Source organism: Molossus molossus, unplaced genomic scaffold (genome assembly GCF_014108415.1).
Source record: "Molossus molossus isolate mMolMol1 unplaced genomic scaffold, mMolMol1.p scaffold_m16_p_23, whole genome shotgun sequence".
Lineage (NCBI taxonomy): Eukaryota > Metazoa > Chordata > Mammalia > Chiroptera > Molossidae > Molossus > Molossus molossus.
Window position 1 is genome coordinate 4,350,446 of NW_023425359.1, and position 72,089 is coordinate 4,422,534.

Consider the following 72,089-nt stretch of genomic DNA (forward strand, 5'->3'; position numbering starts at 1 on the left):
TTTTTTGTTGTTGTTGTTGTAGTTTCTGTAGCTTGTACCTGTATAAGCCAGAGAACAAAGAAAATTGGCGCTGAGCCCTTCTCGGCCCAGCCCGCCTGCACCCAGGCGCATGCAATAAAGCTACTTTGCTCTACTCTGGCCTTGTGTTGCGGCTGTGATCTCCCGCCGCTCAGACCTTTTAGAAGGAGTGGATTAAGGGAGTGGCTGGGGTGACATATCCTACTGCCCATAAGCCACCCCGTTTTTGTGGGTTTAGGCATTAAACAGCAATTTCTCTCCTGGGAGCTGAAATGTTTCACGCACCTAAACCATCATTCCCGCTGGTAGGCAAAGCAGCCCAGTCATGTTCGGGCCCCGGGAGGTGTTTGACAGACCCACCGAAAGCTCGAATGATTACACCATGATAGAGAGAGTCCAGGGCTAGTGCCACCAGCAGAACTCCACCCTGGATAGCGGCTAATTTCTCTAGGATGATTTTCTTGGTATTGCATCAGGTCCCTCTGAGCTTGCACATATGAATTCTCATTGCAGGGGTTAGAAACATCAGGAATAGTTGGTTTACAGACATCCCTCGTAAGGTTATAGTGAGAGATGTTATACGTGGTGTCTGCTTTCATGGTCTGTATTCCTACTGAGAATCAAGATCCAGGGAGCTTCTTCCCTTCTGCAAAAGGTTTCTGTCCTCCTTGAGCTTGCCTTAGGACACCGCATTATTGACTGACAGGTGTCCCGCCCCAGTCAAACTCCCCACCTGGCACTGTCCCCAGAGCAGGTCTCGCCCAGCTGGTGCAGCTGAGCCCTTGGCACCAGAAGCGAGAGCCCCTCGGGGCTTGCTCCCCGCCACCCGCCTCACTGGGTCATTGGAAAAACCGATGAGAGTAGGGGTATTTCAGCGGTGGCCCACAAGGCCAAGGGGCCCTGCCCCGCCCCCTCGAGGGGATGGAGGAGCACTGGGGGTTATGTTAGGAGAGGAAGCAGACTCTTGGAGGAGACAAAGTGAAGAATGAGAGAGGTTGGTGGGGAGGGGAGTAAAGGTTAAAGTAGCATGGAGGTTAGAATGTCCCACCCTAACAAGGGGGTGGGGCAGGCCGGTAACACTAAAAATGAGTGGAGAAAGATATGTGGGCCTAAAGAACAAGTGAGTGTCCTGCCCTGGGTTGTGATATTTGGCCATCAAGTCCCACAACTGAAACCCCAGAGCATTGAAGAGGTCCCCGGAACTTGGGGAGGGCAGAGTAGGTTGCTCCGGTATCAATTGAAAATGAAATTGGCGTACCTGCTGCCATCGGAGTTACCCGAGGTTCGGAGTTCGAGATGACGGTCGGGGTGTCCGTTTCTGGGCACCTTCAGTCCTCAGCTGTCAGGCCAATCAGATCGAGGCCCAGATCGTCGGATCCGCCAGCCCGAGGAAGGATGAGGACGGCTCTGCGCAGTCTGTCGCAGTCTGACTCCCAGTGGGCCCTCCACATGGAGGCCATGGCTTAGGCGGTGGTCGGGGGCTGGGGCATTGTCTCGCCCGATGGCCAGTGTGACTGCACTTAAAGCAGGGCCCTGGGGGTCCGCTCTGCTGATTCTGGTGGGGTCCTTCTGTCCCCGAAGGGTTTGCTGACCCTTTGATTGGCAGCCCTGACGGCAGAGGCAGGCGTCTGGATTCCATGTGCTGCCCAGCCTCTTCATCACGGTTATTGAGCACCTTACAGGCCAGGGTTAGAAGTTCCCGCTGGGGGCTTTGAGGGCCACCTTCCAGTTTTTGTAACTTTTTTTTTAATGTTGGGGACGACTGAGAAATGAATCTCAGGTTTAAAATGCCAGTCCCTTCTGTTAGCATATCTCCTCATAGCCTGTGTAAGGCGGGATAGGAAGGCCGCAGGGTTTTCATTTCCTTCCTGGATTGTTTCAGAGTAAAGGATCCTAGTCGTTTATTTATTTGGGACAAATCTGAGAGAGAAGGGGACATGAACTCTGACAGTCCCTTCAGCTCCCGCTGCTTCCCTTGGGGGGGCATCTAAAACGGGGGCCGCGGTAGGGGACGGATAGGGACCAGAGAAGGTTCCAGATCGATCCTGTGTGCGAGGGAGTCGTTTGCGGTGGCAGAGGAGTCGGAGCCGGAGCAGGAGGTGGGGTGGGGGCCACAGAGGGGCGGGAGGAGGAGGTGGTGGAGCGAGACCGCTGGGGCAGAGGCGGGAACAGGAGCAGCGGCTGTCTTCAGGGGGGGCCCCAGGAGGATCAGAGAGGAGCAGGAAGATCTGGGAGGGGAGCCAGAGTCGCACAAAGAGGGGTGTGATCTGAGTGCAAAGGGGCCTGGATGTAAGGAACCTCAGACCATTTTCCTTGCCTTTGACAGAAATTGTCTAGGTTGGAAGAATGTGGAAAGTGCTGTTCTCAGACTATTGTGACCCACTGTCTCATTGGTACTGAGGCCACGCAGTGTTGCAGTAAGAAATGAGTCACTTGGGATGTAAGTCCTGAGAGAGCCCCGGGTCGGCAGATGTTGTAGGAGACAGCCTAGGGGTGTTGTCGAGCGTGTCCCACGATGTTGTGGCCTAGCGGTCCGACGGATACACTAGAGGAAGAAGAAGGCGTCCCCGCTCCTCCCCTAGAGTAGGGAGGCGTGCACCTCACCTCTACCAGGCGTCCCTAGATGTACGGTGAGCTGAGGGAACCGGGTTCCCGAGGAGCGTGTCCCGACCAGCGCTGGATTTCCAGAGGGACGATCACACAGGCGTGACCGAGGGTCTGGCTCTCATGTCCCGGACGGGGGATAACGAGACAGCCCGGAGTATCCGACCAGTAGGCAGAAAGAAACACTCACCAGTGAATTAGTGTCTGGTGTTGATGTTGGATCGGCAGGAAAGGTCGGAGGTCTGGTATCCGGCTGAGCGTGTGATCCATCCCGGTCCGACAGGAGGCCCGGAGGACTCCGGGGGCCCGGGTTGCCCCCTATGCGGGATCCTCACAGACCTCCGGTTTCGGCACCAAATCAAAGGTCTGGGCCGGCGGGAGGTCACATCCTCAGCCCAGGCCAGCGCACAGCAGAATGGCTTTGCTGCCTGCGCCTGGGTGCAGGCGGGCTGAGCCGAGGAGGGTTCAGCACCAGCTTCTCTTGTTTTCTGGCTCATATACTTACAAACTACATTAAAAAAAAAAAAAAACCCACATTCTCTTGGCATCGCTTTTTGGTGCCGGGGCTGATACAAGCTGTCTCAGAGGTGAGGAGTCTGCTCCAGCAGAGGTCTGGGCCACCACTAATCTCCTTCTTTATGGTCCCTCCGAGTTTCCCAAGGCCACCATTAGCCCCTTAGCTTTATGTTTTCTCTTGGTTTCAGTCCCAGGGGTTTTTAGAAAACTGCTCGGGTGTTTACGTGCAGGAATAACTGGTCAGAATGGAGTTTAACTTTGTTAAAAGGTTATTAACCTTTTCATGAGCGTCCTACAGAGAGGCAGCAGGGCTGATGTGTTCGGATGCCCTGCAGATGTCCCGGATGTTAGAGAAGGTTCCTAGGGAAAGGCCTGGTCCAGCACGAGAGCGGAGCGTGTAGTTGGACAAACCTTGTGTTAAAACCTCAGAAAGAGAAAGTACCAGAGTCTTCAGTCACAGAAGAAGTCATTTAGAGAGATGAACCGTGTGCCTACTGCTCCCATAAACCATCGGGCATCTGGGAAACTTTGGAGCAGCGATTTTCAACCAGGGAGCTGCAAAAAATTTTAAAACATGCAACACCTGGCTATTTAGTCAGGGGCACTGACCTCTTTCCCTTAGATGATCACATTAAAAAATGGCAACCACCAACACAACAATAGCTGTCTTGGTGTGAATGAATCAAAATTATACTTATTTTTTTTGTCAAGTTAGGCAAAAAATATATCTTTTGGCGTGCCGCAGAATTTAGTAATGAGTTTGTGTGCCAGGAGAGGAGAAAGGCTGGAAGCCGCTGCTCTGAGCAAAGTTCCTCTGCAGAAGCCACGGCAGGAAAGGTTTACCTACAAGACATTTATGGGTGGGCTTTTGTCTAAAAGAGTGAATCCCAGTGAAACTCACAGCAGGCCTATACTTGTTTGCCTAGATTATGTCACCAAAACCACTGACAGTTGGAACTAAAAGGGAGAAGGAAGACAAAGTGAAAAGACACGCTGCTGTCCACCGCATTTCCACTGGCCGTGAGCATCACGCGCACTTTCTGAGAAGCAGCAGGAGGAGCGAGTGTGCAGAGGGCGGGGCCAGGAGCTCCAAAGCTGCGATGCTGACAGTGGTCACACCTGGAGGAATGTGCCATCTGCGTCCTGGCCACCTCTAAAAGTCTTTGTAAAAGGCAGTATTTTAACACTAATATTTCTCGGCTATATGCTCAGCGAGTTGAGGATGGATGGGCATCAGGAAGAGAATCAAAGAGGAAGGTGGCCTGTGGGTGACTGTCATTTCTCCTACTGCCATAGATGGAAGTTTTAGAGGCAGAAACGAAGTCTTTGATTACCTTCGTATCCGAAAGAAGTGTGTGCCATGGTGAGGAGATAGAGAGGTGGGCACTGAGGGACAGGGTCGTGGGAAGGGAAGGCTGGGACATGCGGGGAGTTTCAGATGTCTTGGTGCTCAGCATACCTGGAGGTTTATTCAGACTTTACATAAAACTAAAATTAACATGGGAGATTGTGTGTGGGGGGGGGTTCTGTGTTTTTTTAATCCTCACCCGAGGACATTTTTCCATTTTTTGTTCAGATGGAGTGGGAGGGAGAGAGAGAGAGAGAAACATCGACGTGAAAGGGACACATTGAGTGGCCGCCACCCACACAACCCAACCAGGGCCGGGGACAAACCGCAACCAAGGTACATGCCCTTAGCGGGAACCAAACCCCGGTTTCTCTGGACCACAGGCCGACGCTCTAACCGCTGAGCCAAACCGGCCAGGGCGCAAGATTGTGTTTTAAAGCTTGTTTTTCCTGCCTGAGGGTTCAGCCTTGGGGAATCTACAGGGGCCTTGGTCACTTTCCTTTTTTTTTTTTTTTTTAATCATTTCAGCTTCTCCCAGACTATTGGTGAGGACAAGAGGAAATGCCCTTGGTGCAAAACTACGCTTGATTTTGGTTTCCTAAGTCCAAGTTTGGTTTTCTCTAATCCTTTTGAAGGTGGCCTGGGTTTCTGCAATAGCAATACACTCTATAATTTCTCAGAGCTCATTTGGCAATCCTGTTGCCTTACTTGAAACCAGTCTTTCTGGGGTTTTTGTGAAGTAATTGACAAGTGACGGCTCAGCCTTCACTTCCATGGTCCGGTCCCTCACGGCCTCACCCCTTCTATCTCCTCGTCAGGCTGCCTTGACTACTGGGCTATGCCCTAAGAGCTGGCAAATTCATAGCCAGAAAGCCAGTCACTAGTAGTTAATTTTTTTCCTTCTAGATTTGCTAGCTAGCTCACTTGGATTTTTAAATGTCATACAGCAGTTGACACCTTTGACATACTCCCAGGGTGTTGGGAGGGATGCTAAACTGGATGCATGGATCTATTTAAAAAAAAAAAAAAGGTACAGAGAGTTTTTCTAAGGTCTTGAAACCTCATGAAGGAACTTCTAACACGTGCCTAGCCAGAATCCAAAATTGTATGGACTTGTTTTCACCTCTGGTTCCCCCTTAAAAATATATTTCTATATATCTCTATATATCTATATCTACCTATATATATACACACATATAGATATACATATATTGATTTTAGAGACAAAGAGGAAGGGAGAGAGAGAGAGACATCAATTTGTTGTTCCACTTATTTATGTATTCACTAGTTGACTCTTGGATGTGCCCTGACCGGGGATCAAACCTACAACCCTGGTATATCGGGATGACACTCTAACCAACTGAGCTACCCAGCCAGGGCCTGCTTTCCCCGTTTTGACTAGGAATGTCTGCAGTGGTTATGCCATGCCTCGCCCACCGTGTGTGTTGGGCAGGAGATAACTTGTTTTTTAAAAAGTTTCACAGGTCCACAGACCAGGAGGAATTGTGCTCCTGGAATTCTGCTTAACAAACCACACTTGTCTGCACATGAATGTGATTCTGAAGACGAGTGTCTGGACCTGCAGCAAATTCTGTAATAGGCTGGGACTCGAGAACTTTTGGGTCCGGCTGGTGTGGCTCAGTGGACCGTAGACCCATGGACTGAGACGTCCCGGTTCCATTCCAGGTCAGGGCACATGCCCAAGTTGCAGGCTCGATCCCCAGTAGGGGGCGTGCAGGAGGCAGCTGATTGATGTTTCTCTCTCACATGGATATTTGGGGTGGGAGCTTAATGTGTTTGGCATATGAACGCAGTATGAATATTTTGATGGAAGACTTCATTAGGCAGCTTCTAGGGCAGTTTCCAACTCCTCCTGCCTCCCAGTGTTCATGGGCATGTGTAAACCCATCCCCTTAAGTAATCTGCTTCTCCTCAGTGGAATACTTCGAGTTGCGGGGAGATCACTTCCACGACCAGAATTACACAAGATTTAACTTCTGTCCCACTTTCTCTACTCCCTCTCAGAGAGTCGATGTCGCAAGGAGCAGGGGGTGGCAACCGGAACCACCAGCAGGAATGGAGACCCTCGCTCAGGCACAGAGCCCATCAGAACCCACATCCTTCCAACCAGCAGGTGAGATGGGAGCAGACTCTTGTCAGGGTTTCAGGAGACCCCCCGTGACTCCCCGCTGCAGCCTCCTGGAAGCCCTCACGGAACCGGCCCAGCCAGCCTCATCCGGTCCTGACTCCTGGAGACTCCGAAGTACTAAACGTGGGTTGTTAAAGCTGCCGATTTGTTGTGTAACATAGATAACGAAGAAAGTATTGTATGTAAATATGTTTTGATATGTGTAGATAAATGTTACACAAATATAAATGTATGTAACATATATGTAGAAACAAATGTATGTATTTCTGAGATAAATACAATAAACTGGAGAGAATGGGTTCCTCTGAACAGAGAATAGGGTCCTCCGAGGTGAGCTGCCACACCTTTATTTGTATAAATGTTGGTCAGGACAAGGATCTCCAGGTCTGGGCAGTTCTTACCAAATGCTATTTTTGCTAAATGTTAAAATGTAGCACAGTATTGTGCAGACCAGATGTAAACAGGATGAGCTTGACAGGAACTCAATGGATAAATGTAGCCAATGCAAAGAAGAAATCAACCTGTAATTGACCAGTATATATAAACAATGGCTAAGCCTCCCTTCTGGGAGGAGACAGAGCTTGGGTGTGAATCCATGTCCTTAATCTGCTGCAAGTAAATAAAACAATCCTGAGACAACCACCTCTCATTCTTTTTATATTATTTTTAATTGTTTTTTCCAGAGAGAGAGAGATCAATTTGTTTTTCCACTTATTTATGCATTCATTGTTTTTTCTTGTATGTGCCCAGACCAGGGATCGAATTCTCAACCTTGGTATATGGAGATGATGCTCTAACCAACAGTACCTGGCCAGGGTCTTGAGTAGGGCACCCCAAGTGGTGAACTCTTTGAGTTCAGTAACTTTGTACTTAAAATTACTTTTCAAATTTTGAATTTACTAAAAATATTATTTTTAAGAAAATAGGTTATTTTATACTTATATAAAAATTGACTAAGGATTCATTTTATATAAACCCTATCTTAGCCCTGGCCAGTTTGGCTCAGTGGTCAGAGCGTCGGCCTGTGGTCCAGAGAGACCCGGGTTCGGTTCCCACTAGGGGCGCGTACCTCGGTTGCGGTTTGTCCCCGGGCCTGGTTGGTCGTGCGGGTGGCAGCCACTTGATGTGTCCCTTTCACGTCAATCTTTCTCTCTCTCTTTCTCTCTTCCTCTCTCTCCTTCCCACTCTATCTGAACAAAAAATGGAAAAATGTCCTCGGGTGAGGATAAAAATAAATACATAAATAAATAAACCCTACCTTATTCTATTTTAGCAAAATGAGACAACTTGAAATCTAAGATATTTATTTTTTAGCTTAAGAAACTCTCAAATCAGAAAGCAATCAAGGTGAGGGCTCATTTCGGTTCAATCACTTGACAGTAAGAGTTTGGGGCTGAGAGATCAAGTCTCTGATGAAGTCTGGGTATCTCTTATACTGAGAACAGATATCTGAATGCACTAGGTTCTCAGGGAGATTTTTACTTTATTTTATTTTTATTGAATTTGAGAGAGAAAGGGAGAGAGAAAGAGAAACATCATTTGTTCTGCCACCTATTTATGCATTCATTGGTTGATACTTTTTTGTTGTTGTTAATCCTCACCTGAGGATATTTTTCCATTGATTTTTAGATTGAGTGGAAGGGAGGGAGGGAGGAAGAGAGAGAAACATCTATGTGATGTTTCTCCCACAGGACCCTGACCAGGGCGGGGATTAAACCTGCAACCCAGGTAGGTGCCCTTGACCAGGAATTGAACCCAAGACTTTGGTCTGCAGGCTGATGACTACTGAGCCGAACTGGCCGGGGCCATTGGTTGATCTTGTACATGCCCTGACTGGGGATGGAGCCTACAACCTTGGCATATTGGGTGATGCTCTAACCACTGAAAAACTCAGCCAGAGCCTCTCTGGAGATTTAAGTGGCATGTTATAGACCATTATGTTCTGTGATAGCTTTACATATAATGGAACAATTCGTATTTACTCTTTCACCTCAGAGGTTTATTAAAATTTTATTTATATTCAAAGTGGCATGTTTAATCTAAGATAAAGTTAACCTATATATTTTTTAACATCTATTTGACTATAAAAATATTGAACACATATTATATGCCAAGCAACAATGACAAACAAGGGAGTTTCTATTCTCAGGACACGTTCATTCCAATAAAGGAGAGATGAAATAAACCTGCAGGATGTGGCCGTGTGGCGAGCATACAACAGGGATGTAACAGGAGGCTAGGGGGACAGCACAGGCCCCTGCCTACCTGTGTCTTTGGTTGAGGACACCTGGAAAGCTTTCCAGACATGCAGTCACCCAAGCTAAGTTTCTCTCCTTTGTGACTAACACAATTTAGAATTTTACTTTCACTGTGTTTGGAATTTTACTCTTAACTCTGATGTTTTGTTTTCTGTCTGCTAGTCCTATTTTCAACGATGCCATAGCTGGGTGGGACAGCTACCGAATGGTGCCCGCAGCAGGTTCTGAGAACCTGGACATCTCTGCAAGGCTGGGAGGCCGGCGGCGACTCGGGGGCTGGCACAGGGTCCAGGAGTGCCGGGAGTCGGCGCGGAGGGCCGGGCAGCGCAGGGGATGCTCTCCCCGGACCGCACACGTGGCAGAAGGAAAGTTACACACACGCACACGCACACACACACACACACACACACACACTGAAACGCTGTGGGCAGCAGCCTCAGAGGACTGGGCGGCTGACAATTACACTATATTCGCTGTTCTTTTTAGTTTGCAGATTCCTGCTCTGGCAGACTGTCACCCCGACTTGCTGGGAGGCACACGGCTGCGAAAGGCATTTTCTGGAGCCCACGGCCGCTCCACGGCTCCCCCTGCGGCACCCCCCTGAGGAGCGTCACCTGTCCCCTGCCCGTCCCCAAGCTGCCGCTGTGACGTCCGAGGACACGCACCAGATTCTCTGAGCTTTAGCAGGAGCAAATTATTTCGTGAGTCTTACTTTCTAGAGGAAAAAGGCATTCTTAAAAACTAAATTGTGCGCCATAAATGCGGGACACTTACTTCCAACTGGGAGTAGACTGTTTCACGGTCCTCTCGTTAGTCCAGCATCCTCTGCCCGGGAGGCACTGGCCCGCCCGGGAAAGGGAAACAGCTCTGGGAAGACATCGTTCCATCACCACTAGGGACCCGCGGGGACAGAGACGGCAGGTCAGTGAAACCAGAGAGCGAATTGGGGTGTGGGGGGGACCTTTCGGTTTCAGGCTTAGCCTCATACGCGTGGGAGACTGTTTGCATGGTATCCATTTTGTTACAATCTGCTCTGCCATCTCCTGCCCCAAGGCAGGATACCTCTGTATACAATGTTTCTGCATTCCTTTAAGTCAGCCAGTTATGCTCTGTTTATCTTTTGTTCCACCCGGGATATTTACCTGAAATTGCTTCGGGGTGGTTACCACAAACTTATTGCTTGGCAACAAATGTTCTTGTTTTTCTGCTTCTTGCCCTATATATACTGTGGATCTCTCCAGACTAAACCAGACTTGATCAGAGCCCTGTCTTGTCTCCATTTCTCGTGTCTCTTGTCCCTCCTCATCCTCACTCCCCCTCTAGAGTCCTCATTGCTCGACCTGCGGGACGGGTCACATACATGCCTTTGTCATTCCTCTGTGTGAACTAACCTCCTCTCAGCAAGCCCACCTCCCCTAAATATTTCAATTAGTTTATCAAAATTAAAAGCTGTTACTGAAAGAAGCCACTTAAAAGTGTTACAAAGAACTTCCACTTAAAGGTAAGGCAGGAAGAGGACTTGCAGCACACACCGCTTTTGCTTCGGTTTTCGTTTTCTGATTGGCTCAATTTCCTCATTTTCTGTGCCAGGAAGTGTTCTTTTCCTCAAAATCCCACACTGGCCAGAATAAAAGTGCAGTGGTAGGAATAATGAAGCCATTCAGGATAGATTGATTTTTTTCTTTCTGTGAACTCATAAATATAACTAATGGGAACGGGCAAAAGTAGGTTTACAGTTGTAGCACACATAAATAATACAATATTTAAGAAACAATCAAAGAATAAGTTCTGTTTTGTGTACTCACAGTTGTAAGCCTCCTCTGGCCCAGCCCTGCAGACCAAGTGGCACATGGATCGGGAATGCGTCCGCCGGGTCGCCAGGAAGTCAAAGTGAGAGCGGAGCCAAGCTGAGAGGTAAAAGATGTGAACATAATGACAGGTGGAGTAAGTACACTTGACATTTATTTACATTATTGTGTTGTTTTCAGTCCAGCATATTTTGCATCTTATTCCAGGAGAACTGTTGATACATGGCGCCCACACTCCCGGCGCGCTCGGAGACCGGGTCACTGCTGTTCCACCCAGGTGGTGCCCACAAGCTGCAGCACCCCATCGGACGGGGAACAAAAGGACAGCTTGGTCCCCAAAGATCAGCAAGACAATAAACAGGGCAGGCGGGGGACAGACCTCTTCTGTCGGTCACCCCTCCTGAGCTGGTCACCCCTCCTGGGCTTTCTGACCAACTCCTCTTGAGGAATCTATGCAAAGCCATGGAAAGAAAACATCACCTAATGAAATAGTTACAATGTTGTTGAATTATGTTACTATGTTACAGTGATTCATTAAAAAAAATCAAATCTAGCAGTTGGGGCATTCAATGATATTTTACAGAGAAGAAATTTCAGTGAATGTAAATTTACTGTTATGAGAAAAAATTGTTTCATTGATTTTCTATACAAGTACCAAAGGAATATATGCTAATAAAACAGTTATGGAAAAAAAAACTATTTCCTGAAAAGAAATGTGTTTAAAGACCCATCGTCTACTTAAATGATTCTGAAATTAAAATGTTAATTTTTAATTATAGAAACCTAGGCTCACCCTTCTTGCATAATCAGAAGTAATTTAGTTAGGAAGCTGTACCTTTGAAGGATGGGTCCCTTCCAATCAGCAGTCAACACAAATGTAAATCAATTCAATTACTGGAATTGTTAACCTGAGATTTGATCTGAAAAATCGACATTCCGCTGAGGCCTTGGATCATATCTAAATGGTACTTTAGAAGCAGAGGAAGTTGTTTAGTTTAGTTTATATTTTATTGTATTGTCTTGTTTTGTGTTACAGCAAACAGGACAAAGCACAGCTCCGGCTCTGATTGAGAATCCAGAAGTGATCTCATTTAGGGATTCATGAGCAACTGTGTTCTCAAGATCTTTTTTGAGCCATATTCAAAGTTTCATTTTTTCATACTTCCTGAAACAATGCTCAAAGGTTCATACTTTCTGAAACAGCGTTGGAGCACCAATATATTTTCCTGCAGTATAAATTTTAATACAAACTTGTTCTAGATGTGCAAGTCAGTCTTATAAATAATAAACCCAGAGATTCTTTAATGTCTCTCTCAGGAAGGTAATTCCTCCGAAATATATTCATAAGTGAACTCTCAAAACTGACAGAAAATTTGTTCTTTTTATTTATATAAGTTACACACTCTTCAAGATTCATCTTCCTCAAGAATTTCTCATTAAAAAAGGAAGAAATATATTTGGCTGTTAAGAATAGCAGAATTGGAAATAAGATAATTTTATGTGAAAAACTTTCCTTTGAAATAAAATTCTACAGAGGATGAGGATCCTTTTAGGAACTACTCTTTTTATGTTAATTTTGGAGATGGCTCTATTAAAGAGTTGTTGTAAAATTTAGCTCTATTTGAACAATTTGTTTAACGTAAATAAGAAGGTACCAAAACTACTGGAGCTTCTTCCAATATTAGATTGTTCTAAGAAATTTAAATCCACTGCTGATAATAATTAGTAATATTATGTTAAAAGTCACAGAAAAGATATTTGAAGATAAAGAGGTCGAAGGATAATTCGAGATAATAATCCGCATACTCTACTCCACTTGGCGACGTTATTCCGACTTCCCCTCAGCAATGCCTGAGACTCCCGACAGTCTGGTATTTGCTGTTGCCCTTCAGCATCACAAGAAGTTGTTAAAATATTCATTTTCTATCTCTGTCCTCGGTGGAGGGCTAAAATCTGCACTCCAAGAGCAATGAGCACACCTGGCACACAGACATTCATTTCTAAACACGATTCACTCCCATTGGGCTTGGCCTCTTGGAGAAACGGCTGGGCTCCGGAGCTGGGAGCCAAGCTGCACCTGAGCCTGAGGCCCCTTGTGACCACGTGAGGCGTGGCCCAGGATGACTGACAGGGAAGGGTCCTGCTGTAGAGGCAGCTCGGGAAGCTCCCACTACCCAAGGCTGAGCCAACTTCAGTGCAAAAGTCAGTGATTATACTAATGGTTATTACACATTGACTACAACCCCTTGAAGAAAATGGGAATTCACAAGCCCACGCTGAAATGAGTAAATGAATAACAGAAAGACACGCCCTTCCTCTTACCAGAATGCCACCTGATAACCGGTAATGACGCTGCAGTGACAGAAACACGACACATTTCCGGCCACAGCTGCCGATGACTCAGGTAGCTACTCTTCTCCAATATCCTCCTGCAATATTAATTCCAAAGGGGAAGATACTCAGCTTTTCAGTTCAGAAAAGGGCAAGGCAGCATCTTAATGAACTAAGACCGAAGTCCGCGCCATCAGGAACGGGACAAAGGCACCACGTGTGCTTCCTGATCCGAATGCGTTGCAGACAGAATCTCCTCTGCTGTGTAAAAATATGTACCTCAATCAAATCAAGAGAAAATATCAAACCCCAAATGAGGAGCATTCCAGAAAGCAACTGACCAGCACTCTTTCGCAAGGGAGGACAGAGGACTCTTTCAAATTAACCAGAAGGCGTGAAAATGCAAAACAACACAAGACCGGAGGGGTTCTGTTCTGATAAAGGAAAATTTAAGGGCAATTTGCGAAATCTGAATAAAGGCTGTAGATTCCATTACAGTGTGAATCATTTAATTCCCTGATTTGAACTGGAACTTAGGTAAAAGAGTGTCATCCTTATTTCATGTAAAGGGAGCATTATGTCCAAAACCCTGAACTTATTCTCAAATGGTTCAAGTACGCATTATATTATATGAGTATTTCGTGTGTGTGTTTGTGTAGATAACATGCTAAACCAAACACATTAAATATTAAGAGAATCTTAAAAACATATATAGGAATTCTTTTCACTATTCTTTTTATATATTTTTTTCAGTTACAGTTGATATACAATGTTATATGTATATCTTTCAAGTATTGCCAATTTTCTGAAATCTGAAATTTTTTCAAAAGTGGAAACTTACAAAAACATCTCTTAATAGCTTTGAGTGTTCTGCAGTAGGGCACTGTAGTTAGTTACCACTGACTCTAGAAAAACGTTCTTAAAACGCAACCAAGAGAGCAGCTTGCGTGTGTAAAATGCTTTTCTGTGTAGCTGGTGTAACGTAGTTGAGTTTGCTTCTGGTGCAGAGCCCTCGTTAGAGACTTGGGAACTCTGGGCCGCCAGTCCACAGGCCGAAGCAGGAGCGGAGGGGCCATTTCCACGCGGACGGTGCCATGCTTCCGAGCCCACGCGCCCATCCCCCCGCCCCATCCATTCGCTGTACACATGGAAGCTCTACAGGCTCTCGGTGTTGGAGCCCAGTCCCAGACCCCAGGGGCAACTGGAACCTTCCCGTGCTCTGCACCGGCGGGTGACAGCACCACGTGGAGCCAGAGGCTGGAATGGAGGCTGTGTGTCTGCAGTTTCTGCCTGTGCGAGAGCATAAATCCTCTACCTTTCTGGACCTTGGTTTCCCCGTCCGTGACACTGGGATACCTACTCTACATCATGAATTGTGAGGGTCAGTGAGATGCTGGATGGGAAAGACCATTTTAAACTATAAATTCCTGCACATATCTTAACTGTGTTCATAACAAGAAATCCATGAATAACTCTAACCAACTGTAATAAAATATGCATATTTAGAATTTGAAATCTACTTTTCTCTAATTTAACAAGTGTTCACATCGCACAATGTACTTTAAGTTGTAGTGTGCTCAGAGCTTAAAGTGTATATTCTTCTCAGATACCACCTGGGGTGCTTACTGTCTAAGAAACAACCTTATTAAGTGGGGGAGTTGGCAGCCTATAAATTAATAGCCACAAGTTAATAAAGCGATTGCACTGAGAAAGGGCTTTAGATTACCATCCATCAATTCTGATTCCAGAAGAAAAAAAAAAAAGACTGAAAATTGGTTTAAATAAGAACCATTAGTGTTATGAAACAGGTTGAATTGCAGCCCAAGAGTTAATTAAAACTTAGACCTATTTTATGTTTTTATATCAATTTTATCCTCAAGGGGCTTAATATTTTTCATTCCAAAGGGTTCCTTTTGTCTTTCACTTTAAAAGAATTTTGGAGACTTTTCATCCACAAATATCACTAATATGTTCTTGACATTAAGATATTGATGAGACTGTCAAACAACCACCCCCAAAACAACTTTTACTTGACCCAGTGACGTGTCCCTAGTGGGCGTTTCCGGGTGAGCGCTGAGTCAGCAATTCCTGTGCCTGGCCTTCCTGCCGCTGCCATTTGTTTTCTCCCAAATCTCCAAATTAATCTCTATAGCAAAAAATAAAATAAGTTGGCATACTGTATTCTGATTTGTTAGGCAAAAACAGGCATATGTTTTTTAAGTATCATTTATGTTCTAGTGAAGTTACCATTTTTATACCTTGATCAAATAGGCTATGTTCTTTCTCAGTTTTCTAATAAAGCCCTGAGCTCTTTTTATTTTTCACTCATTTCTCTCTGAGTAGAAAAGTGTTCCATAGGATTGTAGAAAACTTAAAAATATCAAAGCAAAATGAACTAGACTTGCACGCACGCTATTAGCATTTAATATGCGTGTACGTGTCTCACTATATGTGGGAATACCTAATAGCATCCATACGTACCTAGGAGACATTCCAAATTTTGTGTCCAAAGAAGCCATTGATGATAACCCCAAGAGGTACGATGTGACTGTCAGCAGAAGGAAAGTAGGTAGATGAGCCAAGGCCGGACCTCTGTTTCTTCATGGCCTGCACATGGGCTGCAAGGACCCTGCAACCAGCCGGCAAGGGGACCCTGGGGTGGCCCGTGCTGGGCAGAAGCTCACCTGGATGTTTGAAGAGGGCAGGGGTGTTGGCTCGGAGGCTAAATCTCCTTTGCAGTATTGGACCCAGTATGACCCGCCCAAAGGGTCAAAGGGATTGTTCCTCCATGTCAAAAGGTCAAGCAGGAGGTCAGTCAGTCTAGCCCCACAGCATCCTGGGAAGACCCAGTGAACCCTCCGTGGATCACAACACCTGGTCCTCTCTCAGCTGCCATAATATCATAGAAGCTGGATCCTGCCCCAGCACATGCTGATGCTCTGTTATGTCAAAACAGAATTACCTACAGTCTCTTTAAATTAACAAATCAAAGTGAGATGAAAATTTGAGATAAATTTAATTCCGTGGTTTTTCCCCACTACCACTGGATGTACTGATCATATAATTAACCAAGAAAACTGTTAAACTAAATATTTAGTAATTAGCCCAGCCGGTGTGACTCAGTGGTTGAGCATGGACCCATGCATCAAGAGGTTGCCGGTTCAATTCCCGGTCAGGGCACATGTCCAGGTTGTGGGCCCGATCCCCAGTGGCAGGGATACAGGAGGTGGCCAATCAATGTTCTCTCTCATCGATATTTCTATCTCACTCCCTCTCCTTCCTTTCTCTCTAAAGTCAATAAAGAAAAAAAAAACTTTTAAAAAATTTACTAATGAATAACCCATGAATCACTGGTACTGTTCTCTCTCATCTGCTAAGCGGGCTGGTCCATGAGAGCATCGTCAGGGTCAGTTACAAACTGTTCAGAAGTTCCCTGCAGATGCGACAGGACGTGTTGAAACTTCTCAATCATAAAGGCTGGTTAACTGGCCCTATAACATGAATGGCCACTTCATATAAATCAAAATCTTTAAAAAGAGTCTGTTTATAAGACCCCCTCTGCCTGTCCTTACTTCCACTGGTGTCCACATCCTTTACTCATAATCCTGGAGCACAAAGGCTGTGGGGAAAACTCTGTAATGTTGGTGCTGAAACTCCTTTCGTGGGGAACTGATGTCTCTAGTCCAGATGGAATAACAGAGACCAATTTACCCTCCTGCCTAAAACAAACAGTGAGAAATTATGTATGTCTACAGTTTCAAGACATGGACCAAAGGACAGTGATCCCTGAGAGGCAGGACTAACACATAGTCCTAGATCCCTCAGCTCACTGCTTGCAGAAGGTTCTAGGCCGAGTCACAGGAGGCCTAGTTTGGTCTTTCGTTCCATGGGCAGAAGGGGGCGTGAGTCTGGGGGCATCTGGTCGTGGTTGCCGTTGCCTCAGCCCACCAGCTGCACAGAAGAGCTTCCCTTGGCTCCCCTCGGACCTCCCACGAGTGTCTGGTGCAGTCACTGGAGGAAAAGCCTGTGAGAGGCTGGGAGCCGGGTATGCCTGCTTCCTAAGCCGTTCATACTGTCATCCACACTCGGTCACAATCAATTCCTTAAACAGTTCTGGGTAAATATCTTTAGCAGCTGCAATGGCGTTTGAGGATGTGTGTCCCAGGTGCGCAATGCTGGACCCCCCCCCTCCCCCCGGCACCCATCTCTCCGACGTTTGTCCTGTGCTCCTGTTCGACGGTTAAGGACAGCCACCGATTGGCCATGTGTCCAGCTTTGTTCTTGTTCTAAGAGTGGGAGCTGGAACATGAAGTCCACCATGCTTAGTGCAACTAACACCAACCAACACACGCTCTCGTGCTTTCTCTGGTCACCTAATTCTAGCTGACTTGGGCAAATTACCCCGACTGGCTTCGCTCTCACTCCCGAGCTGTTCTACGCATTTTACCCAATCAACTCATTGTCGAACGCACACCGAGATCTGAGTCGACTTATCCTTTCCTTCCGCGCCTCTTCATGGTCGGGAGGGTTCTTTTCTTAAGGCCTTCTGACAGCTTGACAACAGTCTTTCATTGGTTTGCTTACGTGCACGTTAAAAATGAAAGAACATTTTTGACACACCTATGCCATCTTAAGAAACACATCCCATAATTATACATGCCTGTTAATTCCTCTCTGACTTCTGCGTTAGTTCATTTAAGGTCCACTCTCTCAGGACCTCTTTCTTCCTGGTTACTATTTGCTGAATGGTTTCCAATGTTCCCAGTGGGGAGGCTGTGGATTTGGAATTCCAAGACATGTGCTCTATCACATGCGTTATGGAGAGCAATTAATTGCCTTTATGGTCCATCTATCCCTCCCAGCATAATTTTGTTGTTGTTGTTGATCCTCACCCAAGGATATTTTTCCATTGATTCATAGATAGAGTGGAAGGGAGAGATAGCAAGAGAAACACTACTGTGAGAGAGACACATCAACTGGTTGCCTCCTGCTTGACCCTGACCATGGCCAGGGCTGAGGATCAAACCTGTGACCCAGGTACGTGTGCCCTTGACTGGGACTCAAACCTGCAGGCCAACGCTCTAACCCCTGTGCCAAATGGGGCAGGGCCCTCCCAGCAGAATTTACTTCTGCCATGAACCAAGCGTTGTCCTCGAATGGAGGGATAAAATGGGGAAAAGAAGACAAGGGGTCTCCTTTTCACAGAATTTACAGACTATCAGAAGAAGAAAAAAAGAACAAGTAATCAATCAATTGCAGTAAATGGGACTGAAAAGTGAGGCGTGTAATTAGCATATAAAAAAGAAGGATGAGATCACAGTGACACTCAAGTTGAATATAAAAAGATAAGTCGTAGCCAAAAAGGGGGGGAGGGGCGGGAAAAGAAAATGCAGATTAATGGAATCAGGCACTAGGAAAAAAATTTTTTTTTTTGGTGGCTGTGTCCCAATAAAACTTTATTTACAAAAACAGATTGTGGGGCCCAACATGGCCCCTGGTCTAGCCTGGTTTCCAGGCTGGCTGAAGGAAGCCATATTCTTCCCCGTGCTCTGTGCACAGCTCTCTCCCTCCCAAGCACTGCCAGCATGACTGGGACCTCAGCACCTCTCTTTCTGCCACTGGTCAGTGGCATGACCATGGAACAGGCTGCCTTTCCCTGCCCGGGTCTCGAGGTTCATCCCTGATAAAGGCAGTGGGACCCTTGGGCTCTTCCCCAAATCACATTGATGGCCCAGTCCTGCCAGAGAACACCTGTGGAAGTGACAGGAGCTTTCTCCCCGCCCCCTTTCCTGGGCTCCCCACTGCCTGGGCAACACCTGTGGAAGAGACAGGGGCTTTCTCCCTGCCCCATTCCTAGGCTCCCCACTGCCTGGGCAACACCTGTGGAAGTGACAGGGGCTTTCTCCCCGCCCCCATTCCTGGGCTCCCCACTGCCTGGGCAACACCTGTGGAAGTGACAGGGGCTTTCTCCCCGCCCCCTTTCCTGGGCTCCCCACTGCCTGGGCAACACCTGTGGAAGTGACAGGGGCTTTCTCCCCGCCCCCTTTCCTGGGCTCCCCACTGCCTGGGCAACACCTGTGGAAGTGACAGGGGCTTTCTCCCCGCCCCCTTTCCTGGGCTCCCCACTGCCTGGGCAACACCTGTGGAAGTGACAGGGGCTTTCTCCCCGCCCCCTCTCCTGGGCTCTCCACTGCCTGGGCAACACCTGTCGGAAGTGACAGGGGCTTTCTCCCCAACCCCTTTCCTGGGTTCCCCACTGCCTGGGCAACACCTGTGGAAGTGACAGGGGCTTTCTCCCCGCCCCTCTCCTGGGCTCCCCACTGCCTGGGCAACACCTGTGGAAGTGACAGGGGCTTTCTCCCCGCCCCCTTTCCTGGGCTCCCCACTGCCTGGGCAACACCTGTGGAAGTGACAGGGGCTTTCTCCCCGCCCCCTTTCCTGGGCTCCCCACTGCCTGGGCAACACCTGTGGAAGTGACAGGGGCTTTCTCCCCGCCCCCTCTCCTGGGCTCTCCACTGCCTGGGCAACACCTGTCGGAAGTGACAGGGGCTTTCTCCCCAACCCCTTTCCTGGGTTCCCCACTGCCTGGGCAACACCTGTGGAAGTGACAGGGGCTTTCTCCCCGCCCCCTCTCCTGGGCTCCCCACTGCCTGGGCAACACCTGTGGAAGTGACAGGGGCTTTCTCCCCGCCCCCTCTCCTGGGCTCTCCACTGACTGGGCAACACCTGTCGGAAGTGACAGGGGCTTTCTCCCCGCCCCCTCTCCTGGGTTCCCCACTGCCTGGGCAACACCTGTGGAAGTGACAGGGGCTTTCTCCCCGCCCCCTCTCCTGGGCTCCCCACTGCCTGGGCAACACCTGTGGAAGTGACAGGGGCTTTCTCCCCGCCCCTTTCCTGGGCTCCCCACTGCCTGGGCAACACCTGTGGAAGTGACGGGCTTTCTCCCCGCCCCCTCTCCTGGGCTCCCCACTGCCTGGGCAACACCTGTGGAAGTGACGGGCTTTCTCCCCGCCCCCTCTCCTGGGCTCCCCACTGCCTGGGCTACACCTGTGGAAGTGACAGGGGCTTTCTCCCCGCCCCTTTCCTGGGCTCCCCACTGCCTGGGCAACACCTGTGGAAGTGACAGGGGCTTTCTCCCCGCCCCCTTTCCTGGGCTCCCCACTGCCTGGGCAACACCTGTGGAAGTGACAGGGGCTTTCTCCCCGCCCCCTCTCCTGGGCTCTCCACTGCCTGGGCAACACCTGTCGGAAGTGACAGGGGCTTTCTCCCCAACCCCTTTCCTGGGTTCCCCACTGCCTGGGCAACACCTGTGGAAGTGACAGGGGCTTTCTCCCCGCCCCCTCTCCTGGGCTCCCCACTGCCTGGGCAACACCTGTGGAAGTGACAGGGGCTTTCTCCCCGCCCCCTCTCCTGGGCTCTCCACTGACTGGGCAACACCTGTCGGAAGTGACAGGGGCTTTCTCCCCGCCCCCTCTCCTGGGTTCCCCACTGCCTGGGCAACACCTGTGGAAGTGACAGGGGCTTTCTCCCCGCCCCCTCTCCTGGGCTCCCCACTGCCTGGGCAACACCTGTGGAAGTGACAGGGGCTTTCTCCCCGCCCCTTTCCTGGGCTCCCCACTGCCTGGGCAACACCTGTGGAAGTGACGGGCTTTCTCCCCGCCCCCTCTCCTGGGCTCCCCACTGCCTGGGCAACACCTGTGGAAGTGACGGGCTTTCTCCCCGCCCCCTCTCCTGGGCTCTCCACTGCCTGAGCAACAAGTTGCAAGGAGGAGACACGCTTTACTTTTTCTGTCCACTTCCACCCTTAAGGACAATGGTGTTTGGTCTTGTTTTCCCCAGAGCTTCCAGACCCCCAGGAACCCTCCACTTCTGCCACCGCCTCAGCCAAGAACGGCAGCACCGCGTCACCCTCCCGCGACCCTCCCGATGCAGACGCACAGGCGCTGACTCACTCCCTCCAAATGGCCAAGGGCCCTTGGAGCAGGGGCTGGCCCACAATCTCTCAAACTCTTATCGGAGGCATTAGGAAATTAAATAAAAATTATGACAAGGTTGTTAGTGCTTTTAATTGAGTTAAAATATTATTCTTAGCTTTATTTTAACTCCCCCATAAGTACTTGCGAAGAGTATTGTCAATCTCAGTAAAACAATGAAAAGACATCAAAGCGTAACCACCACACAGATATGTGTCAAACATCAGTCACAAGAGATCCACGAATAAATTACTGGGATTTTAAAATTTAGAAAATGTTCTTCTATGCCCCTTCAAATTCTAATTAATAATGCATCAGGGAAAAGACACTTTATAGTATCTTGTGAAGGAAGTATAATAAAAAGATGATGTTAATTGCTCATATCATTTTGAATGGTATTCAGAAATGAGTTTTCATGAAGCTCTAGAAAAAACAATAATTAATAAGAAAGTTTAATATCTGAAATAAATATTAGTACAAAATGAATGAGTCTTAAAATATTTCTCCTCTAAATTGAAAATAATTGGCAATATATCAAGGCATGGATTTAAATTTCTAAAAAGAATGCCATAAAATTGTTTGGCATTCCAATAATTGAAGGTCTTTGTATTTTCTACCTAGCCATTGTGCAGATGTATATGTATAAATAGATATACATGTAATGTGCATTTCTGTGTATATTTATTTTGTATATATTTTTATATATTCATATATATATTCCCTTCAAGTTTCCTTGTTTTCTGAGTACTAACGAATTAATTTTTCTTTAAACTCAGAGTAGAACCTTCATCAAAACCAATAAAATGACCTTTTTTAATGCCTCCTGAGCACAGTTATAAAACCTCTTTCTAAACGTAAAAATACAAAACAAAAATCACCTTCTTTCGGGGAAAGGGAATGCCTCAGGCTAGCCCCAGATTCATGTCCTGCTGAACAGTAAAGGTCTCTATGGAAGATAGGAATGGTGCTAAGTAGATTTCAGAGTGATACTGGACACCCAAATTCTACATGTTAGGCCCCACAAGGCAATAGAATTACTAACGACCACGTGGTAAGTGTCCCCCCACAAGATAACAAAGACCAGGAGGAGGACCTGTCAGACAGGAAATGCCGGATACCAGGAACCAAACCAGGTAAGGAACCAAAACTGCCAAGGAAGCACCTGGTCCTGCCCCGCACTCCTGTAGACCCAACCCCTGCCCAGACCCACCAACTGAGACTCTGAAACCCACTGACAACCAAAGTGTCCCGCCAGTGGCTGCATGTAGGACGGACCTCCAGCTCCTGGGGGCTGCATCGTGGACCCCAGACCCCATGGTGGTGACGTGGACCCTTCCCTTTGGATGTCCCAGCCCCAGCCCCTTTCCTGCAGTAAATCCAGTTTCTCTGCCTTCACCGTCTGGGATGGCTACCTAGCCTGCCCATCACCACACCACCGACTTCAACCTTTCACTACACTCTCCTTCAACACATTTCCCCAAATACTAAGGTAGAAACAAGAAAGTACCATGAATGCACACACATCTGAAAAGAACTTCCTACAGAATACTCCACAGCTCAGAAATTGCTGAGACCCACTGATCGCAGTACAGAAGTTTGTTCTGGAAATCGAAACCACAGAGCTCACCGGAACAAATCACACCACACTCGGCACGCTCACGAGAACGATGGAGCAGCAATCCCTGGTTACCTTTCAGAAGGGTACTTGAGTCAACTCACTGCGCAACACCTGCAGAAGTTTAATTCATGGAGCCGTGCACCTGCACAGCAGAAACCCGCAATCACCCCGCCTCAGGACTTCCACTGCACTTAAAGAAAAAACAAAAAACTGCCCTGGCCAGTTTGGCTCAGCAGTTAGAGTGCCGGGCCAGTGAACCAATTGCTGCGGGTTTGATTCCGGTCAAGGGCATGCACCTTGGTTTTGTCCCCGGCCATGGTTGGGGTCATATGGGAGGCAGCCAGTCAATATGTCTCTCTCACATCAATGTGTCCCTCTTCCTCCCTCCCTCCCTCCCACATTATCTGAAGATAAATAGAAAAAAAATATATATATACCTCTCTCTCTCTCTCTCTCTCCCCTTGGGTGACGATTAAAAAAAAAAACAAATAAAAAGCATTCCTGTCCACAAAGAAACAGTCTTAAAACTTGTAAAGTACTGCAATAATGTTTATAACAATGTTTGTAACAGTATTGTTAATACTGTTAACACATACTCCCATAAGACATTTCTGAAATATCTGAAACAGGCACTCTTCAATCCCCAGTCTAAGGAATATTCAGGAACGTAAAGGAAAGCAAATCACTAGGAGGCAGTGCGCAGAGTACAGGCATTCAGTTCCGGAAAGACGCGAGCAACGATTCTTAAAAGGCATCAAAAGTTTATAATGTTGCAGTTCAGAGAAGAGAAATCCACCCCTACCACACACACAATAGACCGTTTTCTAAAAGGAGGTGATTCAGACACAATTCCAAGTGTGAGTTTTTGCCAAAACACTCCAGGTAATTCCACAACGTGGGCTCACAGCCCGGGACAGCGAAGCAGGGATACTCTCATTCGTCACTGGCCAGTCCTTGGTGTTACAAATGCTGTTTATAATGCGACACAACGGTTTCTAGAAATGTTAATGCTTTTCTGTTAAAATGAGAAGAATGTGTTATGAATTCAAGACTGAGCCCCGTGTTTGAAGGAGGGAAGAAATCCGCAACGGATTGTGCCTGGGCAGATGACAGAGTTTGCCTGGGGACAAAAATACGTCAGGGGGACAGAAATAAGTTAGGCTGACAGCTGAGAGATAAACACAGATCCCATTATGCGGAGAATATACCTGTTCCAAGTATAACCTTCTAAACTGCTTTAGTAAAGGCAGCATTAGGACAAAAAATAATTTGTTCTTAAATTCAACTGGTTATTGTCAAATCCAGGCAGAAGTCAGTCCAGGATTCATAAGATCGCTTTTTAGGTAGCACATCACACACACACACACACACACACACACACACAATTCTACAAGATGAATATAATTCTATAAGACAAATAACTACATTTTCAAACCATCTTAAACTATAGTAAAAGTCTTTTTCCGGCTAAGTGTGCAGCTCAGGCAGAGAAAGGCAGGCGACGGGTGCAGGCTGGACAGGGGCTCGGACCCGAGCTGTGCGGCTGTTTCACGTGTCACTGGACTCGCAACAAACCTTGGGCACGACTCGCATTCTCTGGGGTTCAGAGCCCCCTGGACCGTCCTGTGCGCTGGGCGGGTGCTGACTCCCACGGGTCCTGCGGGGAGGAAGAGTCTTGTACAAATTGCTGCTGTTTTAAGTGTGTTGTTTTTGTTGTGGCTCCGTGTGTTGGTAAAATGTTCATAGACGACAACAGCAGACAAAGGATCACTTAATCTGCTTTAGAAAATTCTCCCAGAGGAAATAACTTGAAGATCCAAAAGAAGTTGCTCGCCCTGAGCCCGCGCTGTGTGCGGAGAAGCACCGTTGGAGTTGCCTCGCGGCTCTTGTCTTACCTGTAACCTGTAGCACGGACGACAGTGGCCACACCAGTGTCAGCATGTGTGCGCGGCATTTCCTGTTCATTCTGTTTGTGACTGTGATGGAGAAGACTGGGGCGAAGTTAACCCAAATAAGTATTTCAGTAAAAATTTCCATTCATCGAGTGTGCAGAGCAAATAAGCACTTCTCTTTAAAGAATGTGAAATCAGCCCTGGCCGGTTTGGCTCAGCGGTTAGAGCGTCGGCCTGCGGCCCAGAGAGACCCGGGTTCGGTTCCCGCTAAGGGCACGTACCTCGGTTGCAGTTTGTCCCCGGCCCTGGTTGGGCCCTGTGGGTGGCAGCCACTTGATGTGTCCCTTTCACATCAATGTTTCTCTCTCTCTCTCTCCCTCCCCCCCCCCTCTCCCTCCCCCTTCCCACTCTATCTGAACAAAAAATAGAAAAATGTCCTCAGGTGAGGGGGAAAAAAAAAAAAAAGAATGTGAAATTAGCCTGCTGGTGTGGCTTAGTGGTTGGGCATGGATTCAAGCACCAAGAGGTCACCTGCTCGATTCCATGTCAAGGCACATGTCCAGGTTGTGGGCCAAATCCCCTGTGGGGCATGACGGGGGCGGCCAGTCGGTGTTCTCTCTCATTGATGTTTCTCTCTCTCTCCCTCTCCTTTCCTCTCTCTCTAAAATCAAGAAAGAAAGTGAAATTAGCCAGACCTCTTCCTGGATGGACATTAGCATCTCATACCTCATTAGCTAATTCGTGAAAGAGAGGCCCTCTTACAGGATTTGTATGTTGATACATTAATAATAATAATAATAAGTTTGAAAAGACTTTTAAAAATAGCCCCAAGAAGGTCCCGTGTAAGAAAATAACCACAAAAATGACAAATCCAAATGCCGACCAAGGGTGAAGGCCTGCTTGTAAATAAAGCAATGTGCACACCCAGCGCCACCCAGCGGATAGCCTGCGTTGTGTGCTCGTGCACAGCGCCACCCAGCGGAAAGCACTGCATTGTCTGCCTTCTGCTCGTGCACAGCGCCACCCAGCGGAAAGCCTGCGTTGTCTGCCTTCCGCTCATGCACGGAGTTCACACAGTAACACAGAGCAGCTTCAGGTGTTAGGTTCCTGGGAACATAAGACAGCGGCCTGCCTACAGGAGACTACAGACATTAAAGACCTGTATCTTGTACACCGTGTGATGACATTTGCATGGTAACTCTAAGTTCACAGTTACCGCCTCAGCGATTTTGTCTGTGACATGTGTTACTTAGAGGCAATTATCCCACACAGCACCTGAATCCGTCTGTCCTCTGCACCTACGTGTCACGTCGGGATGCTACCGAGGCAGACAAAGCCACTGATGACTGCATATGAAACCTTTCTTTGCATAATAAAATGATTATTTTTGAAAAGGGTAAAGGTAGCGTATCATATATAATGAAATTCCCAGGAGAATTCTGCAGAGAGAACATTGGTATTTAATTTAGTGAATCCCGGCAATTGCTTATCTTTGAAGTTCGAGCTGTAATTGCAGTACACAAGCTACAAATAAAATCCTCCTTGAACAAGTGCCTCAGGACGCCCTGGCTGTTGTATTTGTGTTCTGGTATCACCTTTGTTTCAAGAAGTATAAATTTAAATAACTCAACCTCTAAATGTTCAAATAAGATGATTAATACATTGTTGTATTTAGCTGGACACGGTGTTTGATGCTGCTTGCCTCCCCGGTTGCCAGGATGTGGCAGTCCAAAGCCGAAGCTGCGGGTCATGTGTCGCTCTCCTTTCCACAGATCAAACGACAGCAACTTAAAGTGAGATTGCAGTTGGGGAAAAGCCACCAAGTACAATTTGCATCGTAAATAGAAATTACGCAGTTATAAAGGCCCAGAGAGATCCTGATAAGTCCTCCCCCTGTGCCCTGGGTTGATGGTCACGGAGAGTGTGAAACGTGCATCGTACCGCTTATTAACGGGATGCTTCACACAATATTTACTCGAACGTAATAAAGAGTGGAATAAACTGAAGGAAGGGTGCACTTCCATGTTGCAGTATGTTCTAAACACAGCAAGCGTGATTTCCAAGCCGATGTTTCCAAACATCAACAGTGACTAGATGTGGCTGTATGAAAGACAACCGTCCATCTCTGGCCCACTGCTGGGCTCCTGTACCCACCCCACAGCACGCACCCTCCCTCTCCTGGGAAACCACACCGTGAGCACCATTCCCCCCAGGGTGCTGTTGACCGGCAGACGACATCTCCAGCCCAGGCCCGCGGGCCCTGCGGTCCAGGAGCGCACAGTGTCCTGCCGAGCGCAAGGTCCCCGAGGACAGGCCGTGGGACACCGAAGCCCCGCCGCCCCCACCGCAGTCCCCCCACCCCCACCCCTCTGCTTCAGCGCCCACCTCCACCATCTACTTCTTTTTTCTTGAATCATGTTCATGCGTCTCCCCCATTTTTCCTGTGCATCTAATCTACTTCCAAGTACTCGGGACCCCCTCCACGTCCCTCCGAGGGTCCCTCCACATCACCACACTACACCATGCCTTGTTCTAGTGTGGCCCGCTTGCCACCGACCTGCCCCACGAGTCAGCCGGTGCCCCCACGCCCCGCGTGTGCGGGAAGCCCTGCTCACTTCCAGCGCGTCTGGAGAGGCCCCAGGACAGAACTCCCCGCTCTCGAAAGTCCGAGGGGTCGGGCATGGTGACGAACCACAGCAGAGGGAAACAGCGGGCCCCCGATGATTCTCTCGTCTGTTTTATGGACATGCTACCTCCCAGCCTGACTGGCCAAGAACAGCTGGGTCCTGCCGGGCCTCGGGTGACCCCTTAGGTGCTGTCCCCCAGGGTAGGGACACCTGCAGCCATGCCCATGTCCTCTCTGCAGTTTTCCCTCTGGCTCCATCTCACCTTTAACAATTTTCAAGGGTCAAAAGCCAAAACCAAGGGGATATCTTGAAAGCATCAAGGGAGAAAAGAAACAATACAAACAGGAACAATGACAAAATTAATGGCTTGCTTCTCATAAGAAGCCACAACTAACGATAATGTGTGAACAGGAAGGACAGCTGCCCAGAATTCCACGTCTTAGTGAACATATTCTCGAAAAAGAAAGAAAGTTCAGCTAAAGGAAAATTGACGAATTCGTTACCAGCTTTAGGGCTTCATCTTGGATAATAAAGGAAGTTTTTCATGCTAAATGGAAATGATCGGACAGAAGCTCAGATCCACAGAACAGAACAAAGAATACTAGAAATGGTAAATGTCCAAGTAAATGGAAAATATAAAGGAGATAAATGGTTTGTTTGTTTATTTATTTATTTATTTTTAATTCATCTTCATTTATGTATAAATCACATAGCTGTTTCAAACAAAAATCCTGACATTTTCTTGTAGGGTTTATAATCTGTGCAGATATGACACACACAATAATTATAAGATGAAGAATTAGGGAGCGCATGGACCTCTGTGGTTTTGATGTTTCATATAAACTGCTTGTATGGTGTGTGAGAACACGGGCCCCTTCCAGCTCCAACTCCCCTCCCAGCCTGTGGGAAGACCACGAAGGCATCAGAAATCACTGGGGGACCTTGGGAGCCTGGCCTGGTCCTCAGTGAGGACACAGCATTGGGGCCTCACGCAGGCCTGCCCTCCCCTGCAGTCCCTGTTTCTCTGTTTTCTGTGCTCTGTAGAACCTTGTACTGGGAGAGTCTGGATGGTGGCAAAACAGTAGCACCAGCCCTCAGGGCACGTGAGACCCGGGGACCCCCTGTCCTCCACAGCCAGTCCTCCAGGTATTTCTTTAGATTCCAAGAACAATACGCTGAGGTTTTCTGGGGCCTCGGCATTTTGCATATCAATAGTTTAACGTTAACAGACTGTGAAAAGTTAAGGGTGCACAGGAGAGCAACCACTTAGAGAACAAACCTAGCTAAAAGGTCAATAGAAAAATTAAAATTCTAAAAATATTCAAATAATCTGACTCAGGTCAGTAAAGAAGAAATCAAGGAACAAAAAAGGAGAGACTTAAACAAATAATAAGGCCCAAATGAAGTCAAACGTGAAAAGGTAGACTGTTACCAGTAAATTGTGGGGACCGCCTTTCTCTCACGAGTGAGAAGGGGGCTCTTGGGCCAAGGCTGGAGGAGCATTTCCGGAGGCCCCGGCAGGAGGAGAAGACGGGGTTAAAAGCTTTATCTGAGTGAAGTCACGTCCCTCGGTTTGCAAAGACCCATTTCCCTTAGCGGTGCTGAAAGGTGTGCGGTGTGGTTCCAGCAGAGCTGAAAGCAAAGCCAGGGCCCAGAGACTCCATTCCACGCTGGGCCTGAGCCTGGGGCAGCATCAGGCTAGTTACGGGCCATCAGTCCTTGTAAGAGGGTCCCCAGGGCTGTAAGCGTGGGGGCAGGCGCCAGCAGCAAGGCAGGGACAGAGGGGAGGGAGCCCCCTTTTTTTTTAAGAGTTTCAACATCAAATCTTCCAGTGCTTGCAGTGGCCACACCCATTCTGGCTGATGACTGTTTCCAGGGAGTCTGTTGTCCAGCCCCTTCCCCCAGCGACCACTGCGGAACAGACCCTCAGCGGGTTCAACTGCAGCTCTCTGGCAAAGCCATGCAAAGGGCATACCTACATTCCCTAGCCTTCCCTTTGCTGCTTTCTTGTTGTTAACTAACAACTGGGTTAGTTACCATGGTATCAAGATGTAATGGGCAACAGAAAGACAGAGATTGTCAGAAAATATTTTAAAACTAGCCCCAAGTAGAAGACATCCGCAAGAGTCATGCTTTAACTACAAAGACAGGTAAGATGACGTGACTGTTTGGAAAACATGCAAACAGTAGCACAGAAAGACCGCAGTGGCTGAATCACTAGCTGTTGTGGTCACCGGCAGAGGCGGGTGGACCCGGACCCAAAATTTCATTCCGATGTGGAGACTGATGAGGCCACGGGCACACCCACCACAGGGCAGGAGGGTGATCTGGGCACAGAAGCGGGGCTGCAGGAGCAGGGCTGCAGGAGCAGGGCAGAGTGCTGAGCAGGGCAGAGTGCTGAGCAGGGCTGCAGGAGCAGGGCAGAGTGCTGAGCAGGGCTGCAGGAGCAGGGCTGCAGGAGCAGGGCTGCAGGAGCGGGGCTGCAGGAGCGGGGCTGCAGGAGCAGGGCAGAGTGCTGAGCAGGGCAGAGTGCTGAGCAGGGCTGCAGGAGCGGGGCTGCAGGAGCAGGGCTGCAGGAGCGGGGCTGCAGGAGCAGGGCTGCAGGAGCAGGGCTGCAGGAGCGGGGCTGCAGGAGCAGGGCTGCAGGAGCAGGGCTGCAGGAGCGGGGCTGCAGGAGCAGGGCAGAGTGCTGAGCAGGGCTGCAGGAGCGGGGCTGCAGGAGCGGGGCTGCAGGAGCGGGGCTGCAGGAGCAGGGCAGAGTGCTGAGCAGGGCTGCAGGAGCGGGGCTGCAGGAGCGGAGCTGCAGGAGCGGGGCTGCAGGAGCGGAGCTGCAGGAGCGGGGCTGCAGGAGCGGGGCTGCAGGAGCAGGGCTGCAGGAGCAGGGCAGAGTGCTGAGCGGGGCTGCAGGAGCGGGGCTGCAGGAGCGGGGCTGCAGGAGCGGGGCTGCAGGAGCGGGGCAGAGTGCTGAGCAGGTCCAGGGCGGGGCCCCCTGAGCTGGGGCTGAGCTGCTGAGGCTTGAAGCTCCCTCCTGCACCGAGGGGGCAGAGTCGGGCTTGCTTTTCTCTAAGAAGAAAGGAAAGTTGAAAGTAATTAATTAGTCTGTTGCTCACCATAATGAACTAGAAAAAGAAGGTAAAGTATACCCATAGTATGTTGCAAAAGGAAAATAAAGATAAAAGCAGAATTCTATCAAATAGAAGATAGAAAAACAGAGAAAATCAATGAACAAAAACTGGCTCTTCGAAAATGTGACTGAAACAGGCCTTTAGCAAGACTAATCTAAACAGAAAAAGAAAAAAATGACAATATTAGAAATAAAACAGGGATGTAACTACCTATCCTACCCATAGTCAAGTGACAATGCAGGTGTATTATCAGCAACACAGTACCAATAAATCTGACAACCTAAATGCAATGGGCACATTCTTTGAAAGGCACAAGTTACCAATTCTCACTTAAAAAGGACATGGAAAATTAAAAACCCAATTCAATTAAATATTCAATTCAAAAATCACATCCCAGTCGAACTAAAGCAGGTGAGTGGCCATGCACACACATTACTGTGCTACACTTAATTTACGTGGATTTTGTACTTGCAAGAAAGAGAGCAAGCACACATGTACATGGGTCTCTGACAGAGAGATCACTGAAGTGCAGGGTGGTTGTTTTAGTTTTTTAAGTACATGTTGTTGTGTCATTTGGATATACATTTGGAAAAAATTGGATCTTGAGTCAAACCTCACACCACACACCAAAATTAAGTCCATGTTTATTGCAGATCTAAATGAAAAAGGTTAAACAACACAGTTTTCAGAAGAAAACTTTCAAAACTATTTTGGAGGAGGCAAAAATTCTTAAATAGGACATGAAAATAAATCACAAAAACCTTGATGAATCGGAACATTATAATTAATAACTCATGTTAATAGAGAGAAAAAACTATGCAGTGGTTTGGGAGAAGATATTTGTGATATCTGAAAAATTCCTGGCATCCACAATGTATATAACACAGGCCAATTAGAAAAAGTCAAAGTAAAATAAAAATATGGGCAAAAATAATTATTCCGGCAATTCAAACAAGTATATTCAAATAGACAAAACACATATGAAATGTTCTCAACCTCATTAGGAATTATAAAAATGCAAACTCACAATGTCATACAATTATATTCCCATCAGAATGGCTAAAATTTTTAATGTCTATTTAAATTTTAAAGAGAAGCAGCAGCAAATACATACCCAGTCTAGAAGAGAATGCAGTACAACTAGCTCGCGTGCATCGCGTATGTGGACTGACATTCACTTTGGAGAAGTGTTGAGCAGGGACTTGCAAAGCTGAGTGAATGCAAAGCCTGCGATCCATCAATACTGCCCCAGGTACAGATCTGAGAGCTGTGTACTCACATTTCCCAGAAGACATGCACAAACGTTCATGTACTATTTGTAAAAACAAAAAATAGAGACAAATGCTTATCAACGGTTCAGTCAAGAAACTAACCTGTAGCATAATCAGACCGTGAAATCCTATGAAACATAAGAATAAACAAACTTCCACTGTGGGAAGTGAAAGGGATATCTTGAATGTAACCAGCGGAGAGAAGCCATGCATAGCATGTGATTCCATGTGAAACTTTCAGAGGCGGACGAACCCACTCTGCTGTTAGAAACTGAGGCAGTCGCTGCTCTTAGCAGGAAGTTTCTGGATGTAAGGGCAGCTTTCTCTTCTGTTTTCCTATATGGAGGTTGGGTATAAGAATGTTGGCAATTTGTGCAAAATCCATTCTGTTGTATACTTTTTGGGATGTTTAATGCATTTTGAGAAAATTGTTCTTTTAAAACAGGCTGGAGTCAGAACAATAAACAGAATTTCCAAGCTCCCCGGAAAAATATCCTCTACAGTGCATGAAAAGCAGTTTTCTAGATACTCATCCCGCTTCCTCAGAGACGCATAGCATTATTTATTTTCCTTTGACTTTTGTTAAGTTGCCCTGGCTGGTTTGGCTCAGCGGTTAGAGCGTCCGCCTGTGGTCCAGAGAGACCCGGGTTCGGTTCCCACTAAGGGCACGTACTTCGGTTGCAGTTCGTCCCCGGCCCTGGTTGGTCGTGCGGGTGGCGGCCACTCGATGTGTCCCTTTCACGTCGATGTTTCTCTCTCTCTCTCCCTCCCATTCTATCTGAACAAAAAATGAAAAAAATGTCCTCAGGTGAGGATAAAAAAAGATTTTTGTTAAGTTGTTCCTAAAAACTAGAAGTCTGGATATTGTCACTGCACAGGTGTTCCAGATGTGCCCACCCTTGGGTCCAGACTGAGACCTGAGGCAGCACAGGGATGTATTCCTCCACGGCCAGCATCCCTTGAAATGCTGACACACCTGCTTATTTGTGTCTTCTCTGCAAGGCATTTACATTCCTTACCACCACCTTTCAAACTGGAGTCTCCTTTCTGTAAGAGGCTGGAAAAAGCCCTGGCTGGGTGGCTCAGTTTGGAGCATCGTCCTACACAGAAAGGTCCCCAGTTCAACTCCCAGTCAGGGCACATTTCTTTTTTTTTTATCCTCACCTGAGGATATTTTTCCATTTTTTGTACAGATAGAGTGGGAGGGAGAGAGAGAGAAACATTGACGTGAGGGACACATCGAGTGGCTGCCACCCGCACGACCAACCAGGGCCGGGGACAAACTGCAACCGAAGTACGTGCCCTTAACGGGAACTGAACCCGGGTCTCTCCAGACCGCAGGCCAACGCTCTAACCGCTGAGCCAAACTGGCCAGGGCAGGGCACATTTCTTTAGAGGTGCATAGGAGAGGTAATCTAGCAATGTTTCTCTCTCTCCCTCTCTCTCTCTCTGCCTCCCTCCCTCCCTCCCTCCGTCCCTCCCTCTCTCTCTCCTTCTCCCTTCTTTTCTCTCTAAAATAAATTTTAAAAATATTTGATAAAAGAGGCTTGAAAAACCCAGAGGAATTAACTGGAAGAGAATTGCTTTCAAGAATTCAGAAAAAAATTAAAACACCCATATGGTAAAGAAAGAGAAAACATGCCCTGGACAGTTTGGCTCAGAGGTTGGAGCATCGGCCTGCAGACCAGAGAGTCCCAGGTTCGGTTCCCACTAGGGGCACATACTTAAAAAAAAAAAAAAGAGGAAGAGAAAACAAAATCTACCTTAGAGTGAGTCATTCTCCTGATGTTATGAAAAGAAAACTCAAAATCATATCATGAAAGGTTAACCAGGATCATTACAAATAAATGAATAGGACATGCAAATAATACGAGCATTAAAAACACAATGAAAATATACTAAGCAAATACAATGGTTCCTGTAAATAGAACAAAGCCAAATGAATTCTCCCTTTGTAAAACTGATAGAGCAGATTTTCAGCACAAATAAAACAATTTTTACCATATCAGTATCTCAATATTTTGAGAGGCTGAAAAAATTGCCAAATCACTAGCAAAAACTGTTACTTCCACGTGGGGAAAAAAGGAGAGCCTCTGGCGGGAACCCCAATAGAAAGCCACCGATGTCCCAGAAATGGTTAGCAGGAAACCAACATTCTCATGCTTCATTCTTTCAAGTTTGAGAAATGCAACAACTTCTGGAACTTGAAAATTCCATCACTTTTCATGTGTTTCTTTAACCTGACTTTGTTGTTGTTGTTTTTATTTTATTTTATTTTTTTAGAGGGAGAGAGATAGAAACATCAAAGTCATGGGTTTGATTTCGGCCAAGGGCACGTACCTCAGTTGCAGTTAGTCCCCAGCCCTGGTCAGGGTCATGTGGGAGGCAACTAGTCGATGTGTCCCTCTCATGTTGATATTTCTCTCTCTCCCTCCCGCTCTATCTGAAGATAAATAGAAAAATATACTCTGGGGAGGATTAAAAAAATAATAATAACAATAAAAAATAAAAGAGTAGATGTACCCTGGCCTATGTGGCTCAGTGGATAGAGTGTTGGTCTGTGCACCAAAGTGTCACGGGTTTGATTCCCAGTCAATGGCACATGCCTGGGTTGCAGGTTCGATCCCCAGTCAGGGCACATGCAGGAGGCAACAAATCAATGTGTCTCTCTTACACTGATGTTTCTCTCTCTTTCTCTTTCTTCCCCTTCCTCCCTCCCTTCCACTCTCTTTAAAAAAAAAAAATCAGTTGAAAAATATTAACAACAACAACAAAAAGAGTGGACACCAGGTGGGTTACATGAAATCCATCAGTGATTGGTTAGGGAGTGGGAGAAAGCTAAGCACGGAAACCTCTGGGATTGGGTGAAAAGTAAAATGATAGGTACATCCTTCTTTTACATGGCTGGGTACACGAGAGTTAACAGTCAACAGTTAACTGAATAACAATGAGAGGATCTGTGGTCTTTGCAGAGCCCAGCCTGTGCTTTGAGGGGTCTGGAAAAAGGAAAATTACTTTGACATTTCAAAGAAATCTTATTGTGGATGTAAAAAGACAATAGAGAGGCTCAGTTAAGGTAAAGATTGACCTTTGTCAGGGAAGATGCTGGCCTAGGACATGAATACTTTTCACAAATTACTTTTAGTAAAAAAAAAAAAAGCTTTAATTTTAGACCGTCTTTTGTGGTTTAGGTCTTTGAGTTTGCAAGGCCACCAAATAGGCCTCCCCTGAGCTTGTGACCCCTTTTCATTCCCATATCCCCCTTTGGTCATACATGAGTCCAAAGGATATATTGATGACCAACGTTTTGAATGGATGATGAGGTCCCATGGTGCTAGGAGGCTCATTTTTAGGAAGTCAATGTTAGTGTTTGTCTTCCTGAATAATGAACCATTAGGGATGGGGCAAGACCTTAACCTTGGATGGAAGTCAAGGCCGATTTTTTTTTTAAGTGAAAGCCATGTAAATGGGAGGTAGTCAGGTCTTAAGGGCCTTTATTAAGAAAAATAATATGGCCCTGGAAGGTTTAGCTTAGTGGTTAGAGCATCTGCCCATGGGCCAGAGAGACCCAGGTTTGGTTCCCACTAAGGGCACGTACCTTGGTTGCAGTTTGTTCCTAGCCCCGGTTGGGGTTATATGGGTGGCAGCCAGTCGATGTGTCTCTCTCATATTGATGTTTCTCTCTCTTTTCCTCCCTCTCTCCCTCCTGATCTATCTAAAGATAAATGCAAATATGTCCTCAGGTAAAGATAAAAAATAAAAATTAAAAATAGAGAAGAAGGGAACCAGCTCTTTGTTTCATTGATCTTTTTTTTTTTTTTTTTTTTTTTTATCCTCACCCGAGGATATTTTTCCATTTTTTGTACAGATAGAGTGGGAGGAAGAGAGAGGAAGGGGAGAGAGAGAGAAACATCGACGTGAAGGGACACATCGAGTGGCTGCCACCCGCACGACCAACCAGGGCCGGGGACAAACTGCAACCGAAGTACGTGCCCTTAGCGGGAACCGAACCCAGGTCTCTGTACCGCAGGCCGACGCTCTAACCGCTGAGCCAAACTGGCCAGGGCTGTTTCATTGATCTTTTGAATTGTTTTTTTAGTCTCTGTCATTTATTTCTGCTCTGATCTTTACTATTTCTTTCCTTCTACCTGTTCTGGGTTTTTCTTTTTGTTTGCTTTCTAGTTCTTTAAGTTGTGAAATTACATAGTCAATTAGGAATGTTTCTTGTTTTCTGAGGTAGGCCTGTAGTGCTATGAACGACCCTCTCAGAACTGCTTTCACTGCGTCCCATAGATTCTGTGTTGTTGTGTGTTCATTTTCATTGGTTTCTAGGAAGTTTTTAACTTCTTCCTTGATCTCCTTGGTAAACCTGTTCATTGTTTAAGATGATGTTATTTAGCCTCCATGTGTTTGAATGTTTTTGAGTATTTTTGTTGTAATTGATTTCTAGTTTCATGCCCTTGTGATCGGAGAAGATACTTGATATGATTGCAATCTTCTTGAACTTGTAGAGTCTTAGTTTGTGTCCTAACATGTGGTCTATCTGAGAATGTCCTGTGTGCACTTGAGAAGAATGTGAATTCTGCAGCTTTGGGGTGTAATTCTCTGTAGATAGCTATTCAATCCATTTGATCTAGTGCAGCATTTAGAGTCTCTGTTTTCTTGTTAATTTTTTGTCTAGAGGATCTATCCAGTGATATCACCGGGGTGTTGAAGTCCCCTGCTATGATTGTATTCTTGTCAATGTCTCCTTTGAAGCTCTCCAGAAGTTTTAAAATATATTTTGGTGCTTCTATATTGGGTGCATATATATTTACCAAGGTTATATCTTCCTGCTGGATAATCCTTTCAATATTATGTAGTGGCCTTCTTTGTCTCTAGTCATGGCCTTCATTTTGAAGTTTGTTTTATTGGATATGAGTATTGCTACACCAGCTCTTTTTTCCTTTCCATTTGCTTGGAAGATATTTTTCCATCCCTTCACTTTCAACCTATGTGAGTCTTTTGTTGTGAGATGGGTCTCTTGTAAACAACATATATATGAGTGATGCTTTCTTATCCAATCAGCTACTCTGTGTCTTTTGATTGGAGCATTCAGTCTATTTACATTTAAGGTTATTATTGATATGTACTTATTTATTGACATTTTGGTTTATTGTGGTTATGTTTTTCTTTCTGTTTCTACTAATTACAGCAGTCCTTTTAACATTTCTTGTAGTGCTGGTTTGGTACTAAATTAGCTGCAGCCACTCACCTTTGGCTCTGGCAGAGGGAGCATGACTGGACTGGAACTGTGTGGAGTCTTGGGAGCTTGGAGATCTGGAGGGTAATGGGAGTTTTGTGCTGAATCACTCCCTCACAGGACAGTACTATCTCACTAAAATATATTCCCGTAGCCTTTTTTTTCTCTGGGAAGCTCTTTATTTGACCTTCTATTTTGAATGATAGCCTTGCTGGATAGAGTAGTATTGGATTCAGATCCTTGTTTTTCATGACCTTGATTACTTCATGCCATTCCCTTCTGGCCTGTAGTGTTTCTGTTGAGAAGTCAATTGACAGCCTTATGAGGGTTCCTTTGTAGGTAACCTGTTGCTTATCTCTTGCTGCTTTTAGGATTCTCTCTTTGTCTTTAATTTTTGCATTTTTATTATTATGTGTCTTGGTGTGGACCTGTTTGGGTTCTTCTTTTTGGGGGGCTCTCTGTGCTTCTCGTCTTGTATGCCTCGGCTTACTCTACTCTGCTGGTTATTCTTTCCAATGTATTCTTTATTTCTGCTATGTCATTCTTCATTTACAATTGGTTGGTTTTCAGTGTTTTTATATCTTTACTCATGCTGTGTAGCTCTTTACTCATGATGTTGAGCTCCCTCATGACCATCACTCTGAACTCTACCTATGATAACTTGCTTACCTGCATTTCATTTATCTCATCTTCAGGAGAGTTCTTGTTCTTTCACTTGGGATTTTTTTCTTTATTTCACCACTTTGGCTGTCTCAGTGGGTTTTGGAGTCTGCCAAATTTTCCCTGTGGGTGTTGGTATGCACTGGTTGTGGCTCCCTCTAATGGGTTTGGATGAGTGTGGGAGGACCCACATTAAACACCACTGTCAACTCTCACTTTCCTGGGTAGATTTGCAAGCCAAGGAAAGGTTCAGTTATTCTCTAGCTTTTTGTTTGGAGGCTATTAGTGCCAGTTACTTGATGAGCCTTGGGTTGTAGCCCTCAACTGAATGAAAAAAATCCCTCAGGTGTTCAGGGTAAGAGAATTTCCAGCAGGTGGGGCAGATGATTGTTGGCTGTTAATAAGCCTCAACTTGCATTTCTCTGGCCTGGCTGGGTGATGTTAAATTCTTGAGGGAGTGGCTGTTGCTTCTGCCAGGGGCTCTTTTAGTGAGATGGTACTGTCCTGTGAGGGAGTGATTCAGCACAAAACTCCCATTACCCTCCAGATCTCCAAGCTCCCAAGACTCCACACAGTTCCAGTCCAGTCATGCTCCCTCTGCCAGAGCCAAAGGTGAGTGGCTGCAGCTAATTTAGTGCTGTGTCTTGCCCTCTGTACTATGGAGCTGGCTTGGGATTTTAACCCTGAGTGAGCTGCTCACAGATAAAATAGCTGCTGTCCGTGGGCTCCCACTCACCCTCTCCCACCTCCACAGTTCCTACCAGGCTCAATTTAGTGTCCTTTTTCTGTCCCTGGTTGTATAGGTCCTCTCCAGCTGCTTTTCTGTAGTTTTTTCACAATGATTTGTCTTCATTTTAGTTTTTATTCCAGTTTGGTTGTGGGAGATGGTCTATGTAGCTTTCATTCACTCTGTGTCATTTTGGAATCTCAAATTTTTGAATTGCACTGTAGATGGGAGAAAGTGTCAGAGACTGGCAGATGTCCATTGTGGTTAGGCACCTGATAAGGTAAATTCCCTTCTGACAGTGGTGGAGAGAGTCTTTAATTAATGTCTTTCCCAATGGACAAAAATCTCCTGGATGTAAGTTTTCATCTTTGAAGTCTTCGTCTTCTGGGAATACACTATGAAATTAATGTTACTAATTTATCAGTCCCTATAACCTTGTTAATGAGCCACTGATAATGCTGAATGTTTCTTTTTCTTTATGTTTGGAAAACAAAAAGATTTAAAGATTAGTAATATTTAAATTAGAGTCATAAGAGCCCTGGCCAATTTGGCTCAGTGGTTAGAGTGTTGGCCTGTGGACCGAAGATTCTCGGGTTTGATTATGGTCAAGGGCATATACCTCAGTTGTGGTTCATTCCCTGGTGCTGGTTGGGGTCATGTGGGAGGCAACCAATCCATGTGTCTCTCTCTCATTGATATGTCACTCTCTCTCTCCCCCTCCCTCTCTACCACTCTATCTGAAGATATATGGAAAAATATCCTCAGGTGAGGATTTAAAAAATAAATAAACAGATAAATAAGTTAATTAATTGATAAAATAAAATAAATTTGAGTGATAAGAATAATAATTATTTTTATTTATTTATTTATTTAAAACTTTTTTCTTTATGGATTTTAGAGAGAGAGGAAGAGGGAGAGAGAGAGAGCGATAGAAACATAGATGAGAGAGAACATTGAGTGGCCGCCTCCTGCATGCCCCCTACTGGGGATTTGGCCCACAACCTTGGCATGTGTCCGGAATGGGAAGCGAACTGGCAACCGCTTGGTGCATGGGTTGTTGCTCAACCACTGAGCCACACCAGCCGGGTGAATAATAATTATTTTTAGTTTAGTTACTTTATAAACATCTTTTTGTTTATCATGATTATTTGCCAGTATTTTTATGAATTTGGTTATTTTCTAGAATTTTATAAATTTTTTATTTAAAGAAAAGACCTGTTTAGAAACCTATAATTTAGGGTAAGTGTGAGTCATTTTTATGGATTTTTTTAAAAAAACCTGTAACATATTTATAAATATATTAGAGTAAAACAATGTCTGTAGATAACAACATTTAAAGTGTATGATTGCGGTCAAGATGGTGGTGTAGGTAAACGCGGTATTGCGTTCTCCCACAACCACGTCAAAGTTGCAACTAAACTACAGAACCACCATCATTCAAAACCGCCTGAAATCAAGCTGAATGGAAGTCCTACGATTACGGAATTAAAGCAGCAGCCACATCCAGACTGGTAGGAGGGTGGAGGGGACAGGCTGATACCACACCCACGTGTGGCAGATAAAAATCAGGAGGACACCTGGGCTGGGAAGGTCCTCCCTGAGGACTGAGGGGTCCCAGTCCCACACCAGGCACCTCGCTCAGGGTTCCAGTGCCAGGAAGAGAATCCCCATAACTTCTGGTGGGAAAAACCAGCGGGAACTGAGGCTCAGGGAGGCTGAGGCGGCTGGAGCCCCAGGAAGCTCCTCTTAAAGGGCCCACACACGGACTTATTGGACTCACTCCCTCTAAGCTTGGAGGGAAGGCAGTTCGAGGGGCTCCAGAGATGTACAGGGAAGAACTGAACTGTTTGGCACTGGAGCAAGGGCTGGAGAGGGGGCTTTCTCCAGGACAGTCATGCTGTCAGAGGCCTTTGATCCTTTGGTGAGCCCTTTCCTGGGGTGGCAGACAGCCACCATATCAGGGACTCCAGCAACCTGGCTCACACTGGTAGCCCCACCCACCCAACTTTCAGGCCCACCCAAGCTGTTGCCAGTTGATTAACCATAGCATTGGCCTGTCTTGGATCCTGCTTCAGGTTTTCCTAAATTCCTTCAAACAAGCAGCATCTGGTCTCAGCTAGCCCCATACCTCGTGTTAATACATAGAAACAAATACAGGGAGGCAGCCAAAATGAGGAGACAAAGAAAGAGGTCCCAAATGAAAGAACAAAACAAAACCCCAAGAAAAGAACTAAGTGAAATGGAGATAAGCAACCTAACAGATGCTGAGTTCAAAATACTGCTTATAAGGATGCTCAATGAACTTTGGGAGAACCTCAGTGAACTTAGTGAGGGCCTCAAGAGCATAAAAAAGGACCAGTCAGAAATGAAGAAGGCATTAACTGAAATAAAGAATAATTTACACAGATTCAATAGTAGAGTATGTAAATCCAAGGAGCAAACCATAGATTTGGAATATAAGGAAGCAAAAAACGCCCAATCAGAACAGCAAAAAGTAAAAAGAATCCGAAAAAAATGAGGATAGTGTAAGGAGCCTCTGGGACAACTTCAAGCATGCCAACATTCGCATCTTGGGGGTGCCAGAAGGAGAAGAGAGAGAACAAGAAATCGAAAACTTATTTGAAACAATAATGGCAGAAAACTTCCCTAGCTTGGTGAAGGAAACAGACATACAAGTCCAGGAAGCACAGAGTCTCAAACAAGATGAACCCCAAGAGGCCCACACCAAGACACATCATCAGCAAAATGCAAAAGGTTCAAGACAAAGAATCTTAAAAGCAGCAAGAGAAAGGCAGCTAGTTACCTACAAGGGAGTTCCCATAAGGCTGTCAGCTGATTTCTCAAAAGAAACTTTGCAGGCCAGAAGGGAGTGGCAAGAAATATTCAGAGTGATGAAAAGCAAGAACCTACAACCAAGATTACTCTATCCTGCAAAGCTGTCATTTAGAATCGATTGCCATATAAAGAGTTTCCCAGACAAGAAAAAGTTAAAGGAGTTCATCACCACCAACCTGTTATTATATGAAATGCTGAAGGGTCTTTTTGAAGAAAAAGATGAAATATATGAACAAACAAAATGGCAATGAATACATATCTATCGACAATTGAATCTACAAACAAAATGAACAGGCAGAACAGAAACATTCTCATAGATACAGAGAACATTTTATTGGTTGCCAGATGGGAGGGGGTTTAGGGGAATGGGTGAAAAAGGTGAAGGGATTAAGAAGTACAAATTCATTGACAGACTGACAAACCTCAAAGAGAAAGGGGTTTCGGGGTGGGAAGAAATAAACCAAAGAATTTATATGCATAACCAATGGACACAGACAATAGTGTGGGAAAAGGCGGAAGGGGGGGTGGGTGTAGGGAGGAGGGGGTCAATGGGGAGAAAATGAGGTACATCTGTAATACATTCAACAATAAAACTTTAAAAATACAAAAAAATAAAAATAAAAAAATAAAGTGGTATGATTATAGATTTGATTATAAGGCAATTGATTTTTTAAACACTTGGCTTTTTAAAATAAGATATAACATTCTATGACAATAACTTTTGGGTCATAATAATTATTGTAAAATGACATAGAAAATAATATAAAGTCCATATATACACAAATTTTAAATTTAATATACAATTTTAATATGTAAAAATTAAATAATATGCAAGATTTTAAAATATTGTTTATGGCTTAATGGAAGTGTGTATTGAGTATTGGAAATAATTTATAAACTTCCAATGTGTGGACCACAAACATCTGGAGTCTTACTGCTGGCCACTCCCACAGGGAACCATGACTTTTGGCTTGCCTGGTGTCATGGACTGAACACTTACTGCCCCTGGGATCTCCCTGTTTGAACATGGCTTTGAACTTTTGTATCTTCCTTCCTAAGGAAAATTGAAATTTTTAGAATATCCATTTTAATAATAAAATGAAAAAATTTTTTAAAATTTAATAAAACAGATGTATATAAATGAAAGTTACTATTATTTTTTTAATTGGCCAAGCTTTCCACATAATTTCAAGTATATTAAATAGGTCTAACTAGTTTAAAATGTCTTTTTTTTAATAAAAAGAGAGAATAAATTCTTGATACATTCCAAGGTCCGTTGAAATAATTTTAAGTTATTTCTCAGTTAAAGTCTTTTAAAATTCAAACTTTGGGAAGGTTGTGAAATATATTTAATTAAAAGATTATAAAATAGCACTGGCCAGTTTGGCTCAGTAGTTAGACCATAGGCCTGTGGATCAATGAGTCTCCTGTTCAATTTCCAGTCAAGGGCATGTACCTCGGTTGCAGGTTTGATCCCCAGTCCTGGTCAACTTGTGTGGGAGGCAACCAGTCGATGTGTTTCTCTCACATTAATGTCTGCCCCCCCCCCACCTCATATCTAGAAATTGGTGGGAAAATATTCTCAGGTGAGGATTTAAAAAAAAGATAATAACATAAATTATTTGTAAATGTATAATTCTAAGTGACATAATCACACTTAAATTGGTTTTAATATTAAATATTCTGCTTCGATCACAGGATTCTGTTTAATCTTTTTAGGCTAATAAAATATCACCCCTAAATAATGCCATCTGGAGGCAGAAAACATACCACATATAATATATAGACAAACAAAGACTATATAAATGAAGATTAAATACATAAAGACTATATACATAATTCAAATTATTACTTTTTGTAGGGAAGATGCAAGACTTTTTTTTTTTTTTTTACTTGCTTTTGATGACTTTTAAGAAGCCTAGAAAAGGGAGGGAGGTTCCTAAATATTACGCAGGAAGACCTGTTGGGTTTTTCTGTGCAAACCTCAAGGGCTGTGAATGAGCGGTGGAAATAAAGAAAGTGTTATAGAATAGTAAGAAGCTAGGAAAATTCCAGAACAAGTGGAATAGGGAAAGTGAGGCAGATAGTTAAACAGAGGTTTGTAGTCATCTAGTAAATTTTATCTTCCCTAAACTAAGGACACTTAAGAGTAAATGATTTATATTTTTGCTCCCCAAGCAGAGGGTAAATAGCTTAAATCACCCTATTCAGGGAGACAGATAACAGAAATAAAATAAGTGTCATTTGTCAACCACATTCAAGGACAGACAAATGAAGAGAATAAATTTCGTTTTGGTATATCAACATAAAGTTGAATATTCTATTGATTCTCCCCTTAGACCCACCCCCCTCTACATGCCCAGCCTTGAAAACCCCTGGAAACAAAGGTCCAGGGAACACACCCCCGGTCCCTTCCCCGGCTCCTTGCCCCAGTCACCTATCCCCAAAACCCCAGGGGACCCCACAAGACCTGTAACCAGGGGAGCAGTGGGCAGCAAGAGCTCATCCCGGGCTAACCCTCTGAACCTGTCTCCAGGGACCTCTTCTCTCTGACCCCCAGTGAGCCACAGCCCCCCCCCCCGCCCCCGCCACCCCCCCAACCCCACCCCCCGTGCCACCCCACCCCCCGGCCCTCCTCATGCCCCTCCTGTGCCCTTCCTCATGTCACTGTGCTGAGTGTGTCTGTGCTGCGTTGCTTTTTTAGACTCTGTCTTTTGATGGAATTCTTTCCTTCAAGACAAGAACTGAGGTCTTATTGTTGTCTTGCGGGTAATAAAGGTCTTGGCTCCAATCTAAAGAATTAAGCAACAGGAGAGAGCCAGGCTGGGCTTTTTCTTTTTTTCTTTTTAAATGAACTTAAAATTTTTACAAACTTTTATAGTCTTTACAACCTTTTATATACCTTTTTATAATGTTTACAAGCCTTCTTACCTATTCAGAAATAACTATTCTTAGAACAGCTCACTTTTCTCTCAAAAACGAATCTTTACATTTAATGCCTTCTATTATCAAAGCCATATAATTTTTTTCTAACTTAATTAGAATTTCTAATTTTTAGAAATCTCAGTTTCCAATAACCAAAAAAGTAAACGACGTGTATTTTTTAGATTGATTTTTATGAATATATTATATAACATTTGGAAACAAAGATTCTTCTGTTGGCAAACACACCGTTAAGAAACACACCTCGAACAAAGCACTAGAGTCATTAACAGCTCCGGTGGCTTCCCAGTCTCTGCAAGAGAAGTAAGTGAGCCCAACACTTGTTCAGCAATCAGCGTTTTAGTATTTCATGTTATTTAAAAATATTTAGATACTTAATCATTTGTATTAAGTTTACTAATTTAGAAAGGAATCGTTAAAATAAGTTAAATTGACTTGCTTAAATGGCTAAGGATTTTTTTTTCCTTTTGATAAGAATTACTTTTCAAGAACTTGTATTTTAAAAAGATGGTCTAGCCCTGGCCAGTTTGGCTCAGCGGTTAAAGCGTCGGCCTGCGGTCCAGAGAGACCCCGGTTCGGTTCCTGCTAAGGGCACGTACCTCGGTTGCAGTTTGTCCCCAGCCCTGGTCGGCCATGCGGGTGGCAGCCACTCGATGTGTCTCTTTCGCATCAATGTTTCTCTCTCTCTCTGTTCCTCTCTCTCCCTCCCATTCTACCTGAACAAAAAAATGGAAAAATGTCCTCGGGTGAAGATAAAAAAAAAAAAATTAAAAAAAATAAAAAGATGGTCTAAATGAAAGTTCTTGAAAAAGGCCAGATATTTGCATTTTAAAGGTCCTAAGACTTTGGTTTCCCGAAGTCAATGATTTATAAGCCTGTTGCGATGAATAGGGGAGGTTTGGGGAAGGTAAAAGGAGTGGTTGGCTTTGTATTGTCTCTGAGAAGACTGCATTATAAAACAAGGACGGTTCTTTTCATTTGTTTGTTTTAAAACCTCAACAATGGACAGACAGATCCACTCACTGTACTTTTGGGATGTTTCTTCTCCCGTGGGTAGTTTTTCTAGTTTTCACACAGGCAACACCTAGCTGAGGGTCAGCTCTGAGAACCACGAGGGCCTGGATGTGTGGAGTCTGTCCATTGCGCGTGGGAATGGCCCAATAGGTCTGGCTGTCACCTCAGCTAAATAAGTCCCTTTTGCTCCCATGGTGGCAGCTGTAGAATGTCCTGGAATTTTGATAATTGCCAATTGTTTACCTTTTTGTATGACATCTAATAATTCTGTAGCCTATTTTCCATTCTTTATGGGCTGCCTCAGAAAATCAAGAAGCCTTCTCCTTTCCCAGCATTCTAAGCTGGGAGCTACACCAAAGGCATAGGTACTACTGGTGTAAATATTGGTATTTGGTTTTTGGCCAAATTAGAATAATTAGTCTTGTTGGGAAGATTTTATTCAGGTAAATAAGAACCTTTAATTATGTCCACCATGGAAGTTATTGCATATGCAGTTCAGTAACATACCTGATTATTGTTTTTAAGATCCATTTGTAAATCAAATTAAGTCAGTATTATTAAGGATTATTATAGGTGATCCTATAAACCATTCCTAGGAATAAGGTTGTCAGGAAGCAACACACAGTCCTGGAAATCTTTATCCTGAAAGAAAGTAGCAAAGTTGCTGGGTTAAGACTGTCAGCCAATTTAAGTGCAATTAGCGCAGAAAGCAAGAACCAATCGGCTGACAGAAGTGTTGAATGTGATGAGAACTCAGTGGAGAGTTAATAGAATGAGGAACATGAACAATGGAGAGCCCATAACTCTCTTTTGTTTCTTTGCAAACTGTGTCTACAGCAGAAATGGCTGCCGTGCAGGGAGGCTACTGACTTGGGTTGCCGATTCTAATAACCTATGGGTCTACGATCACCTGTATTTTTGAGTTAAAATTTCTGTAATTAAGGTGTCCCAGAGTGGAGGCTTTAGACGATTCTTTGGAGATATTACAGCTTGCTTCCCTTCCAGGTTTCACTGAATTGGATCCAGTCAATTTAATTTTAATAAGACAGATAGAGGCTGTAGCAGGAGTATCAATGAAGGCTGGGATCCGGGAGTTCCTGGACTTGGAGTGTTATAACTCAGTGCCATTGACCCAAACTCCCAGAGGCCTTCAAGACAACCAAAGGGGTTGTCAGTTTACTAATTTACTGAAGAACATTCTTCACTAGCTAATCCCTAAGTAAACACTAACCCTTGAGGAATCCTGGGGTCGGCGCCAGGGATAATTTATTGAAAACATCTTGACCTTTGAGATGTCTGGGAAACTGAGTAACAGGTAATTAGCTAACTGCTAAATTCCGCTTCTGTAACATGCTTGCTTATACGTAGCAACCCCCCTCACAAAATCCTATAAAAAGGAGCCATTTTAGCTCTCGGCTGCCGCAGTTACTCCTGTGTGGGACACACTGCAGGCCTGCGGACTTAGCTCAATAAACTCCTTTTGTTAAACCCCATCTCGGCGTCTGAGTTTGGTTGATCTCCTGGGTTACAACAGGAGGTTTTACTTCCCGTGTTTTTAGGATTTTTTTGGTTTTGGTTTGTTTTTTCTTTGGCAGGGTGGGGAGGGGTATCTGCAGAATCTGAGCAAATTTTCTGGGGGTGCAATGTAGTGGGTCCAAGTGTGCTACTTACGGGTTGAGCTCCACGAGGCTGTCACCCCTTCAGTTACGTGCCTCCATTTCTTTCACAATTAAAACAACCAGAAGGGCTGGGGCACTGGGCGATCAACCCCGTGGCACTGCCCTGGGGGAGCGAGTCAATTAAATTCCCTGAGGCTCCTGCTCACCACGGGCAATGGGCTCTGACACCTCCACAAAGACTCTTAGTTGCCTGAGAACAGCCAGTGTTCGGGCTGGAGGGAGGATGTGCCCTTCATCTCCATAGCTGAATCAGTTCTGCTCCCATTTATGTAACAGGTTTTTGTTCAGACTCTCAGAAAACAATTGTAATAGAAAAGCCAGAGTTAGAAACCAGCCACCCACTTTTCCTCCTGTCTCGCCTTAGCCTGGGTTCTGTCAACCTTTAACCTTAGTTTTCATCTTGAGGATTTAAAAATACAGCTCAAATAAAGTCAAACTCATAACCACAAGCAAGGGAAGGTTTTGGATCCAAGAGACAGCTCAACCAACTTCACCTGATGGGCGGGGAGCTAGTGGATTCAAGGGGCCCTGTGCTGGATCCTAGCACCGGGCCGGGTCCACAGGGCGGTCCTGGGGGAGCTGGATCCTAGCACCGGGCCGGGTCCGCAGGGCGTTCCTGGGGGAGCTGGATCCTAGCACCGGGCCGGGTCCGCAGGGCGGTCCTGGGGGAGCTGGATCCTAGCACCGGGCCGGGTCCGCAGGGCGGTCCTGGGGGAGCTGGATCCTAGCACCGGGCCGGGTCCGCAGGGCGGTCCTGGGGGAGCTGGATCCTAGCACCGGGCTGGATCTGCAGGGTGGTCCTGGGGGAGCTGGATCCTAGCACCGGGCCGGGTCCGCAGGGAGGTCTTGGGGGAGCTGGATCCTGGCACCGGGCCGGGTCCGCAGGGCGGTCCTGGGGGAGCTGGATCCTAGCACCGGGCCGGATCCGTAGGGCGGTCCTGGGGGAGCTGGATCCTAGCACCGGGCCGGGTCCGCAGGGCGTTCCTGGGGGAGCTGGATCCTGGCACCGGGCCGGGTCCGCAGGGCGGTCCTGGGGGAGCTGGATCCTAGCACCGGGCCGGATCCGTAGGGCGGTCCTGGGGGAGCTGGATCCTAGCACCGGGCCGGGTCCGCAGGGTGGTCCTCGGTGAGCTTTTTTGGAATCCTGCCGCACTATGCCAAGTAAATGTCCATGTAAGAAACATTCAAAAATATAGAAAAATTTTGTGAGTATATTTGAACCAAACTGTTGACAATTGACAGGAAGCAAAATCTCAACAGATGAGATAATGCTCCAGAGAATGGCAGTTTTGTACCTTATTTTAATTTTTTTTTTTAATCCTCACCCGAGGATATTTTTCCATATTATGTTCAGATAGAGTGGATGGGGGAGAGAGAGAGAGAAACATCGATGTGAAAGGGTCACATCGAGTGGCTGCCAGCCGCACTACCCAACCAGGGTTGGGGACAAACTGCAACCAAGGTACGTGCCCTTAGTGGGAACCAAACCCGTGTATCTCTGGACTGCAGGCCGACGCTCTAACCACTGAGAAAACCAGCCAGGACTGTACCTTGTTTTATACATTATAACCAAAAGAGTAGACACAAGTGGGTTACATGAAATCCATTGGTGATAGATTAGGGAGGTGGGGAAACCTCTGGGATTGGATCAAAAGTAAAATGATAGACACATCCCCCTTTTACATACGTGGGTGCAGGATAGTTAACAGTCAACAATTAACTCAATAACAATGAGAGGATCTGTGGTCTTTGCAGAGCCCTGCCTGTGATTTGAGGGGTCTGCAAAAAGGAATATTACTTTGATATTCCAAAGATATGTTATCACAGATGTAAAAGGACAATAGGCAGGCTCAGTTAAGGTAAAGATTGACCATTGTCAGAGAAGATGCTGGCCTAGGACATGATTCCCTGACATAAACTGCTTTTAGTTAAAAAGTTTTAATTTCATTAAAACAACAATGAGGTATCACCTCACACCTGTCAGAATGGCCGCCATCAACAAATCATCAAACAACAAGCGTTGGCGAGGGTGTGGAGAAAAGGGGACTCTAGTACACTGCTGGTGGGAATGCAGACTGGTGCAGCTGCTATGGAAAACAATATGGTGCTACCTCAAAAAATTAAAAATTGAACTTCCATTTGACCCAGTGATCCCACTGCTGGGAGTATACCCTAAGAAGCCTGAAACACCGATCTGGAAGAATATATGTACCTCCATGTTCATAGCAGCACTATTTACAATAGCTAAGATCTGGAAACAGCCCAAGTGTCCACCAGTAGACGAATGGATCAAAAAGCTGTGGTACATATACACAATGGAGTACTACACAGCTGTAAGAAAGAAAGATCTCTTATCCTTTGAGATGACATGGAGGGACTTGGAAAGTATTATCCTAAGTGAAAGAAGCCAAGCAGAAAAAGACAAATACCACATGATCTCACTTATATACGGAATATAATGAACATAACAGTCTGAGGAATACAGTAGACCCAGACACATGGAAGTAGGGCACAGACTGACATCCCTCAGAAGAGGGGATGGGGGGGTGGGGGGGTGGCAAGAGATAAACCACAGAACTTATATGCATGTATGCATGACCAATGGACATGGACAACTAAGCCGGGGATGGGGTGGAGGTGGGGTGGGGTGGGGGGTGCCAATGGGGTAAAAAGGTAAAATATCTGTAACAAAAAAAAAAGTTTTAATTTCAGCCCATCTTTTGTGTTTATTTCAGGTCTCTGAGTCTGCAAGGCCCCCACGTAGTCTTCCCTGAGCTTGTCAGTTAGCGTGTGACCCCCTTTCATCTACAGAATCAACATAAATGAGGGGTGTTATTCTGACCATGCTATGTCATGCATACATTGGAATAATAAGTCGTCATTAAAACATGCTTTTGAGACTTTGTGATATACTACTGATTGTATGAAAACAGGAAAAAACCTTGGAAGAAATGCTACAAAATAAAAATGGTGGCTATCTACAAATAGTGAGTATATGTAAGATTTTCCTATTTGCCAGGAAAATATTAAGTTCATCATAAACAAAATATTACACAGCAATTTGGGCAATTTTATATTCAGTAGAGTTAGAGATAAAAAGTGCTCTCTCAGAGGTAACATTTTATGTAATAAAAGTATATTTGGACTATGTCTATCTTTGCAAATCAAAATGGAGACTATTGGAATATTTTTTTAATAATATCTCAATTATCCGTATGATACAAATCATGTTACTTTCAGCAATCTGTTATTTCACATGAAGGCTGATATTCTGCCTCACAGTAACTGGCGAGTTTAGATTTAGTTTCCCAACATTTAGGTTTAATGGGGATCATGCTTTGGCCAAATTATTGTCAAAGAAGCAAAGCTGGACGCTAATAAAGTGGTCATGGATTTTGATGGGCAGTAACTGCTGCGACAGGGAACAGTCCACCGTAAACCGCACTTCGCCTGTGCAGCGGTGACGGGGGTCTGAAAGGGCAGGGCCCCCAGAGCCGGGGACTGAGCTTCCTGCGGCGGTCGGTGACGAAGTAGCTGTGAAGGCTCTTCTTTCATTAACTGGGCTCCTGTGGGAGCCCTGAGTTAGAAGCATCTCCTGCGTATAACCCACAGCAGATCCGCAGGTGGGCGTCTCCCGCGTGTAACCCACAGCAGATCCGCAGGTGGGCGTCTCCCGCGTGTAATCCACAGCAGATCCGCAGGTGGGCGTCTCCCGCGTGTAACCCACAGCAGATCCGCAGGTGGGCGTCTCCCGCGTGTAACCCACAGCAGATCCGCAGGTGGGCGTCTCCCGCGTGTAACCCACAGCAGATCCGCAGGTGGGCGTCTCCCGCGTGTAACCCACAGCAGATCCGCAGGTGAGCGTCTCCCGCGTGTAACCCACAGCAGATCCGCAGGTGAGCGTCTCCCGCGTGTAACCCACAGCAGATCCGCAGGTGAGCATCTCTGCGCGTGTAACCCACAGCAGACCCTCAGGAGAGCGTCTCCCGCGTGTAACCCACAGCAGACCCGCAGGTGGGCGTCTCCCGCGTGTAACCCACAGCAGATCCGCAGGTGGGCGTCTCCCGCGTGTAACCCACAGCAGATCCGCAGGTGAGCATCTCCCGCGTGTAACCCACAGCAGATCTGCAGGTGAGCATCACTGCGCGTCTCTTGTTGCGCTTGTCGAGAATCCACACACACAGAGGCAGGGTCAATGCTAAGGAACTGATTCCCTAACAGAAAGACAAGAGCTTGCCCTGGGTGCCTGGGGCCTGTCCTGGCGAGGAGCCTTGCTGTCTCTGAGCCCTGTGCTGCTCCAATGGACGTTTACGATGACATCTGGGAGCAGGTGGGATTTGTCCTTCTACTACTGCACCAGTATTAGTTGTCAAGTACCTGGCAAGACTGTGCTGTGTTTCTATGTTACCAAGAGTTTTAACTGTTAGGATTAATAAAGCTACTGTACAATACAGGGCACGTTGATGATTATTGTAACAGCTATTAGGAAATTCAGTTTAAAACTATAAACTGTGAGAAGATCGTCATGCCATACATACTTCAGGCCTAGTAGTCACTTCACAAATGCAGGTCAATCAAACGGCTGACTTGATTGCGCTGTTACTGATGTGTTTACCAGTGAGAACTAGTAGCAAGATGAAAACCTCCCCGTGCCCAGAATCAAACTCTATTCTGCGGATCACACCAAAGCCAACTGCACTTTTGCTGCTTTTAATTTTGTTAATGGGACCATTATCCTCCCAGAAGTCCACACTTTAAACCTCAGCATTGTGTTTAAAATCCTCTCTCCCTTATCCCTTCAGAATCTCATCAGTCACAAAGCCCCTGGTTAGAACATTCGACTGCACTTCTAAAACAGCTGGCATGCCTGGATCCCCTCCATCCCTCCCCACCCCACGAGCCTCCACCCTCATCACCTCATCTGGACTGTTCCAGTAGCTTCCAGATTGTCCTCTTGCTGCCAGGCTCTCTCGGTTCAGACCAACCCCACACCGTTACCATGGCAACCGCCCTCAAGAACAACTTTCATCCGTCATTCCCTGATGGAACACTTTCATCGGACTCCCCTTAGCTATGAGATAACTCATTGGCAGAACATACCAGACTGCCCCAAAACTGTTTGTAAACTGCCTTTGGAGAACTCTTTTCATTTCTTTTCTCTTCCTCCCAAACTGGACCTGGGCACTTGAGATTCCTTTGTTTACATGATGCACATCAATAGGCAGCCATAATGTTTCCCTCTTGAACTGCCGTATAACTGGCTTCGAACATTGTTGCATTTATGTGTTCTAGCTTGAATTAAACACACACACACACACACACACACACACACGGACATGACACATACACAGACTAAGTTGATGTCATGTTCTCCATAATAGTATTTTACATCCTTGTTCCTAGGACCCAGTCAGAGGTCCCAGGGGCCACCCTAAGGACAGGGGAATGTAATAGGCCTGGGGGAATGGATAGCAGCATAACTGTCGAACCCCCCCCCCCCCAATAGCTAGGACCTTGTTTTATTTTATTTGGGCATTTATTTTTATTTTTTTAAGTTTTTTTGTTTGTTTGTTTATCCTCACCCAAGGATATGTTTTCCATTGTTTTTAGGGAAGAGTGGAAAGTGGGGGAGAAAGGGAGAGAGAGGGAGGGAGAGAGAGGGAGAAACATCAGTGTGGGAGACACATCAATTGGTTGCCTCCTGAGTGACCCCCCCTGGGGGCCAGGGATCAAGCCTGCAGCCCTGGTCCAGGGCCGATGCCCTAACCGCGGAGCCGCACCAGCCGGGGCTCTGCTGTCAATTTTCCAGCCACTCTCTTTCTTCCCTGAAACAGTCACACCGGCTATATTTTCACTGTGGAATGATAGTGCATGTAATTCATTGTAACGATCGCATTTAATTTATTTTGTGTTAAATCACCAAAATTTGCAAACTTTGGAACCAGCCCTTCTGTTAATGGATGAATATTTCTCTGGGACGCACAGCAAGAAACCCAGTCGTTCTGCGAAAGATATAATATGTTTAACTGGAGCATGTCTTCTGTAATTGTTCTTAAGGACACTGTTATAATTTATACACTTATTAATAATTAATAGTAATCACTATGATATTTTCAAACTGTGTTAATTGGTTATATCTTTTTTTAAACTTTTGTTTCTTAATTGGTTTTAGAGACAGAAGAAGGTAGAGGGAGAGAGAGATAGAAACATTGATGAGAGAGAACATCGATTGGCTGCCTCCTGCATGCCACCCACTGGGGATTGGGCACACAACCTGGGCATGTGCCCAGGAATTGAACCGGGGACCTTTTGGTGCATGGGTGGACGCTCAACCACTGAGCCACACCGGCCAGGCATTATCTCAATGCTTTGAATTCTATATTAAATGAATTTAAATTAAATGTGTGTTTTTCTCTGCTAAAGAAGATGAAACTCCTGAGGGATGAGACAGAGAATAAAAATAAAATAGGAACTATTTAACACACTTGAAAAACAAAACACCCAGTGCAAGGCGCCCCATTCCACCAGGTCCATGGGGAGATGGAGACAATGGGAACCGCCCACATAGGTTGGGAACACTCGGGCGTTATCCGCTCACCTGATGACACTCAGACAGTCAGTCCCAACTTACCTATTGTTCCAGTGCCTGTGCCATTTAGTACTTGCCCCAGATTTTCCGTTGTTTGTTTCTGTCAATGCTTCCTGTTGATAATCACGCTGACACCACTCAGGGTGAATTAGGGAAAACTCCACTGTGCACACCCAGTTTCTCCAATGCTCTTTCCTACCAGTGTGGGGTGTATTAGCAGGACTCTCCTGTAACGCTCGGTGACATCTGCAAAATATAATCAGCAACACCCTGTCTCTCTTTTCTCACTCTCTCCAGTGTGCTGGGATTTGTGGTGCACACAGAGTTCACACGGCAGCCAGCGTGGTGTCCCCCACGGGGCAGGCAGAGGCTGAGCTGCCAAGTGTACAATATGCAAAACTGAGTAACTACACTACGAAGTTTGTATGACAAAGTTGCTACTGAAAACAGAGGACAATCCCTCAGCACAGCAGACGGCATCACACCATTGGATTTTAGAAGAGTCTGTGCCTTTGAAGATTTATTTTGTAAATCAACCTAAGTATAATTGTATTGAAATTTTTGTAGACAGGTGGAGTTTAAACAAATGTTTCCCTTTGAGTTTTCACAGACTAGATTGCTACAGGAATGAAGACGAAAGCTTGCAACACCTGCGAGGAATCCTACATTTGAGTTTAATTTGTTTTCTGTATATGTGTCAAATTTTCTATAAACAGTTTTAGGATAAGACTATCAAATTAGCCAACCAATGTATTATAACTTTTTGCCAGTCGATAAATGCGAAAGAAACTCAGAATTCTGCAATGGTGTTGGTTTTCAAGTGCTCCGGTGATATAACAGCTGACATGATAACGCTGCCTATCCCCGGGAATACCATTCTTTATGCACCTAGAAGAAGCAATGCGCAGAAACACGGACAGAGATTTAAAAATGTTCACGGCTACATCATAACAAGTTAAAATGAAAACCAATCCAATGGCTCCAATCATACAATATAGGAAAGTTGTTAGAGTAAATCCTAACGGTTCTCATTACAAGGAAAACTCGTTTTTCTCTTTTCTATGCTTCATTCTTCTTTTTTCTTTCTTTTTTTTTTTTTTTATCCTCACCCGAGGACATTTTTCCAGTTTTTGTTCAGGTAGAGTGGGAGGGAGAGAGAGGAACAGAGAGAGAGAGAGAAACATCGACGTGAAAGGAACACATCGAGTGGCTGCCACCCGCACAACCGACCAGGGCCGGGGACAAACTGCAACCGAGGTACGCGCCCTTAGCGGGAACCGAACCCGGGTCTCTCAGGACCGCAGGCCGACGCTCTAACCGCTGAACCAAACCGGCCAGGGCTCATTCTTCTTTTTTCATTGTACCTGTAAGAGAGGATGGATCTTAGCAAAACCTACTGAGGTGACCGTTCTACACTGTATGTAAATCACATCCTGCTGTACACCTTAAGCTGCCACAGTGATGTATGTCAATTATTTTCAGTGAAACTGGAAAAAATCCAATTGCACAAAACCAGGATGCATAAATAAGTTATAGTTTGTTATAGAATAGATTACAACAGGAATGAAAATGAAACCAGGCAACACCAAGGAGGAGTCACACAAACATAAAACTAAGACAGGAGAAGGCATAAGGGGTACATACTCCATGAGTACCTTCACAAAGTGTCAAAAACAGAGTAAACTATCATCATGACTCAGGCATTCATAGGTAGCAAAACCAGAAATTTCTAGATGGTTATTCCTTGTAAGTGGAGGAAAGCATCAAGATTTCTGGGGCTCTGGAAATACTCTATTTCTTGAACTTGATGGAGTTTAGACAAATGTTTCCCTTTGAGTTTTCACAGACTAGATTGCTACAGGAATGAGGACGAAACCATGCAACACCTGCGAGGAATCCTACATTTGAGTTTAATTTGTTTTCTGTATATGTGTCAAATTTTCATTGATAAAAAATATACAGATTAACAGTCTGAAAAATATTTTGATAATTTGTATCAAAGGCTTGTTCCTCATTTGCTAGGATAGTTGATACTTTTGAAATGAAGGCTGTTGAACATTTGCTTCCAGCGGGGTGATGTATCTGACTGATGTCTCTCTCCATCGCATCAGGCCTGGGGAGCCTTCAGGAACCCAGTCCTCTGTGGCCTTGGTCCAGCTCTTCCAAAGAACACCCAGGATGACCCCTCTGCCGGTAAAAAATCATTCAGAAGGTTTCCAGAAATCAGGAGGGGAACATGCTCCTCTGTTCTGGCCGTAGATGTGCCCCGATAGTCAAAATACTTACGCAAACCCCTGACAGATCTCAATCATTGTGGAGGAGACAACTAAGGAAAGATAAGTAATGCACAATTCACTTCTCCGCATCCTTGTCTTCACTTTATTTGCTTGTATTTCTAATATCCAACCTGCCTTAAACCATCTCCTTTATACGCAGACAATGTAATTAGCTCCCTTTAAATTTATTCAACCAATTCAAAAGGGAGGCTCCCCAGTATGCTGTCTACCTGGCTATCAAGAAGATGTTTTTTGGCCAGTGTTTGACAGGGCCTTATCTCCCTGGTGGTGAGTGGGAGCCCGTGGACACATGATTATAAATATTTGAATAACTTCAGAAATAATAGCTGATGAGACTGCTCAAGCCCTAGCATCTCAAAAAGAGGCCAAAGTGTGTTAGATCATTGAGTTGCTGTGGGTTATGAACTACCTGAGCAGGAAGGTACTGGCCATCAGCTGCTCAAGAGCTCTATACCAAGGCAAGAAAATTCTAGCGATGCTGAAGAACAGCACCCAACCAGCCACATGTAAATATTTGCAGTTAGGTACAAAGACGTTACTAGTTGGGACAATCGGTAACTTATCAAGCTAATATCATTATGACACCTATGAAACATTTTATTAATTTTTTAATATGCTTGTATTGATTTGAGAGAGAGGAAAGAAGAGGGAGAGAGAAACATTGATATGAGAGGGAAATATTGATCGGTTGCCTTCCGTATGCACCCCAACCAGGGATCCTGTGCCCAATGAGCATTTTATCTCTCTCTTGTCAATTTAGATTTTATTTAATATCTTTTAATAAAGTTTTATAATTTTCTCCATAACAGTTTTGCATACCTCTCTCACAAATATTCATAGGTACTTATTATTTTTGTTGTTGCTATGCAAAATAGTTTCTTCCTTTTAATAACATTCACTTTTTTTTTTCTTTAGTCCTAACCTGAGGATATTTTTCCATTGATTTCCAGATAGAATGGAAGGGAGAGAGAGAGAGAAAAAAAAACATCTTTGTGGGAGAGACACATCAATTGGTTGCCTCCTGCATGACCCTGACCAGGGCTGGGGATCGAACCTGCAATCCAGGTACATGCCCTTGACTGAGAATCAAACCCATGACACCACGGTCCACAGGCTGATGTTCTAACCACTAAGCCAAACCAGCCAGGGCAACATTCACATTTTTAATAGCATTCAGAGATATTCTTTGGTGCTTTAGTGTTTTATTATTACTGCTATGCTAACTAAAATGTTTATTTTACAATGCAAGTAGAAATGAAGTTCATTATTTTATATTGATCTTACTATTTATTAAATTTACTTAGTAAATCTGCTATTTCATTAATTTTTGTAAATCCTGCAGAATTTCTCTTTGAAATGTTCTCACATCTGCCCACCCGCGTGCCTAGTAGCTCACACCTTCCTGCTCTCTCTCATACCAGGTCCCGCTCACAGTAGGTGTGCATTCCCAGAAGTTTCCAAATCTATCCATTTGAGAAAAAACAAACACACACACAAAACAAAATTAGCTGTCTAATGCATCACCAAACTCGGAGGTAGTCTGTAGAGACTTTCATTTATCTATCTATCTATCTATCTATCTATCATCTATCTATCTATCTATCTATCTATCTATCTATCTATCTATTAATTTTATCCTCACCCAAGGACACCTTTCCATCTCTGTTCAGATAGAGTGGGAGGGAGAGAGAGAGACATCGATGTGAAAGGGACACATTGAGTGGTTGCCTCCTGCACAACCCCAACCACTGCCGGGGTGGAATCGCAACCGAGGTAGGTGCCCTTGACTGGAATCGAACCCGCGGCTCATTGGGCCACAGGCGGACGCTCTAACTGCTGAGCCCAACGGGGCTGAAGAGAGTTTCTTAATGAATGGAAATGGGCCTCACTCCCTGATTAAAAACATCCAATGGGCCCAGACCCGGTTGGCGCAGGGGTTAGAGCACTGGCCTGTGGACCGCAGGGTCTAGGGTTCGAGTCCCACTCAAGGGTGGGGGTCATGCGGGAGGCAACCAGCCAATGTGTCTCTCACATCGATGTTTCTCTCCTCTCCCTCCCTCCGCCCCCTGCTCTATCTAAACACTAATGGAAAAATATCTTTGGGTGAGGATTAACAGCAACAACAAAATGTTCAATGGCCGAAACCCACACCCCACCAGATCCCGTCGCCTCTGACTTAACTTCCTCTGAAACAGCTCGGGTGTCTGCTCACAGCCCCGCCTGCAGCCCGCCCCCACCCTTCCATCAAGCCCGTCTCCTGGCAGGCTCCCCTCCCGCACATGCGCACACTTCTCTCTGGTTGCTTCTATTTTCAGCACAGTTCCTGCTTTAATGTTTTTCTTACTTCCCATGGGAAAAGAAGATTCTCACCTTTGAACACCAAGTTAAGCCCCATTTCTGCATGAGGTTTTCTCCTGTGTTCCACCCACATTGATCACCCACACCCTGGAATCCTCAGTAACTGCTCTTCACATTCTTATCCTGTTAGGATACAACGGAACATGTTCTCTCTGCATTTTTAATGTTCCATCTATCAAAAATAATTTGTTGAGTTCCTAATATGTAACCTTTTTGATATATATATATATTTTTTTCATCTTCACCCGAGGACATTTTTCCATTTTTTGTACAGATAGAGTGGGAGGGGGAGAGAGAGAGAGAGAGATAGAGAGAGAGAGAGAGAGAAACATCGACGTGAAAGGGACACATCGAGTGGCTGCCACCCGCAAGACCAACCAGGGCCGGGGACAAACTGCAACCGAAGTACGTGCCCTTAGCAGGAACCGAACCTGGGTCTCTCCAGACCGCAGGCCGATGCTCTAACTGCTGAGCCAAACCAGCCAGGGCGTTGATATGTTTTAAGTGAGGCATTTGACATCCCAAAGGTAACCTAATATATTAACCTAAAAAGTAATCACTGCTCAAATAGTATCTGTTTATTAATTCCCTTGTTTAGTCTAAATTCCTACACTAGAGCAATTGTGCACAGAATAAACATTTAATGTACTTACAAGGTATGGGCAAAACTAGGTTTACAGTTGTTCATATGGAAAAGAATGCAGTGATCAATCAATAATAATACAATAAACTGTTTTGCATACTCACAACTGTAAACCTACTTTTGCCACCCCCTGTATTTTCTTGAATGAAAATCAATAAACACATTTTATTAAGAAAATAAGGTGTTCTCCTGAAGGTGAAGCAGGTTGCACCTTTTCCTTTCTCACTTGGGTAGATTTTGTAGAAATGAGGAGTTTTCTTTGGGGAAATCTGTACGTGGTGCAATGAGATGAAAGGCCAGGATTTTGACATATGTTTTGTCTGGCTTGTCTAATCTCCACTAATATAAGCTGTTTTATTGCTAATCCACTTAACAAAATTTAGAATAAATCATCATGACTTTGTTTGGTGTTAACACTAGGTGGCCTATGTTAACACTTCATTATAAGTGTATCTTGCTTACTTCTCTCTCCAAAGCTTTCCCAATAATGGGAATACATGCCTGTGACTGTCAAACATCTGATCTATAAAAGAGAATGTGTTAGTTTAACATCTTACGGAAAACCAACCATTCATACGGTGCATTTCTGCAGCCCACCTATTTAATTAAGAATCAATTAGTATGCTTCCAACCACCTCTTCCAAGACTACAGTATTTCTAACTTTATTCTAGTTTAATCTGTTTGAACTTTATGACAGGAAGAAACCACACACCATACACTTACAATAAACTCCCTAAATGGAAAAAGATTTCATAATTCCAAATATCAGAGTTTATAATATTTGGACAAAAAATATTTGGACAGCTAATGAACAAATAATGCATTTTTTCTGTCCGTCTTATTGCAAGAAAGCTAGACTAAAAATGTGTATTTCCATTCCTGGGCCCTATCATTTCAGGAGACAACTAATGCAGCACTATATAAATACCCTTACAAGTGTGAAAAAACAACCTTTAGTTTAAATTCTCCTGGTAGCTTCCTATAAGCTAAAAGTATTTTCTTCCAGAATGTAATGACTGGTGTGGCAGTTATACTGTGCACCAAAAGTTTGCTGGTTCAATTCCCGATCAGGGTACATGCCTGGGTTGCAGGCTTGATCACCAGTAGGGGGCGTGCAAGAGGTAGTTGATCAATGTTTGTCATGTTGGTATTTCTAAGGCTCCCTTTCTCTCTCTCTCAAATTAATAAACACATATTTTAAAAAAGAGAATGTAATGACTATAATATTTCTTCATGTTTTTAGGCAGTGATATAATTTCTTTTACTATGATGGATAGTAAACATTCCCTGCCATTTTCTACCCCCCTTCAAAAATAACCAATGTAAAAATAAAAGATGTGAAAACTACAATAAGCCACATTTGAGAAACGCTGACAAAGTTAGAGCAATTGCCTGACTACAATTTTTGATAGAGATTTTCGTATTTTAATATGCATTATGAAATTTAAGGAGGGCAAGACCACATACAGGACATGGGGAAGGTTTAACCACAGTACCCTTTGTCTTCACTTTTCTCATAGGCCTGAAGTCGTAGTTTGAAAAATCTTGGTACAGTGAAAATACTGTGGATTTTGGATACCTGAAGACTACATTGAAATCCCAATCCCCCCAGTTCCCCCTAGTAATTAATTTTGTGAGCCTTGATATCATCAGACGTAAATGGAAATATTACTGACCTTTTAGGGTGTATTATGGAGACACAATAAGCTACTTCAGTTGACTCAGTTCCAGAAACAAGTACTTGGACCTAAGCCAGGACGAGCACTCGGTGAGGAGCTGGGGACAAAGAGATGAACCGACCTGGAGGGCTCACTGTCTGTAAACTCACTGCCATTTGCTGCCATGGGAACGTTCCCTCTGGCCACTGTCTCCTTGGTTCCCACTACTCCAGTCTCTGCGCCAGCTCCAAACAGGTACAGTGCTGAGCAGTCTGGTCCCCCACTTCCCCAAACCCACGGTCCGCCAGCAGCCGCAAACCCTGGACAGCCAACAGGGGGCCCTATCTTCCGGGCACTCATCCGTGCAAATACAAAACACAAAAACAAAATGTTTAAAATTAGAACTTTTTCTTGAACAAACTCCAGATTGAATTCTTAACAATTTTCTCACAGGTACAGAGGGTGACTGAAACGTGTCTTCTTGAAGGCCCTGAGTTCAGCTGGAGGTGGTTCTATTATTATTGTGTCTATTTCTACTTGGTTATTTCTATATAAAAAAATTTTTTTTCAGCCAAATATATACATATAGGGAGTGGATTTCTTTAAAATGCAGCAGTTGTTTTCATTAATATAGCAATACATTCAAATCAAAGAAAGGGAAGAAAAACACACATGGAACTGAAAATTAACATAAACATATTCATATGAACATTAAGTATTTCTTAAGTAATGAATTAGAATGTACTCAACTAGAAAAAAACCCTGGCCAGGTGGCTCAGTTGCTTGGAGTGTTGTGTCATACACCAAAATAAAAGGTCGAGGGTTCGATCTCCAGTCAGGACACGTGCCTAGGTTGCAGGTTCAATCAACCGATCGCTGTTTCTCTCTCACATCAATATTTCTCTCTCTCTCTTTCTTTCCCTTTCTCTCTCTCTAAAATAAATAGAAACACACTCTCGCATGAGGATTTTTAAAAAAATCATCATTTAGGTTCTTTCCAGGTGGCTCACTTGTTTGGAGCCTCCTTGTGATACGCCAAGGTTGCAGTTTGGGTCCCCGGTCAGTGCACATACAAGAAGCAACCAACCAATGATGCATAAATAAGTGGAAAACAAATCAGTGTTTCTCTCTCTCTCTCTCTCTCTCTCTCTCTCTCTCTCTCCCTCCCTCCCCCCTTCCTTTCTCTCTCTGAAGTCAATAAAGAAAAGTTTCTAAAAATCACCATTTATTCCAATTTAAAATAAATGTTTCAGTAGCTACTACATCAAAGCAATAAAGGCTGTTGCAAAAAGACAAAAATGAAGCTAGGTCCTCAGTTTTAAGTACATTTTATATTAATGATAAACAAATATTTATTGAAGCACTGCTGTGTGGTTAACAGTTATATGTTGGGTTATCTTTTTCATTTTGGGTTTGTTTGACATGTGAGGAAAAAGATGAAAGGCTGAAGCTTTAGCATTTTTGGAAAGGGAAAAAAAAATCTTGAAAAACAGAGTAATTGAGCAGACAATGCTTACTTCTGCCTGCTAAACACCAAAAACCATATGTGTGTGTGTATCATATATATGTGTGTGTATAACATACATGTGTGTATGTGTGTGCATGTATGTGTGTATAATATATATGTGTGTGTATGTGTGTATAACATACATGTGTGTATAATGTGTGTGTGTGTGTATAATGTGTGTATAATATATATGTGTGTGTATAACATACATGTGTGTGTGTATAATGTGTGTATGTGTGTGTGTGTGTCCCAAGAGAAAAATTCATTCACCATTGTGCAAGTTTGGTTGATTTTTGTTTTCAAAGTTGATTATTTATTGTAACTGCCCATATAGAGGCAAAACTTTCTAAAATTATGTTTTGCAAGAAAAACAATAAGACAGTGAAACACGCTAAATAATGAGGATCAAAATTAAATTTTCAAATCAGGTCTGAGTCGGCACAAACACATTTCCAACAGTATTCTCCTCCCACCGCTCCTTTACAGCTTTAGATGTGGGTGGCGGAATGAGCCGGGGCACTCCTGTCTTTACCCAGTCCATGGAAATCCAGAAACAAGATATAGAAGAATAAATATTATGGGGAGAGCTGGAACTCCTGAATCAACTAAGGATTTATGGGGGGGGGGGAGGTTATGGTTCATTTTAATTTTTTTTTACATTTCACAAATTAATTATTTCCAACTATATCAAAAGCTTGAAAGTCACTTTGTCTCATCTTATTATTTTTTATCATAAAAAAGGGAGAAACGTCATCAGTCACTTCTTTTCCTATGAAGGTAAAATACAAAGGAAAACCCTTCCTCCACCTTCTCAGTGTAATGACGGGGTTCACGAATTAAATGGACAAGACAGACGAACAGGGGAAAAGGTATATAATGTAATTGATGTTAGTATTATTTATTTATTTTAGAGAGAAAGAGAGAGAGAGAGAGAGGAACGGTGAAGGAGAGAGACAGAGAAACATCCATGAGAGAGCAACATCCACCTGCTGCCTCCTGCACGCCCCCTACTGGCTATCCAGCCCACAGCCCTGGCATGTGCCAGACTAGGAATCGAACCAGCAACCTTTTGGTGCACAGGACAATGTGCAACCAACTGAGCCACACAGGCCAGGGAGGTGTTAGCACGTTTTCATGAATGGGAACATCACAGAAAAGAAGTGAAAATCCAAAGAGACAGTCAGACTTGAGAGCTTGTATTCCATTTTAACAAATTCTGGAGAAATGACTCGACAAAGGAAAGGGGGTTAGTGCTTCTAGAGAGAGTAAATTGTAGAAAGGTGAATACAATACTGGAAGAGCAGATTATTCCCTAAATTGCATTTGTGCGGATCTGTCTCAGTGCTGACTCTGTCCTCCCCGTGGCCAAAAAATTCCTCTGGGGAAGGGTGTACGACAGTCTGAATTTCTCAGCAAGATCTGCGTTTAGTCAAATAAAGAAAGCTCCAAGAAGCCTTCTTTCTGCATCTGTTCATTTTCAGTTGCCTTTATCTCTAAACAGTCCATAGTCCGGAGTAGCATGTTCTGAGGAGGTATGTTTTGATCCCCTCCATTGGGCGAGCTTAAAGTGACAGCCTGCACCACAAGTGTGTCTCTGCACTTTCCTAGTTTCCAGAAACTAAAAGCAGTACCCTCGGGATTAGGAGCAGTCGTCGGGGGTCTTCCTGACTCAGAATTCCAGCTGTGACTTCATCTCCTGCGATAGTATCGGCTCAAGGGGAAGAACCAGGTTTGCTCGGACGCGTGGACAAGTCTGATCACCTCAGACAATTCTAAAGGTTCCTTCTTCCCCGGGATTCACCTGAACTTTCAAAGATCTTACAGCAAACAAATATACCCCCTTATTCATAACACGAGCTCACGCTTTCTGAAAACGCAGCGTTGTGGGGATGTACACAGCTAGGGAGAGGAGCCCACTCCTCCTTGTCCCGCACATGTCACATGGTGCTGTGGGTTCCAGGGTATGATCAGTCCGTCTAAACTAATAGTAACCCCTTCTCTTCCACCTTTCCATCTCGCTTGCGTGCCGGATGCCCCTTGTTAACAGATCTGTACAGAATACTGCTGTCAAGGAAGTCCGAGCAGACGGTCTCCAGGGTTTACCCTCCTTTGGTGGAGCTGGGAGTTTAGAAGGGGGAGGGCAATAATGATCAGCAATAAAGACATTTTGATATATTATATAGGTAGGACTTAGACCTTTCAGAACAGTTCACAAATATTATCAAGTAATTTCCTTAACATTTTTTGTTTTGTTTTACCCAAGTAAATATCAGAGTGTGTTTCTTTTAAATTGCTTTATCTTTTTCTATGGAATCTTTTATTTTTAATCGTGCAGCAATCAAAATAAGTTTTCTAATGTAAGATTCTTACTGAAGAGTTTAGTAAAATGGCTAAACTATTGCGTACGTTTACCCCAAAAGAGAAACATATCTTTTGACCAAAAAAGTAGGGCTCGCCTGCCAAATCAAGTCCATGAAGGTTTCAGAGGTGGCAAAATACACCAGGTAACAGATGTTAAATCCGCAGGACCACTGCCTTAGGCAGCCAGTGATCTAAAGCTGGTGTTCTTCTAGGTGGTCCTCAGAACTTTCCCCACTTTTAGGATTATGAAGTGTTAAGTATGACTTATGCCTCTGTAATACTCCATATGTCAAAATTTGCTAAGACACTGATCGTTATTAGCCTATAAATTTAAAAATAAGATCGAGTCCACAATTGACTACATTCTGTCACTTCTGTGCCCATCAACAAACGTGGAAACTCCAGCACATAAGGCATGTATCTAGTTCTGTGCTCTCTTCGGGTCAGGGGGTCTCTCTCAGCATGCTCAGGCTAAGATGATAAAGAACAAACTACCCATTCTTCCTGTGCAGGATCCAACAGCACACCGGAGCTCTTGGGCCAGGCCAGTGTCTGTCCGGGTGAGTGCACTATGCATGTTGTGCAAGATAACATACAAACTACAGCAGCATCGCCCAGCTGGTGTGGCTCAGTGGTTGAGCATTGATGTATGCACCAAGAGGTCGCCTGTTCAATTCCCGGTCAGGGCACATGCCCAGGTTGTGGGCCAAATCCCAGTGTGGGGCATGCAGGAGGCAGCCAATTGATGTCCTCTCTCTCATTGATGTTTCTCTCTCTCTCTTCCTTTCCTTCCCTCTCTCTCTAAAGTCAATAAAGAAAAAACTAAAAACAGAACATAAAAGCTACAGCAGCATCCAGCTTCAATAAATACCATTTCTGCAATTCTGACTCAAAAGGTGTGGGGGCAGACGGGTCACTCCCACGGATGAGAGGGGGGGCCGTGAGCAAGCGGAAGTCCGAGGGCCTGGGAGGGGAGCAGCGCGCAGACGCAGGGCTCATTGTGATCACACTTGTCTTCTCAGCGCGCATGTTTCAGTTTGAAGCTATTGCTGACAGTTTAAGAACTGAACACCAGATCAAATCTGCAAGGATCCCGGGTGAAGGAGTTACTCATGCAGCACAGAGCGTGTACTTACCTGTTGGGTGGCAGTCACACCTGCGCTATCGGGCTGTCTGCAGCAGCTTCTACCTGGGAATGACTGGCAGGCAGGGTTACCAGCGACCTTCATGTCCAGCCAGTGAAACCGATGAGCAACAGAAACTGTGATAGGCCAGCGATTTCCAACCACTGTGCCACACGAATTCCTGAGCACGGTACCTGGCCATTTAGCCAGGGGCATGTACCTCTCTTCCCTTAGATTGTCAAATAAAAAAATGACAGCGGCCAACACAACAACAGCTGTCTGGTGTGAACAAATCAAAATTATACCTATTTTTTTTTGTCGGATCAGCAAAATATATATTTTGTGTGTGCCGCAGAGTTTTAGTAATTAGTTTATGTGTGCCGAGAGAGGAAAAAAGTTGAAAATTGCTGTGATCGGCTATAGAAATCATGGAACAAATAGAGAATAGAGTGTTCTATCTTAAATATTTTGGAAGCTAAGATACCTCTACCTCTACCTCTACCTCTACCTCTACCTCTACCTCTACCTCTACCTCTACCTCTACCTCTACCCCTACCCCTACCCCTACCCCTACCCCTACCCCTACCCCTACCTCTACCTCTAATCTATCTATCTCAGATGATACTAGGCAATGACTCTCTTAGTTTGGAAGATCCATTTAATGAAGCTGGAAATTTCGGACTATGGAGCTGTCACTGTTGGAGACGTTTGGATGAACTGAGTGGCTGTGTCCTGTGCAAGGGCCCTGGCTGCGCGGGTCACGTGACGACGTGGACTGGGGGAGAGCCGCGGCTGAGTGGGGTGCTGCCCCTGCCCCCCCAGCCCACAGACACGGTCACTCAGCGCGTCTCTTCTCGACCGGCTGCCTCAGCTCCGTCCCACAGAGAGCTGGGAAGGCGGCAGCGCCCTCTTCACGAGAAACAAGCTGCACATACTAGAAACCAAGGGTTCTTCTTGGCCCCGCCAGAGCATGGGGGCCTCGAGCAAACTCCCCGCCAGGATTCTGGAGACGCAGGTGAGTACAGAGAAAGCCCAGATCCACGCACTGCCGCCGAACACTGGTGGAGACGTTTAAATGGTAATTTTCGAATGTCTGGGGGCTGAATGTGGACAAGCTTGAGAATGAAAACGTCCTGAAGGGTTCAGTCCTATGCCACCCCCTCACGTGTGTGGTTGTACCTCTAGGCACCCCGCAGATTCTCGTGGGGAAGAGCCAGGAAAAGTCCCCTCGAGGCTCTGGCCGGGAGATGGAAAAGCAGACTTTCCAATGCACCTGGAGTGGTTCCCCCAGTGCGCGCTGGCCCAGCGCAGACAAGACTCCTTAGGGCCTGGCTCCACCTCGGAGCACACCACTTGCCTGCCGGAGGCCCTCCGGACTCCGGCTCACCCAAGTCAGGAAAAAATGCTAAGATGCACGTAAGAAAGTCACATTTCAGGCACGCAGCCTACTAAAAGACTGAGATTTCATTTAAAAATTACAGAACACTTCCCACCCCTGCTCTTACCATGACATCAGGATTCGAATGGCGGCTGCCTCTGAAAGACCTGTATTGCTTACAGCCCAACTCCGAGCCCGAACACTTCCCACCCCTGCTCTTACCATGACATCAGGATACGAACGGCGGCTGCCTCTGAAAGACCTGTATTGCTTACAGCCCAACTCCGAGCCCAGCAATAACTTCACGATGAAAGCCTATTTACCTAGTTTCTATTATCCAATACATCATGTTCACCTTTTTACAGACGTTGTTAAAAGTCAAGAAGTAATACGATCTGAAGCGAGCATCGGAACCAGACTCAGACATGACACAGAAATTGAAATGATCAAATAAGGATTTAAAATAACTATAATTACTATGATAATAATTCTAATGGAAAAGGTAGACAGCATGTAATAGCAGGTGGGCAATATAAGCAGAGATGGAAACACTTAAGAAAAAAAATTTAAATGCTAGAAACATAAAACACTAACAGAAATGAAGAGTACCTTTGTTGGACTCATCAGTAAAATGATTAAACCTGAAGATATGTCAGTAGAAACTTCACAAACTGTAACACAAAGAAAAATGTGAACGAAAACAAACAAAAAATCCCAGAACATCCAAGAACTGTGAAATAATTTTAAAGTGCCTAATACCAATGCAATTGGAATATCAGAAGTAAAAAATAAGAGAAAGCAGAAGACATATCTGAAGAAATAATATCTAAAAACTTCCCAAAATTAATGGCATACATCAATCCACCAAGCTCAGAATACCAAACACAGTAATTATTTTAAAAATATACAGCTAGGCATGTCATGTTCAAACTACTGAAAGACAAATACAAGTAGAAAGTTTTGAATGAAGCCAAGGTTAAAAAATACCTTACCTACGGAGACAAAGGCTAAGGAATACTGACCACTTCTGAACAGAAACCATGCAAACAAGAACGAAGTGAAATATTGAAAGTTAAAAGGAAAACCTACCAGTCTCCAATTCTATACCTAGCAAAATTACCATCAACAGTGAAAGAGAAATAAAGACTCTCTTTAAACAAAACAAAAAGTAAAAGAATTAATTGGAAGCAAACCAGTCCTGCAAGGTAAAGTAGTTACTAGAAACTCTCCAAGAAGGAAAATTCTGTAGCTCAGAAACTCAAAGCCATATCAATAAAGGAATATAATCAGAAAAAGAATAAATGAAAATATATAAATGGATGTAGTAGGTAACTTTCAGTTCAAAGTAATGATGATAATGATTATGTTACGGGATACGTGAGCTGAATCATAAAAGCATAAGCACTAGAGGGAAGAATTGGGAATACTGTGATTTGCACTATCCATGAGAGGGTATAATGGTACTTGAAAGTGGACTTACTTAGATTCCTTGTTAGTATCTACTGCAAGCTGCAAGGTAATCAATAAAAAAATAATTTAAAGAGATCAAATATACAAAGAGAAGAGAGAACATGGAGTCATATAAAGTGCTCCATTAAAGCTAGAGTAGGCATGAAAAGAAAGTAAAAAGAACAAAGACAACAAATAGAAACAGTTTACAAATGTGGTGCAAATTTACACACACAGTATAAATAAGTGATTGCCTATATAAAGGCATAAAAGAGACACATTTCAATTGCATAAGAATGCTGCATCATTTATACAGATACTCTCCTCCAAAGAGGAAAAGCACCTACCCACTCCTGGAGTGTATTCTACAGACTTCTTACCGAAAAGATGTGTATGAAAAGGGAGGAGAACTATGAACGTCACAGTGGAGACAACTGACAAACACCTCCCCAGCCAGGTGGCCAAGGTCAACATCAGCACTGGTAAGTCACACTGACGCTGTGTACCCTCCTTATGATAGCAACATGACTCTTGACCTCTGTGGTCTTCAGACAAATTCCAGCTTGGGGAACCCCACGAAATACCTGACTAGTACTCCTTGAGACTGTCAACGGAAAATTTGAGAACCTATCTCAGCCAAGAGGAATCTAAGAAGACAAGACAACTAAATATCATGTGCTGGCCAGATGAGATCCTGAACAGAAAAGAACATCAGGTAAAACTAAGGGACTCTGAGTAAACTATGGCTTCAGTTAATAACGAAGTATTAACATTGGTCCATTAACAGTAAACGTACCACACTCACATAAACTATTAGTTATAGGGGAAGTGGATGCAATACGTATCGATATATGGGAACTCTCTGTATTACCTTATCAATTTTTCTATAAATCTAAGTCTTTAAAAATATCTATTAACTAAAAAAAAAAAATCATCATTATATACGAGTACTTCAACACAATGGCCTTACACTGTTTTGAAGAATATATGTCTGTATTTCCTTTTGAAGGTATACACTGGAATTATATTTTAATATTATTTTAATGTGATTAATAATGTTAACACAGCTTAATAAATACAAAACTCAGTTTATTTAAGAAGTGAAAGAATCACTGTTTCCTATACTTTGCCGCAAGGCTCACTATGTTTACTCAGTGACTACTAGTGGAAGAGCTCACTTGTGAATCCAAGAGCTGGTGTAGGATCTGGGTGAACAGGAACAGCTGTGAACTAGCGTGAGTAGGATGAGGCGAGGTGCCTGTCAAAGCACAGTCCAAGGGACCTGAGAGCAAGAAGTAAAGGAACTCACCCTGGGAAGAAAGTAGGGAAGACACGAAGCACAGTGGCCTTGCTTAGGTCTCTCCCTTTCACAGACAAGTGGACATGATACTGTTCTTGAGACCAAATCCGATTGCCCTACAACAGAAGCTATACCCCTCATATTACCATCTGGTGTCCTCGCCGGCCTGGGAGTTCCTAAAGAAACCTCCTTTAATGTCTGGCTTTTTAAGAAGATTAATTTTTTTCTTAATAGCAATGATAAGGAATATGAATTTAAAAGGCATCATAAAATAGATGCTCAGAGCTCAGGCAGAAGAGTCAAACACAGTGTTGGGCCCTGGCCAGGTGGCTCAGTTGGTTCGAGTGTCCTCCCAGTGCACCAAGGTTGCAGGTTCAAACTGTTCAGTGCAGATACAAGAAGCAACCAATGAATGCACAAATTAGCGGAACAATGCATCCGTGTTTCTCTGTCTCTCCCTTCCTCTCCCTCTCTAAAAATCAATTTTAAAATAACACAAAGACCTCAGTGTTGAGAGACTTGGTGGTGAGAATATGTATTACAGTGGAGGAAGGGAAAATGTGTCTTTTTGGATTGTGTTGGAAGAATAAGACTCTTACCAGAGAGTGAACCCCCACCAACCCCATGCGGTTTGTTATCGGCCAGGTGGGTGGAAGGATGGCATCCTGCGACCTGCTCAGTAGTATCTAAAACTGTTCTACCTTCTGCAATGTGCCTGAGTGAGGGACCACTCACCTTCACAAGGATGCTGTGCACTGGGAGGAAGTAAAACCAGGCAAGGAAACTGAGGTACCTGGGGATGGAGATGATGCTTTCATTCTTAGTCCAATAAAAGGCTAAAATTTTGGGGGGTGGGGAGAAGGGTTTGGAAAGAGAAGAGACGCCTCTACAGAGCATGTCAAGGAACAGGACATGGCTTTGAGCAGGAGAACTTTCCTGCAAGGATCGCAGCACATTTGCAAGTCCAGCCTCCGGTCCTCTGTTCCCCACTTCCATCAGAACAGATGCCTCAAGTATTGAAATTGTCTGCAGGGTGTGATGGAGGGTGGAGCCAGAGACTCACTGTTGTATCCCCAGACCTGACTTACAGCTGGTGCTCAGCCTAGGTTTTCATAAAGGATGCACCATGAAGGGAGAGGAGGGCAAGTCTGGAACAGAGGAGGATCGATCTGAAGGAAACTCCGGGAAGAGGGCAGGTTCCAAGCCTCTCCAGCTCCCCTTGTTATACTCAGCATCTAGCGTCACGCCTGGCAACAGTGAGGTCTCAGTACATTTTTGTTTAAATAAGTATTTACCTAATTCATTACTTGGGTGTGGCAGTGTGCATTCTGGGAAAAAAGAGAAATCACTGGAGTCAAGACGATGTAATTTAAATGCTTGCTCTGGGACTTACGAGCTTGGTGATCCACAGGAAGTTATTTGAACTTTGTTTTCTCTGTGCATCCAAGAACAACACCGGTATTTACTCTGCAGTGCTGTAACAGAGTTACAGAAAATATATAGCGTCCAATAAAAGACAAGAGAGGGTAGACTGCAGACGTTAACAAAATGTGGTCTTATTGTTTTAGATTATTTTTTCTATAATGACGTAGCTCATGTGTTAGCAAGGGTAGGGGAAATCTCTGTGATCCTTTCTATGTCCCATTCCATGGTCTAGCTAAGTATGCAAATGATCCTATGTACCCAAACCTCTGTGACTGAATACAACTAATTTACTACAATGTAGATCTGATATTCAAAGTATACAAAAACGATGTCACAAAGTGTGTGGATCCTCCCAGTAGTAAAGGAAGGGTATATATGAACACAGCTAGTCCACCGAAAGACTCATGATGGATGTGCTATGCATCCCAGACTTGGTTCCCGTGTTCAGTGACTATGGCAACCACGGAAGAGTGCCCTACACAGCTATTCCCATTCAAATGTGGTCATTTTCCAACTGTGACTTTGAGGATTTCCATTAGCCATGATTTCTAGAAATACAACTGGCAGTGTCTGTGCCTTCCTCAATAAATGAAGTGACTATCTAATAAACAAGGGTTTATTTAGTAATCAGTGTCCTGCCCATGTTGAAGAAAATCCTTTTATAAATGTACTTAAACCTGCTTGATACAATATTATCTTTCTATGGTTACAAATAGTAAAAATAATCCACCTTCACATTTAAAATCTGTCCCCTAATAAAATATGTACATTTCTTATGTTTCAGGTAGGCAAATTTAAAAATATTTATTATTGTGCTTGCATTTAAAGAAAAATCAAAGGGTTCAAGAAAATCTAGCATGTTCTCATGCTCTCAATCATAGTTCTGCATAGCTTTTGCAACTTTTGAATGTTTATTACCAATTTTGAAAAAATTAAATCTCAAGGAATATCTAGTCATTCTTCTAAAGTTGCTTTCCCTCAAATCCACACACATACAAGAAAAGAAACCTTTTTGTTCGTAGGCTGACGTTAACTTTGCTTGGTCCTCACCTGAAAACCTTCCCTTTCTGCTCCTTCTGCTATTCATGTCAAGATGCAAGAAAAGCTAAGTGCTTCTGGATCTTTGCTTAGTTGCGAAGGGCAAGGTAGGAGGGGAAGGTAGGTGCTTCCCCTTAAAAAGACTAGATTAGCCCTGGTCGGTTTTGCTCGGAGGTTAAAGCATTGGCCTGTGGTCCAGAGAGACCCGAGTTCAGTTTCTGCTAAGGGAACGTACCTCAGTTGCAGTTTGTCCCCGGCCCTGGTTGGTCGTGCGGGTGGCAGCCACTCGATGTGTTCCTTCCACGTCGATGTTTCTCTCTCTA